Source organism: Eschrichtius robustus, chromosome 19, assembly GCF_028021215.1.
Source record: "Eschrichtius robustus isolate mEscRob2 chromosome 19, mEscRob2.pri, whole genome shotgun sequence".
Classification (NCBI taxonomy): Eukaryota; Metazoa; Chordata; class Mammalia; order Artiodactyla; family Eschrichtiidae; genus Eschrichtius; species Eschrichtius robustus.
Window position 1 is genome coordinate 54691365 of NC_090842.1, and position 51905 is coordinate 54743269.

Here is a 51905-nt window from a genome sequence, read left to right on the forward strand (position 1 = left end):
GCCCTTAAGAGAGCACAGGACACAGCCTTTGTCTGCAACTAGCACACACCCAGAGCATAGGGCACTGGGTGCATAGCAACAATAGTGCTTATCATTGTGAAGCCAGCTGCAATCTGGCTTACGTCCCACATATGGGCTGTTGGAGGGTGGGCTTCAATTCTGACAAGCTGGGTTTCAGAGGGGAGGAGAGAGAGGACGTAAGAGAGATGGTGGGAGGTAGGGAGGGTGCGCCAGTCTTCCTCCTCAGGTCACCCAGATCTCCACCACAGCGGTGACTAGACATAGTGGCCAGATGCAGTCACGCCAGGTACCTCTGTGGACGTAAATCTGGATCATGGTGAGTGGGAATAGTGTCAGATGGGAGGAAAGAAATGGATTATACAACATTTAAAAAGTCATTTTATTAGGTGTATTAAGGTTTCTTAGTTCTGTATTTTTAAGTTTTTATATATTAGATAGATACATGGAAGAATTTATCTTAAAAATGTTATCTGGGATTTGCTTTAAACTATTCCAGGAAAAATGTTGGTGGGGGAATAGATGAAACAAGATTGATAATTGCTAAATTATCCTATTTGCTGAGAAATAGGTACATGGGCAGGCTTATTATACTATTCTCAATTTTTTTTTTTTTTTTTTTTGGTCTGTGCCCTGCAGCATGTGGGATCTTAGTTCCCTGACTGGTGATTGAACCCGTGCCCCCTGCATTGGGAGCCCAGACTCTTAACCACTGGACTGCCAGAGAAGTCCCTGGGCAAGCCTTTCTTGGCCTTCTGTCCTGGCAAGGATATTCCTCCTCATGGAGGGAAAAATCCAAGCTGTGATGTGAGGCTGTGTTTTGTCCAGGAAGAAGGGTGGCCTGGCTTGAACCAGCCAGCAGAGAGATACCCTTGGTCCTCCTCCCCAGACCAGAGTTGGCAAACAGGGCCTGGTTGCAGCCACTTATTTCTGTCCGGAAGTGACCTGGGCATCATTTAGAGAGGTGGGCACACATGGTAACTGGCTGTGTCTGGGGGCCCAGTGTTAAGGGAGAGGGGCAAGGGTATCTGGAGGGAAGATATGAGTCCAACACTGTAGTAAGAACTAAGCGTGTTTGGAGGTTGACCCGGCTGTGTTTATTTCAGGGCAAGGCATCTTAGTCTTAGGTGTGTCTTAAGATGGACAGAAGAGCTTGGTGGTGATGTGCCAGGACTCTGGACTTTGAAGCCAGCTGTTTCTGAATCCTGGCTCAGACATGTACACTGGTGGGCAGTTGGGTCACTGACTGAAATTCTGTGTCAGGCCATCGTCACCTCCACAATGGTGATCATAAGAAAAGGTCGTTAATGGTTCCTGAAGGAACCACAGTGAGGAAGAAGCAGTTTCTTCCAGGCCCCAGTGATTTTCACCATCAGCTCTTTCAAAGCCTTTCTGGGCTCTGTCCCCTCCCATGTTCAAGGTTCTGGTGGTGGCAGCACACCATGCCCCGGTACATCTGCTAAAATTCATCACACACCAAAGGGAAAAGCAGTGCCTTTTGTTTGATGTGGATCATGCTGAAAGACAGTTCATTGATAAGTGCAGGGAGGTAAGAACATACATTCAACATAGGTAAGACACAGAAGGGAAATGCTCAGTCTGGACAGGGAATGGAGTCTCTTTGATGAGGTTAAAGACAAAATGGAACAAACCAAAGAAATGGAAATAGGGTATGGCCAAATCCAGATTGGGGTGGGTGGGAATGGGGTCTAATGGGGGAGGAGGGTGATGAAATCTGGTGAGGTGGGGGAAACAAAGATCCCTGAGTCCCCACTAATGTGATGGTAGTGTCAACCCCAAATCCATTGACTGTGAGAGCAGTACCTCTCCAAGACAGTCCCAGGTACACCCTCAACACCACCATGAGGAAAGGCTACCATTGCTAGGCCTCTGATCCCCTTGGTCAACCTGGCCTTGCCTTCTTCCACTCTCAAGAGTCCTAAATATCCATCCATCCTTCTATACCTCCATCCATATATCTGTCCTTCCCTCCATTCATTCACTGGACCCACTGGAGGACATAGGCCACTGGCGCCCACTGGAGAAACTTTCACAGCCTGCGCCTGCACCTGGCCTCTGCCAGAGGGCAATCCTGCTCCCACAGAGCCTGGAGGACGCTAGCTTAGTAACGCTGGTGGTCATTGCGATGCTCACAGCGCTCCTTGCTCGCGCATGCGCAGTTCAAGGGTCGGGTGCAACTCTGGGAGGCTGGGTGGAGTGGTGAGGGGGGTGGGGAGGGAGGGGGATGGTGGGTAGATAGGGAGGGTGTGCTCACCTTCCTCTACTCAGGTTACCGAGATCTCACATATCTGAATCGCTGCTGCCACCACCACCAGCACCACAGCCACCACGGTGGCGGCTGGCCTCAGTGGCTAGACAAGGACACACCAGGCACCTCTGTGGATGCACTTCCGGGTCGGGGTGGGTGGGAATGCTGTCAGATAGTGGAGTGGGGAGGGCAGGAATATGGTGAGATGGGGGCAATTAAGTTCCCTGAGTCCCCACTGAAAGTGATGGCATCCACAGAAAATCCGTTTTCCCTGATACCAGTACCTCCCCTAGTTGTGGGCCGAGGAGGCCCCTGACTTGGCGCCATACCCCAGGGGACAGTTCCCTGCCTCTCTCAATGCCTTCCAAGAGAATGTTCAAAGTTCCCCCTCCTCGCCTGTCCCCAGTCCACCCCCCCCCCCACCACTACCACCACCTGGGCATGATTGTGGGGGATCTGGCCATGGAGGGCACTACTTCCTGCCGGTCAGGCACACCAGTTTTCTAGCACCTTCCTCCTTGGACCGGGGCAATGGGAACATAGTGAAGAGGAATACATGCTGGAGGTAGAGAAATGTAAGTCTGACATGTCCAACTGGGATCCTGGAAGGAATGGACAATGGAGAGGAAAACGTGTGCTTCAGACACAGCTTTGAGGATCCTTGGACCAACCATGACCCCAAGCCATGCTTTGAACCCCCCTAAGACCCCAACAATTGTCATGAATGAAAACCATAACCAGGACCACAGAGGAAATGCTCTGAAGGCCAACCCAAGATGTGAGAGGCTTGGGGAGGGGATGTGTGTGAGGAGAAAAAGCAATAAAGGAGTGATTTCAAAGGAGCAAACCTCATCTCAAGGATCTCTGAATTTTAACTTCTCAGTGAGATCAGCTGAAGCCAGAAGATTGTTTGTGAACAAGAACACACAGGTAAAGTGGAATTGTAAATCTACCACTGAGGAATGGAAAGGAAATTGCAAATGAAATCCTCAGGGGACTTCCCTGGTAGTCCAGTGGTAAAGAATCCACCTTACAATGCAGGGGACGCAGGTTCGATCCCTGGTCAGGGCACTAAGATCCCACATGCTGCGGGTCAACTAAGCCCGTGCGCCACAACTACAGAGCCCACGCACCCTGGAGCCTGTGCACCACAACTAGAGAGAGAAAGCCTGCATGCCACAACTAGAGAGAAGCCTGTGCGCTGCAATGAAAGATCCCGCATGCCTCAATGAAGATCCCGCGTGCTGCAACTAAGACCTGATGCAGCCAAAAAAAAGAAAGAATGATGAAGTAGAAGGTGAAGGACAGTGTAGGTGTAGTATATACATCTCATGATTTATATATAGACCTTTGATTTGGTATGGAAGCCGAGTTACTTTAAATGAGGTAAGAATATCAACCGAGACACCTGGCTAGTCGTTCAGAAATATATGCTGATAAGGAAAACTGATGTAACTGATGCCATAGAATTTTGGCATTCTTTCATTAGGAAGCCTTTCTTCTTAACACCAAATCAACACAATTTGAGGTCATGAAGGACAAGGAAATACTGAGGAAATTTTAGAGGCTGGAGGCAGCTGAGGAGATATTACTTCCTACTTGTATGCCAATCCAGGAGCAGAGAACAGGACATTAGTGAAAAAATGGTGAATTTGCCATAAGGTCTGCAGTTTAGTTAAGAAGGTTGTCTCAGTTACTTTCCTGTACATGATGTTTGCACTATGGTTTGGTAAGTTTTTTTTTTCTAACAATAGATTAAAAGAAATCAATAACAGAAGGAAAATGGAAAATACACTATGTAGAAATTTTAAAACACACTTTTGAAAAACCAGAGATTCAAAGAAGAAATCAAAATGGAAATTAGAAGTGATCTCAAGACAAACACAAAACAAAAATACCAAATACCAAAAGCAGTACTAAGGGGGCGGTTTATAGCAATAAATGCCTAAAAAAGAGGAAATATCTCAAAAAAAAAACAAAAAAAAAAAACCAAAACCCAAACTAGATTTACACTTCAAGGGACTAGACAATGAAGAACAAAACCCAAAGCTAGAAGAAGGATGGATATAATAAAGATTAGAGCAGAGATTTTTTTTTACTAGAAATAGAAATAGAAAAATCAAGGAAATTAAAAGTTGGCTTTTTCAAAAGATAAAGTTGACAAACCTTTTGGCAGACTAATAATGAAACTAAATAAAATTACAAAGGAAAGAGGAAACATAACTGATGCCATAGAAATAAAAGGGATCATAAGAGATTACTATAAACAATTATATACCAACAAACTGGATAAACTACAAGAAATGAATGAATTCCTAAAAATATACAACCTACCAAGAAAGAATCAAGAAATAGAAAGTTTGAATGGAGTTATAAGTACTAAGGAGTTTGAATTAATAATCCGAATCCTCCCAAGAAGGAAAATCCCAAGTAACAGATGGCTCCACTGGTGAATTCTATCAAACATTTACAGAAGAATTAATGCCAATAATTCTCAAATTATTCCAAAATTTGAAGAGGAGGGTAAACTTCCAAACTCATTTTATGCGGCCAGCATTACCCTGATACCAAAGTCAGACAAAGACATCACAGGAAAAGATAACTAGAGTAGTAGGGTTCAAGATGGCCACTTAGGAGGATCATGAACCCACCTCCTCCCATGGATACATCAAACCTACAGCTACATACAGAACAATTTCCACTGAAAGAATCCCCATAACTAGCTGAGTGGCTCCTACACATTGGGTGAATGAGTAAAAACCCACATTGAAACAGGTAGGAGGGGCTGAGACACAGTCTTGCCATAAAGACCACCTCTGCCACAGTGACCCACAATGAGGAGGGAACTCACAAACCTGAGCTTCTCCCTGAGGTGCAAAGGGTTTGAACCCCACATCTAGCACCCCAACTTTTAAGATCTGCACATGAAAGATGAGGTCCCAAAACCTCTAGCTCTGAAAGCCAGTGGGGCTTGCACCCATGAGAACCACAGGGCTCTCTGAACCAAAGAAAACTCCAAACTCTCTGATGCTGGAGCTGTACAGTCAGAGACACTGCCCATCCCTTGATGACTGTAGTTAACACCACAGATTTCAAAGAATTATGTCCTTTGGAGGGTGCTATGGACTGAACTGTGTCATCCCAAAATTCACAAGTTGAAGCCCTGATGCTTCAATGTGACTATATTTGGACATAAGGCTTTTTTAGGAGGTAATTATGGTTAAATGAGGTCATAAGGGTGGGGTCCTAATCCAATAGGATTGGTAGCCTTATAAGAAGAGGCTAGAGGAAGATCGTGCTCTCTCCAGGCATGTACACCAAGGAAAGGCCATGTGAAAACACAGCAAGAAGTGGCCAGGTAGGAAGCAAGTCCTCGTCAGAACCCACCCAGGCTGGCACCTTGATCTTGAACTTGCCAGGCCCCAGACTGTAAGAAAATTAATTTCTGTTGTGTAAGCCACCCAGTCTATGGTATTCATCTAGGCAGCCCAAGCTAAGACAGGGGGGACTTGGATTAGATAGGACTCCATGGAGCTACTCTTCATTGGCTTCATGTGCCACTAAATGCTGATATAAAGCTCAGGTAGGAAAAGATTCCCAGGTAAAAATAAATTTTAAAATGAAGCCAAATCATATAAAGATTGAAATGTTAATCATTCTTATAATAGGCATAGTTATAATAAGATAATAATGATGTTAATAATTTACTGTTTCTATAGGGTGAGTGAGGGACAGGGGTAGAGGAATAACCAACCTTTTCAGATAGAAGTGTTACAACCACACTATAACTACTCCATTATAACTAGAGTATAATTATATACAACACTATGAGTGATCATACTAACAATGACCTTTCAGAGTCAGCATTGCATGGGGGTTAATACAATGGACCTTGTAGCCAGCTGGCCTGGGTTTGAATTCCCTCTGTGCTATTTACTAGCTTTGTGACCTTGAGCAAGTTCCTCAACTCTTAAGGAGTCGGATACCTCATCTGTGAAATAGGAATAATAATTGAGCCCATCTTAAGCACTGTTGTGTGGATTGGATTGAGTTTATAGATTTAAATTGCCTGGAACAGGGACAAGTGCACTCAAATAGTAAAATTTGCTGCCATCATCATCATCATCATCATCATCATCATCATTAGCACTGTGTACTGAGTTCCATGTCATTTAAACCTCACAGAGACCTTGTAGTGTGTTCCATCTCCCTTTGGCTTACAAGATTGTCATCATTCTTAATAGTGGTATCAATTATTATGATAGTATTAACATAAATGCAAATAATCACACTGTCAGCATGGTAACCAGCCTGCAAGATTTCCCTTAATGAATCTTGCCTCCTGGTATTCAAACTTCTGTGTAGTCCTCTTCTACAATGAATAAGGTTGACCAATGTAACCAATCCAACCACCATATTGTGAATACATTCAAGAAGACTTGTGGGGTCCATGTGGTGAGGTATTAAAGCCTTCTGCCAATAGTCATGTAAGCTAGCTTGGAATCAGAGCCCACAAACCCCAGTAAGCCTTCAGATTACTGCAACTCTGGCCAATAGCTTGACTACAACCTCAGGACAGTTTCTGAGCCAGAACCACCAAAATCTAAGCTGTTCCCAGATTCCTGGCTCTAAGAAACTGTAAGAGAATAAATGTTTACTGTTGTTTTAAGCCATTAAGTTTTGGGTAATTTGTTACATAGCAATAAATAGCTAGCTAACCTACTCAGCAATGCATTATAAATGTGCCACTTTCCAGAGTGCAATGGAACCCACCATGGGTTCTCAGAATTGGCATTAATAATAATCATAACCTTAATATAATTCAAATGATTGTATTAATGTGGTGCTTACATTGTCCTGTTTCTTAGATGGGAACAGAGAACACCAGTTTTTGTTTTAGTAGCAATGTCCAATATTATAATATTAAAATAGCACAATAATATCAAAAAAGGAGTAAACTAATTGTGCCTATTTCACAAAGAAGAAAAAACATTGCCCCAGGGGTGGGGCTATTGCTGTGTTAATATAACGCAGACAACAACCAGAAGGTAGCAGAAAGCAGAAGGGACATGGGATTTCTTAGCATCAGAGTTGACGTTATTCATGGTATCTTAATAATTAGAGGCATACAATAAATAATGACAAGGATTCTGATATTAGTTATAAATTATAACTATTAATTATACTTCAATAAGAATATAATTGTGGAATTAAGTAAAATGGTTAATAAGTGGTATGGTATGGTGTATGGTATGGTACGGCATATGGTACGGAATGTGGGGGGAGCTCAGGTGGGGTAGGATATAATATAGATAACAGTCATTGCAGCACAAGTAGCCCTATTGAATGCTGAGGATGCAGGTCTCAGCTCATCTCGACATTAGGGCAAGTGCCCATGACAACACTGGCTTTAACCAGACCTTAGCCACAGGGTCCACACCTGCCACACTAGGCCTGGAATTCTCCGCCCTGCCACCTTCCTCTTGTCCCCTGGGTTTCACATCCACTGGTGGCTCCTCTGGTGGAACAGGCAGGGCAGACTGGACTGAATGATGGGATACGAGATTGAAAGTGCTGGGGTGGATGCTGCCAGGATGGCCCCCTGCCTGTGTGTCCCCCACTATTTTCCTCCCTGCTCTACATAGCCTACTCACCACCACCAGGAGGAGGCTTAGTAAGGAGACACAGCACTAACTTGTGGATGCTGGGGGAGGATGCAGGTCAGATACTCTGGGGAGTGGAAAGATGGGATGGCCAGGGGAGAAAGGGCGTGGTTGTGCCGGGGCATGGGGAGGGGAATTAAATCTCAAATTAGAGGACCTATAACCAACCCACCCTCCTACCCCCTCCTTCCTCCCCACAAATTTAGCTCACTGTGTGCAGCACTTGGTCAACCTCACTGCTATTGCTATCATTCATTCATCCATTTAACAAATTTGTACTGAGTTTCTACTTTGTGCTGGCACCATGCTGGCTGCCTTGGACACAGCAGGAGAAAGACAAAGTCCTGACATCATGAGGGTGATGGTCCAGTGGGGAGGGAGCGATGATAAATCAAAAAAAGAAACATTTAATATTAGGTCAGACGGTGGTACTTGCAGCACAAAGATAGTACAAAATAGGAAGTGACCCCAAGAAGTGTGTTACTTCATATACAATGGTGTGTGTATGTGTGAACTCTCCAAACAGGAGAGGACAGCAAACTACATGGACACTGGGGAAGCAGAGTGCTCTCAGAGAACACAGCCAGGCAAGGGCCCAAAGAGAAACAAGCTTCAACCATGTTAAGAACAGCCAGAATGGGCGTGTTGACAGATAGTAAAAACGTTGACCAGCTACAACTGCAGGTTCTTCAGACCCTATGGCCCCTTTTATTATAGTTATAACTTTACACTATAAACATTAAATGTAAACATGTGAAAATACAAATAACTGAAATTTTATGTGAAAGATTGATATACAAAATAGAAAAAATTACATACTCCAATATATAATCATACAGTACATATTACATTCATATAAAATAAACATTTTTATTGTAATAAGGAATATACAATAATAAATGGTATTACAGTGTACTATATTACAAATATACAATATTATTATAGTATATAATATGCAGTATAAAATTATAACTAATGTACAAATCTAATTATGTATATTTATAATCTAATTTCTAATAAAAAGTCTTATCAAACATAATTTATCACACTGTAAAACATAATACTTTTGAGATTCATCCATGTTGTAGCTTGTGTCAATGAATCATTCCTTTCTCTAGTGTCATAAATCAGCCTTTTTATGGCTGAGTAGTATTCCACTGTATAGATGTACTACATTGTGTTTAGTTATTCACCCACTGATGGACATTTGGGTTGTTTCCAATCTTTTGGTGATTATGAATGCAGTTTCTGTGAACATTCGAGTACATACATAATTTCTCATTTCTCCAGGATAAATACCTAGAAGTGGGATTGCTGGGTCATAGGATAAGTATGTAGTTAACTTTATAAGAACTTGTGAAACTTTTGTCCAGAGTGGAGATACCATTGTAAATCATTCCCATCAGCAATGCATGAAAGTGTCTATTGCTTTACATCCTTGCCAACTTTTGTACTATGTTATTTATTGCCATTCTGATAAGTGTGTAGTGGTATGTCATTATGGTTTTAATTTGCATTTTCCTGATGACTAATTATGTTGAATGTCTTTTCATCAGCATATTTCCATTTGTATCTCATACAACCATATGGATGAATCTCAAATACACTAAATGAAAGAAGTCAGACTCCAAAGGAGACACATTTTTACATATATATGGATACACACACATTTATATGACAGGTGAAAAAGGCAAAACTATAGAAACAGGAAACAGATCAGCGATTTCGAGGGGTTGGGAGTGGATAGAGAGATTGATTAAAAAGGTATAGGAGGGAATTTAGGGGAGTGAAGGAACTGTTCTCTTGGTTGTGGTGTTGATTACATGATTGTACACATTTGTCAAAACTCTCAGAACTGTACACTTTTAAGGGTGACTATTACTGTGTGTAAATTATACCTCAATAAATCTGACTTTAAAAATATCTCAGTACTATAATATTATGTCACAGTAAATATAAAAGAGAAATAATTGAAAGTAATTTACAATAAAATAACATACATTTCCCTCTGTGAGGTTTTGGTACAGCCATACAGAGGTTGGTCTTGTGTCAACTTATAACTAGTAATATCATTAACAACAGGGACCCTCTCATTGGTCTCCACTAGCCCTACTCCCCTCAAGTGACCCATATTAAGTCACTTCATCCTCCATGACTCTATTTTACAGGTGAGGCAACTGAGGCTCGGGGGAGGTTACTGGGCGTCAGGGTTGGCACCTGGATTTTAATCCATGTCGACAGCTTTCACTCTTCTGCTTGTTTCACTCCTCACGTAGTAAATGGGAAGCTGTTTGTGATCTCCTGGGTCTCCCAGATCCTTCCCAGCCTACTCCAGACCAACAATTCCCTGGAGGGTGTCTATGAGGCTAGGACCCTATCCTCATCCCTTCTCCATCCACCAGGGTTCCTGTCCAGGCAAACAGTGGGGACTTGGAGAAGCAACACTGGGGGACTTGCAGTAGCCACACTAAGTGGCTTCATGAAGCAATGTGGGCAACGCGGAATCAGTAGACACTGTGTTACTGGTGGCCAATAGGGAAATAGCAGATATTACCTGGATTTAATGGAAGAGTCACAGATCTGTATTAGTGGGTAATGGGCACCAACAGACTTTGTGCCGGTTGTTAATGGGGGTCCTACAGAGATAGCTAATGTGAAGTTTATGGTGCCTTATCAGTCATTGCCCTTATCTGGGGAGAGGGAAGCAGGTTAATGGCACACACCAGTGTTCAGAGAGAGTATCGGGGGCGTCACCACATACTGTGTTGGGGATGGTTACAAACACTGCTACGTGGAGTAATGGAAGATAACTGGTCACCATCATTGTGATGGACAACAAATGGAGGGAAACACAAGCCATGCTGATAGAGGTGTAATGAAAGAATCAGGAGATAATGTTAAAAGTTGGATTAGGTGGGGTATATCATGGTTTCCTACTCTGAGGATTGTAATAAGTGGTCATCAGTTACTAGTTAGGTGAAAGTGGGAATAAACGGGGAGTATGGAGGTTAGCAGACTGTTTCACAAATGGGGTGAAGTAATACACATTATGCTGGAGGTAACTGGAAGAGGTAATGAGAATATCTCCAGATACTATTTCCTGTAATAAGAGGTGACAAACACAGTGATGGAGTAAAGTCAAAGGGGGATAATGGAGGGTGTCCAGACATTGTGCTGGGGTGGGTTAAGAAGGGGGTAATGGAGAGATCTCCAGACACTCTCCTGCGGGATCAGCAAACACTGTCCTAAGTTGGGGGGAAATGGTGGGTCATAAAACATTGCGCGAAGCCCCAGAAGCAGTGCTGAATGAGGTAAAAGGGGGTAGTGGGTGGTCACTAGATACTGTTCTAACATAGAGAAGGGTGTACAGTGGCTCATCAGATACTGTGAAGGGGTGAGATAAAGGGGAGCTAATGATGGATTAGACATGGATTTAAGGTGCAGTAATCTGATATGTCACTAATCACTGCCCAATTTGGGTGAGGGGATTACAGGAAAATCCTTAGACCTGTCCCCTTAACCAGGTTCTGTCCCCATTCTCAACCCTCATGCTGCTATTCACAAAGGTGAGAACATTTCTGTACAACCCAACTGTTTTCCACTCTCAGCGTTGCCAATGGACTGACCTGAAGGAACCATTTTGCTGGTTCATTTGGCCACCCAGCAGCTGAGCTGTCAATCAGACCCTCTGCATGCATCTGTGAGACCACTGCTGCCCCAGTCTTAGGTTGCACACCTAACTTCTAAGGAAGGTCAACCCTTCTCTGCTCTTGGCCTCTCCATATTATTAGCTTTGGGCATACCTGTCAGGGCATGATAAGCAGGTCTGTAGGTCAGCTTACGGGGTGCCCCATCAAGGTGCAATTGGGGTAAGGCAGGACTGTGCATGCTCGGGCAGAGTGAGTGGGCTCTTTTGTGATCATTTTGGAGCTGACTGTGGTATTTAAGAATCATTGAAGGGAATCCTGAAACATCAAGCATCAAGTCCCATCTATGTGGGACTGATTTCCTGTGCCTCAGTCCTTTCTTTAAATGGGCTGGCATCAGAGCAAAAGGTTTACAATGATGTTACAACTTTTAGAACAGGAAGGAGGCACAGCCCAGGTAAAGACTGGGGGTGAAAAAGCCTTGTGTGTTTTAGACAAGTTGGTCCTCCCCATCGGAGCATCTTATGCTGCAATACAGAAAGGATCAAAGGGAAGTCATGGGATGAGCAGGGTCAACACTCCACAACGTGCACTCATAGAAGGACTGTTTTATGTCAGGCATGGGTCTAGGTTCACAACAGTGAACAAAACGGGGAAAAACATTCTAGAGTGGGAACCATAGACAAATAAGTGAAATATACAGGGCATCATGGTAATAAGTGCTATGGAGAGGATAAAGGAGGAAGCGGAGGGTGATGGAATTTTAAGCCAGGCAGGCAGGGAAGGGCAGGGCAGGCCTCTGTGAAGATATGCCATTGGAAGAAAGACAAGAAGGAGTAAACCACACAGATATAATGAGGAACTGTGCTCTTTGAAGAGGGCACTGCAAATGCAAAGGCCCTGAGGCAGGACCTAACCTGATGTGTTTGAGGCACATGGGGGAGAAGGTCCTTGAGGAGTGCATGGAATGAAGGTGGGTAGAGAGAACACAGTGAAGGTATGTTGGGGTTTGTTTTAATGAGTTATTGATTCATTATTGTCATTATAAAGGTCAAGTCATTAAGGAAGGCAAATGAGCTGGAAGCACTATAAAACTATAAAAACAAAAGAGAGACTAAGGTGAAGAGTTGACTGAGGTGCCTGAACATTCTTACTTCAGAAGCTTTCCTGAAGGTAATGGGAGCTCACAGGACACTATACTGGGGGCTAATTAAGGGTAAGTCTGGGAGATAATGGTAGCACGAATAGGCAGTCATAATGCAATTTAGGGGTCAGAAGACAATGTGCTGTATGAAAGTTGAAAACACTCTACTGGTGGCTAATAAGGGGGGGTTACCATTCATGGTGCTAGAGCATAATGGGGGAGTCAACATACACTCTGAGGTTTATATCTGTATACATAATTTTTTTTATTGTGGCATCCCTTTCTTGATAAAAATATGCAATGGGGGATTAGATACGCAGACCATGTTTGATTCAACAGAAGAATGACACAAAATTCTGTTAGGCAATGTGTTCTGCAACAAACATCTCACAGAACTTAGGGTTTATCGTTATCGTGTATATTATGCTGTTCTACCATTCAACTTGTTGGCATGTTACCTATTCCACAGTAAACAGGATTATCATTAACATGACTTCACATAATGTTTCCAGTGCAGAATCTGGTAACAGTGTTCCATTACAGTTTTCATGAGAAGGCTTCTTCTAATGTATTGAATTGACAAAGTTCCTTCTCAGTATGAATGTCCCAAGGTTTACTGAGGCTGGTGACAATATGGGAAGGGGTCCTCCCATTCAGGGTCCTTTCAGAGGTCCTCTTCTGTATAGTAATGTGTGACACTCTGATGGAGCATTTCTAGTTACGATAATATGCATATTTTTCTGTTGCACGAATTCCATAATGTAAAATAAAATCTGATCTCACTGAGGTTTTCTCAGAATGTTTCTCTCAAGTGTGAATACTCTGATGCACGCTGAGAACTGATTTCTGAACGAAGCCTTTCCCACAGACTACACACTTATAGGGTTTGTCTCCAGTGTGCGTTGTCTGGTGTTTGTTCAAATTTGATCTGTCAGTGAAGGCCTTCCCACACTCAGCACACACATAAGGCTTCTCTCCTGTGTGAATTCGTTGATGCACTTGGAGCTGTGATTTCTTAGTGAACGATTTACCACAGTCACTGCATTCATAAGGTTTCTCTCCAGTATGAATCCTATGATGTATAATCAGTTCTGACTTTTGTCTGAAGGTCTTCCCACATTCAGAACAGATGTATGGCTTTTCTCCAGTATGAGTTTTCTGATGTTTACTGAGATTTGACCTGCCACTAAAGGCTTTCCCACATACAGCACACACATATGGTTTTTCTCCTGTGTGAATTGGTTGATGCACCAGGAGCTGAGATTTGGAGGTGAAGGATTTCCCACAATCATTGCATTCATAAGGTTTCTCCCCAGTATGAATTCTCTGATGAGTAATAAAGTTTGACTTCCGGATGAAGGCTCTTCCACACTCAGTGCACACATAGGGTTTCTCTCCTGTATGAATTTTCTGATGCACAATGAGTATTGATTTCTGGTTGAAGGCTTTCCCACATTCATGGCATTCATACTGTCTCTCTCCAGTGTGAATTTTCTGGTGTATATTGAGGTGTGACTTCTGGGTGAAGGCTTTTCCACAGGTACTGCATTCATAAGGTTTCTCCCCAGTATGAATTCTCTGATGTGTAATCAAGTCTGACCTTTGTGTGAAGGCCTTGCCACATTTAGGACATATATAGGATTTCTCTCCTGTATGAGTTTTCTGATGGGTAATGAGATTTGACCTGTTGGTAAATGCCTTCCCACATTTAGTGCACATATAGGGTTTCTCTCCTGTGTGAATTCGTTTATGCACATGGAGTTGTGACTTGGAAGTAAAGGATTTCCCACAATGACCACATTTATAAGGTTTCTCTCCTGTATGAATTATTTGATGGGCAATCAAGTGTGCCTTCTGGATGAAGGCTAGCCCACATTTCATGCATATATATGATTTTTCTCCTGTATGAATTCTCTGATGCACTGTGAGTGCTGACTTCTGAGTGAAGGCTTTTCCACAATCACTGCATTCATAAGGTTTCTCTCCGGTGTGAATTCTCTGATGTATAATCAACTCTGACCTGTACGTAAAGGCCTTACCACACTCAGTACATATGGAAGATTTCTCTCTCGTTTGTACTTTCTTATGTGTATTGAGGTTGGAACTATTGTTGAAAACCTTCCCATATTCGTTGCATATAGACGGTTTCATTCTTGTGTGAGTTCGTTGATGTACCTGCAGTTGTGACTTAGAAATGAAGGACTTCCCACAGTTACTGCATTCATATGGTTTTTCTCCAGTATGAATTCTTCGGTGTGCAATCAAGTGTGTCTTCTGGATGAAGGCCTGTCCACATTCAATACATATATAGGATCTCTCGCCTGTATGAATTTTCTGATGCATCTTGAGTGTGGACTTCTGTGTGAATGCTTTGCCACAATCACTGCACTCATGGTGTCTCTCTCCAGTATGAATTTTCTGATGTATACTAAGATCTGAGTTATAAGAGAAGCCTTTCCCACATTCACTGCATTCATAGAGTTTTTCTCCAGTATGAATTCTCTGATGCCTGAAAAGAGAAGATACTTGGAAAAAGGCTTTCCCACATTCACTGCACTTATAAGGCTTCTCTCTAGTATGAGTCCTCTGATGTGTAATGAATTCTGGCTTCTGTACAAAAGCCTTCCCACAGTCAATACATACATACAGTTTTTCTCCCGTATGCACTTTCAGATGTACCTTGAGTTGTGACTTCTGGGTGAAGATATTTCCAAATTCAGCACATTTATAAGATTTTGCCCCAGTATGACTTTTCTGATGTTGACAGGGTACTTGTTTAAAGCTGAGGATTTTTCCACATTGATTATGGCCCCATAATTTCTCTCCTGTTGGAGTACACTCATGTTTAGTACAGGAAGAAATTTTACCATATTCAGTAATCTTATTAATGTTCTTTGATCCACTGTTTCTATTATGACCGTGTAAATCTAAATTATGGCTTAAAGCACTTCCATATAAGTCACATTGATGAGGTCTCTCTGGGGAAGGAATGTTTTGGCTCACATGAATTATTTTTCTGTCCTTATATTCATAATCCCTCTTTATAGTCAATATTTTCTTGATGAAAGCAACATCTCTTAAAGATTTGTTTTCTCTTTGTTGATAGCTCTCTATCTGGTCATCAATCTGCCACAATTCTTCTAGAATAAAATACAATAAAACGTCACTTGTAGCATCACCTTTCCTCTCAACGTAGAAAGAAGTTTTTCAGAAATTCTCTGTGAGGTTTGAAACCCAAACTCTCCTTCTCAAAGGAGAATGAGATGATTTTAGCTCAAAGAGCAGCTAGCAGAGGCAAGAGTAGAGGGTCATATGGTTCATCCAGGTTGAACACAGTGAAAGGGTGAGGGTGAATCACTGGCTGAGAAGACTTGGTGATAGTGGTGATAGGAAACATTCTGGGATACAATTCAGTTTATTTAGAAAATAAACTTTATGAACTCAATGCACTGTGCCAGGAAGTGAAAAAAGGCAAAGAACAAGATATATAGCACAATAATATTTATATAAACTAATAATACATACCCCAAGTCACTTTAAATATGAACTTAAAAATATGTTTCTATCATATAAAACAATTGCCTATGATGGGAAGTGAGATGAGTATGGGGAAAAGAAGGAATAATGAATAAATCGAAAAAATAAAATAATAGAGAATCCTTACCCATACTGATGATGATAGTGTGTCCTGAATGAAGACATGATTAAACTCAAACCTCATCATGTGAAGTACAGAAATAAAGCAATTTCAAAAGTCAGCCAACCAGGCAGAGAGCCCCCAGTCAGTGTGAAGTCTCAAGCAACCTTGGAAGGAAGTCAGAAAGGTACTCCTAAAGGTTAAGCCACAGTGACCCCTAAGTCATCAGTTGGATGAAAGACATGGGGAATGGGAAAGTGAGAAATCTTAAGTCAGTGACTATGGAGAAAAAAGGAAGAGCGCATGATTGGAGATAAAGTTCCACAGCATCTCACAATGAGAAAGAAAGAAATGAAAGAGGACTAGCAGGAGTGGGAGTGTGTGACATATAGTAACTTTTAAAGAAAGCAAATCCATGAATAGCTGAATACATAAAGAATGAATCTCGGACAATGCGGAAGGCAGAAAGAAAAAAGAATGTTAGAGAAAAGGAGCATAACCAAGAAAAAAAGAAAATATTTATTGAGGCAGATTGGCATGTGATCCAGACGCCAAAAAGCCAAGGAAGAAGACAGTTAGAAACGACAAAGGCATTTTTATAGAAGGCATTTAGTTATTTGAGAGGCCGATATCAAGGGTCCTCAAATAACACAAAAAAACAGAACCTTCCAGAAGAGTCATCTTAATAGCATTTCAAAGATGCCAGTCTTTCTCAAGATGGCTGAGATTTACTTCCCTGTCTCCCATCAGTCTGGGTCACACTCACTCACCTGGACAGCTCTGATGTGGGCTCTCACCCTGCAATGCCCATGGCTCCTTTCCTTGCTCCAACATGAAAACCTCTGTTTCAGGAACTTGATGCCCTGTTCATGAGAAATGATAAAAGGTCTGGGTCCAGCTAATTGTGTTACAGAGCCCAATCAATAGTCTTGTTCAATGAGGCTTTGTTCTACAGGAAAGTAACAGTGTATCTCTGAGAACAGAGTACAGTTAACCCTTGAACAACAGGGCTTTGAACCATGGATTATAAATGGATTTTACTGAAAATATTGGAAAATCTTTTGGAGATCTGTGACAATTTGAAAAAACTCAGACAAACTTCATAACCTAGAAATATCAAAAAATGTTTTTAAAAAGTTAGGTATGTCATGAATTTTGTAGCCACCTCCTATTGCTATTGCAGTGAGCTCAAGTGCTGTAAATATCCACTTAAAATGTCCTAATCATTGCCTCATGAGCAGTCCCTCTCTCCAGTAAATTGTGTATAGCAGTAAAAAGTAATCTCTCTGGGTTCTCACATATTTTTCATGTTCCTTGCAATACTATAAACCTTGAATAACATCATGGGACCCATACTAACATACTAAGTGCCACTAGTGATGCTAGAAATGCTCCCAAGAACAGAGAAAAGTCATGACATTACAAGAAAAAGCTGAATTGCTTGATTGAGGTCTGCAGCTGTTGTTGCCAGCCATTTCAACATAAATGAATTCAGTGTAAAAACCACTGTAAAAAAAAAAAAAAAAAGAAAAAAGAAATTCATGAAGCATATACCAGCAGACACAAAAACCCTGCATCTTTTTTTTTTTTTTTTTTTTGGCCACACCACATGGCTTGTGGGATCCTAGTTCCCCAACTAGGGAGGACTGAATCCGGGCCCTCAGCAGTGAGAGAATGGAGTCCTAACCACTGGACTGCCAGGGAATTCCCACCATGCACTTTCTGAGAAACATTTTTTTTTATCTTGTATTAAAAATGTAGTTTTTATGTGGGTACAGGATTGTTATAAGAAAAGCATACCAGGACTTTGCTGGTGATCCAGTGGCTAAGACTCCACGCTCCCAATGCAGGGGGCCTGGGTTCGATCCCTGGTCAGGGAACTAGATCCCACATGCCGCAACTAAGAGTTCATGTGCAACTAAAGATCCCGCATGCCACAACGAAGATCCTGCGTGCCGCAACTAAGACCTGGCACAGCCAAATAAATAAATAAAAATTTAAAAAAAAAGCATACCTATAGATTCTAATATGATTTGAGAAAAAGCAAAGTCATTATATGGTAACTTAAAGCAAAAGGAAGGTGAAGGGCTTAAAGCTAGAGGATTTAATGCCAGTAAAGGATGGTTTGATAATTTTAGAAAGAGGTTTGACTTTAAAAAGAGATAACAGGAGAAGCAGTTTCTGATGACCAAAAGGCAGCAGATAAGTTCCTAGATGCCATTAAGAAAATCATTCAGGAAAAAAAGATATCTGCCTGAACTGGTTTTTAATGCAGATGAAAGTGCCATATTCTGGAAAAAATGCCACAAAGGACTAAGGAAGAGAAGTGAGCACCAGGACAGGAACCTAAATCCTAACTAACTCCCCTGTTTTGTGCAAGTGCAGTCAAGTTTATGATTAGGACAACCCTTATCTATAAAGCTGCTAACCCCTAAGCCTTGAAAGGAAAAGATAAACACCAGCTGCCAGTCTTTTGGTTGTAAAACAAGAAGGCCTGAACAACAAGAACTTTCTTTCTGAATTGGTTCCATTGATGCTTTGTCCCTGGAGTCAGTAAGTACCCAGCCAGTAAGGGACTGCCTTTTGATATTGGACAATGTCGCTGGTCACCCAGAACCCCATGAGTTCAACACCAAAGGCATCAAAATGGTCTACCTGCCCCCAAACACAACATCTCTAATTCAGCCCCTAGATCAGGGGGTCACAAAGACCATTAAGGCTTATTACACATGGTAATCTATGGAAAGGATTGTCAACACTGTGGAAGAGAAACTTGATACAGAGACCATCATAAAAGGCTGGAAGGATTACACCACTGACGATGCCATCGTTGTTATAGAAAAAGCCATGAAAGCCATCAAGCCTGAAACAATAAATTCCTGCCAGAAAAACTGTGTCCAGATGTTGTGCATGACTGCATAGGATTTACAACAGAGCAAGTAAGGGAAATCAAGAAAGACCTTGTGAATAAGGCAAAAAAGGTGGGGGTGAGTGTGTGGAGGATTATCTTGGAGAAATTCAAAAGCTAATAGACATCACAGCAGAGGCTTGATGAATTTGAGGGCTTTCGAACCAATGCCAGATGATTCGAAAGAAAACATAGAAGCAGCGCCAGAAAACAAAATTGACATTAGACAGTCTGGCAGAAGGGTTCAGATTTACTTAAGACTGCTTTTGACTTCTTTTACCACATGGACCTTTCTATGATATGGGCACTGAAATTAAAGCAAATGGTGGAAGAAGAATTGGTATGGTATAGAAATATTTTTAGAGAAATGAGAAAGCAAAAAAGTTAGAAATTATGATGTATTTCCGTAATGTTACACCGAGTGTGCCTGTATCTCCTGCCTCCCCTCTTCCACCTCCCCCACTTCTTCCACCTCTGCCATCCCCGAGACAGCAAAACCAACTCCTCCTCTTCCTTCTCCTCCTCAGCCCATTCAATGTGAAGACAACAAGGATGAAGACCTTCATGATGATCCACTTCCACTTAAAAAGCAGTAAAGAATCATCATGCTGTACAATTAATAAACTTATCTGTTGTGTATACATGTGTCTTCCTGTGAAAATCTAATAACTGTATGGCAAGAACTGTATGAGGAGTTTGTGTGTCATCGTCATCATCATTGACTAAGTATTCATCACTTAGAACATCATGTACAAGACTTATATTGAGGTGGACAGCCTATCCTTACATAGGCATAAGGTGAGTGACATTTAATATAAAATTAATAATGTGTTATTTTTCTTACTGTTTTATAACGTTGTTTTCCAAGAACTGCATTATTGTACAGTATGCCTCTCTGTAATTGGAGAAATTGGGTATCAGCCTATCATCACAGTTAAGTGGTTTTTTCTTAATTTAACAATGTTTCCAATACTGCATTATGAATCTGACTATAATACTGTATGCCATAAAAATTTTATAACACTTTATTCATTAGTGTATAGGCTAGGCTACCATGAAACCATCATATCAATTACACTAGGCTACCATAAAGCAATCATATTGCTACTTCTTCATTATCAATACATGAATCATTCATTACACCTATAAATAAATACGAATTTCTTTTTCACATTACCTTTTCATTTTTGATGTGTAGTGTTGTAATATATATAACATCTACAGTGTTTTGTATCATTTAAGACAATATTGATGTAGGCATTGACAGACGATTCACCTTATAAATAGATGACATAAACTTACAGTATTGATAAATACAGTACAGTAAATGTATTTTCTCTTCCTTATGATTTACTTAATAACATTTTCTTTTCTCTAGCTTACTTTATTGTAAGAATACAGTATATAATACATATAACACACAAAATATACGTTAATTGACTATTTATGTTATTGGTAAGCCTTTCAGTCAACACTAGACTATTAGGAGTTAAGTGTTTGGCAAGTCAAAAGTTGTATGTGAATTTTCAACTGTGCCGGGTCTGCACCCCTAACCCTTGTGTTGTTCAAGGGTCAACTGTAAAATTCAGAGTGCCCAAAAGGGATAAAGAAGCCTGGACAAATCAAGGACAAAACCATCATATAGGTCAGGTGTCTCACAGCATTCAGCAACTGAGAGTAAAAACACTCTCAGTGGGGCCCTTCTTTCAGACACTCAGGTAACTGTGCTTACCTACTGAGAGCAGGTGGCTATAGGTCTCCAGCATCACATCCCGGTACAGGTTTTTCTGATCAAGGTCTAGCTGCTGCCACTCCTCTCTGCTGAAATCTACAGCCACATCCCTGAAGGACACTGATCCCTGTAAGGGCACATTCCTGTTCAGCATGAATAGTTAGTCTTGGGGGATGGAGGGACTATATTTAGGAATATGGAACTTAGGTTTTGTTGTTATTAATTTACCTCCTCTTTTTAAAAACTCACCCCCCATTTCCCTAACATTCTATTATGAAATTTTACAAACATACAGAAAATTTTAAATAATTGTATAGTGAAAACCTATATAACCACCACTTAGAATCTATCCCTAACATTTACTCTACTTGTTTTACCACACATTTACCCATCCTTTTACCCATTCATGAATGCATCTTACTTTTTTGTGCATTTCAAAGTAAACTATAGATGCCAGTACACTTCCTCCTAAATACTTCAGAATGCAAATCATTAAGTAGAGTATAACATTTTTTTACCTTTTTTAGGCAAGCTTTACATACAATGAAATGCACAAATCCTCAGAGTACTATTTGAAGTTTTGACAAGTGCATACAGCTGTGTAATCCAGGAACTTTTAAAAAATAGTATTGCATATAGGGTGTATATTAAATATCTAGTTTTACATAATATTTTATGGAAGAAAGAAATCCAGTAAAGAATTTCTGCTATTGTTCTATACTATGGTCAGTCAATTACTCGTTTTTCAAAACTGAAGATTGAAATAGGCTCTCTTGTAGTCTTCTAGCAACTGGATGAATGACCTGTGATACAATTTCTGAGCAATTTAGGACCAGCCATTATGCTAGCCTTGGGAACACAGATATGAATTATTTATGTTTCTAACCTTCTAGCAACTTAAAAGACTTGGAAAATAAACAAGACCTATGTTTTAAAAGAAAAGAAAAAGAAAACACAAGTTCACTAAAGTGTCAAAAAGTAAATCTCTATGTGGAACACACTGAGGTCCCCAAAAAGGAAAAATACATTCTACATGGGGGTGTAAGTTTATTATTAGTTGAGGAATTTAAGTTGGAAGATGAGAAGTATAACACAGAATGGGGGGGCGTGAGGAAGGTCATTTCCCAGAAAAGACAAGCAAAGGTATGGATATAGGAAAATACATGATGAGTTTGGAGAATAGCAAATAGCTCTATGTAAATGAAGAGAAGTCTCCATGACAAGCCAGGAAGGTGGTTATGGGAAAAACAGTTTGCTCATAGAACAAGTATGAATTTTCCACTTTAAGTAAAGGTAATTAAGGTAGTCAGATTTATATTAAACATTTTTTTGTATAAGATCTGTATTGCAGAATAACCAAATAAATGATAAGGAACAGTTCCTTACAAAGTGATTTCTGGCTAATAAATGAAGAAGTTAGGATAGAATTAGAATAGCATCATCTCATAACTCCTAATGAAATAATGGGTTTAGACAATAATCATTAAGGGTTGCTCAACTGTTTCAGGTGAAAGGCTGAAGAGAAGTTTAAAATGGATGAGTCAGCTAGTAACACTGGCATCCACTCATCAATTTTAACATCACAAAAAGAGAGATAACCATGTATTATGTGCCTCCTGACATGATATAGTAATTAATTTCATACCACCCATTAAGTACTTTTACCAAATATAAAGAAAAATACAACCCGAATCTCATTAAGCCTCCAGATCCAACAAATCATTCATAGGTAATATGAAGTATAGAGGAATATGTTGAACAATATCAAGACCAAAACATGAGCTCAATCCAGAAGACAGCAAATGACCTGTTTCTTCAAAAAATAAATTATAACAGAAAAAATTTGGAGGAGAATCTTTTCTTTATTAAAAGAGACTTCAGAGTCATACTAACCAAATGCAACTTGTGGACCGTGTCTGGCTCTTAATTAAAGCAAACCAACATTAAAAAGATATTTGTGGCATGTTTCAAATTCAAATAATAACTGGGTATCAGATGATACCTAGGAATTATTGATATTATGCTTTAGGTGTGGTAATGGCTTAATGGTTATGTCAAACAAAAAGGAAGAAAAAAAGAATTCTCGTCTCTTAGAGATATACATCAAAGTAGTCACAGATAAAATGGTTTTGGGGATTTACTTTTAAAAAATCCAGCAGCTGGGGAGGAGGGTAGTTTTAGATAATATAAGAATCACAGAATGTTGTTCACTAATAAAGCTGAGTGATAAGTACAATAGATACAAGGGCCCCTTATACTATTCTCTTTACTCTTGAACACATTTACATTTTTTTCATAGTAAAATGTTTTTTAAAAAACATGATCTTCCATATTAAAAAAATCTAATCTGGGAATGCATAATTGAAGGAATGGCTATTTCCACCTGGGGTCAAACACTTAAAAAAGGGATTTATAGGGACCTGAACAGCCCATATTCAGCAAATTATAGAAATAATAGACAGGGTATTATCAATGATATAGAAAAACAAACAACAGGATCTAATCAACATTTATAGAATACTCCAACCAACAACAGCAGAATACACATTCTTTTCAAGCATCCATAGAACAATGACCAAGACAGACCATACCCTAGGCTGTGAAATAAATCTCAACTGGAAAGAAATGAAATAATATGAAGTATGTTCTCTGAAAAAATGGAATCAAACTAAAACTCAATAACAGAAAGACAACAGAAAAATCTCCAAAGGAATTATATTAGAAAACAGTAACAAAAGCTATCTGGAAAGTCTGGAAATATCCGGAAGTTAATCAACACACTTCTAAATAACCTATAAGTCAAAGAGGAATCCTCAAAAGAAATCTAGAAAATACACAGAACTGAAAGAAAGTGAAAATACACTGTATCAAAATTTGTGGGATGCTGAAAGGGAAATTTATAGAAAAGGGGAAACAAACGATCCAAGTAAAAAATGGGCAGAGAATCTGAATAAGACATTTTTCCAAAGAAAATATACAGATTGCCAAAAGATACACGAAAACTTGCTCAACATCACTAATGATCAGGGTAATACAAGTCAAATTCACAATGAGATATCACCTTACACCTGTCAGAATGTAAAAAAAAAAAAAAAAAACACACACACACACACAAACCCAAGAAATAACAAGTGCTGGCAAAGATGTGGAGAAAAGGGAATCCTTGTGCACTATTGGAAGAATGTAAATTGGTGCAACCACTATGGAAAATACCATGGAAGCTCTTCAAGAAATTAAAAATAGAACTGCCATATGATCCAGCAATTCCATTTCTAAGTATTTATCCAAAGGAAATGAAAACGTTAACTTGAATAGATATACACACCCCCACTTTCACTGCAGCATTATCCACAATGGCCAAGACATGAAAGCGACCTAAGTGTCCAATGATGGGTGAATGGATAAAGAAAATGGGTATTTATATATGCACTGGAACATTATTCAGCCATAAAAAAGACGGAAATCTTGCCATTCTCTACAGCATGGATGGACCTTGAGGGCATTATGCTGAGTGAAATAAGTCAGACAAAGAAGGACAAATACCGTATGATCTCACTTTATGTGGAATGTAAAAAATCCAGCAACTGAAATCATAGATACAGAGAATAGACTGGTGATTGCCAGAGGCAGGGGGCGGGTGGTGGGTAAAATGGGTGAAGGTGGTCAAAAGTATAAACTTCCAGGTATAAAATAAGTCATGGGGACATAATGCACAGCATGGTAACTATAACTATAGTTAATACTGGATTGTATATTTGAAAGTTGCTAAGAGAGATCTTGAAGGTTCTCAACACAAGAGAAAATATTTGTAACTATGTGTAGTGATGAATGATAACTAGATTTATCATGGTGATCATTTCACAATATATACAAATATTGAATAATGTTGCATACCTGAAAATAATATGTTATACATCAATTACACATCAATTTTTTAAAAAAGGAAAGGGGAAAGGTCTCAAATCAATAATCTAAATTCCTACCTCAAGAAACTAGAAAAAGAAAAGCAAAATAAACCCAAAGCAAGCAGAAAGAAGAAAATAATAGAAAGCAGGTATCAAGGAAATTGAAAACAAAATAAAAAAAAAAACTAGAGAAAAATCAATAAAACACAACATAGTTATTTTGAAAAAAATCAATAAAATTGATAAATCTTGCTGACTGACCTAGTAGTCAACCAGACTGACAAAGATAAAAAGATACAAATCACCAATGTCAGGAATGAATATCGTTACAGATCTGGCAGCCATTAAAAGAAAAATAAGGGAATACAAAAATTCTACGTTAATAGAGTCAGCAACTTAGAAGAAATGGACCGATTCCTCAAAAACCACAACTACCAAAACTCAACATTATAAAATACATAAGTTGATAATCCCATAAACCATTAAATTAAATTAAAATAATAAGTTAAAAGCTCCTGGAAAAAAAAGTCTCCAGGCCCAGATAGGTTTTTTTTTTTTTTTGCCGCATCATGTAGCATGCAGGATCCTAGTTCCCCAACCAGGGATCGAACCCGTGCCCCTTGAAGTGGACACAGTCTTAACCACTGGATCACCAGGGAAGTCCCGAGATAGTTTTACTAGAGAATTCTACTAAACTTTTAAAGAAGAGTTAGTCTCATTTTTACACAATCCCATCCAGAAATTAAAAGAAGAGGAAACACTTCCCAACTAATTTTTGGGGGCCAGTATTATTACCCTGATACCAAAACACTATAAAGACAGTACCAAAAAGAAAACTACAGACCAATATCTCTTGTGAACTTAGATGCAAACATCCTAAATGAAATACTGCCAAATTGGATTCAGCAATGAATAAAAAGAATCATGCATCACAATAAATTGGAATTTATGGGAGAATTCTCTGTACTATATTCTGCAAGCCCTTTGAATCTATAATTATTTCAAAATAAATAAAACATTGAAAAAATATACTGAAGAAAGTTTATTCTCATAACAGAGCATTTTGAAATGGGCAAGACCAGAAAATAAGTCACGAGAACCACTGCACAATTCAGGTGAGAGAATACAAATTTCTTACTTATCTAAAGTAAGGCTGTAGTAAGGCTATAGAAGAGATTGATACTAATTATTAAGGAGGTAAAAGTGATACCGAGTGTGAAGGTGAGAAAAAAGGACTCAGATAACTCTCAGTTATCAGTTTTGTGTTGCTGTAGATTCTGAGGTCACAGATGAATTTAAGGACTAGAGGAGGGGGCTGGGGGAAAAAGATAAGAAATAATATATTTTGTACATACTGAGATTTAAGTGATAAGACATATACAAGGATGGACACTAGGCAGGTGGATAGAGAGCTAGTATGGAGATGATGATTCAGGAGTTGAATATACAGAGCAGGTCACTGAACTCAGGGTAGGGAATGAGCATGCAGGAAGGACAGGATAAAGAAAGTATTAAAGATAAGTATTAAAGATACTTGTGGTCTTTAATGTCTAAAATTATGATGCTTGAAAGCTATCTTTTTTATTTCTTCATTTAACTATGTTCAGAGATTACAGTTTGCTTCTTTGTGATGTGTTGATTCTGTTTATGGGGCTTAGAACATTGTCATTTCTTTGAAAATGTTCCTTATATACTGGAAAAAAATACTTATGCTCTGATTTTTCTCTTTTATACACTTGCATATTCACAACCTACTCACACCAAAACCCTGGCCCCTAAACCCTATGTCATCAATAATTAAATGGGGAGTCAAGAAGATGTCATATTCGTAGCTTTGACTCCACACCAAATGAGGTTCTTATAAACAATCTGTCCAGGAAAAACCTTCTTACTCAAAGATAACAATAAAAATCTCCTAACGTACAAAGATACTATAAGCAAAAAGAATGAAAAAAAAAGAGAGAGATTAAAAGAAACATGCTAGAAATAAATTGCCACACAATAAAAGAAAACACATTCACCATGAATTCAAGGAATTCACTAAAGCAATCACCTACTTAATGAAATAAATAGGGATATAAGAGTCCAAAGGAGAAATAATGGAAAAACAGGTTAAGAAAATGGTTATTTAAATTTTTGAAAAAAAATGGCAGAACTCAGTAAAGAAGTAAAAAAGAAAGAAAAAGCACAGAAATGAAGGTCTCTCTGAAAGCAATAAAAACATTCTATGAAAACACAAAAAGGGGCAAGAGCAGATTAAGACAAGTAAGCAACATGAAATGGAAATAAGGACTTTTAAAGTAAAATAGAAAAAAAAAATAGAGTTTAATAAAAATATCCAACAAACAAAAGAATCCTTGAAGTACTAGTATAGAACTCTTATCATTATTCACAGTACAAATTTAATAGATATTGTCTAAAAGAGTAAAAGATTTAGTTCAAAAAGTTAATGCGATAAAGGTGACACTAAGAGAACTAACCAAACAAAAAAGAATCTAAACCCTCCTAATTACCAGAATGACACAGAAACAAAAGCAAAAAATACAGAGTATACAGTGAAAGATACATAAAAGAAACATCCACATCAGAAGTGTAACATAAAAAGCATCTTTCCACTGCTGTACAGAGAAATGCACAAGGACTCCAAAGGCTGACAGTAAAAGGATAAGCAAAAGGCATATTTGGATATGCCAACAAAAAGGAAATAAAAGCCTCCATCTTAATATCAGACAGAGCTGAATTCTAGAGAAAAAATATTAAACAGGACAAGGACACAATCCAAAATGAACTTGAGACGTCATTACTATCACTGTACCAAATTACATAGCATCAAAATTTATAAACAGAAACTATAGGCAATACAGATAGAAATATATTCATGGTGGGAAACCTTAAATAATATCTCTCAGCTCCAGGAGATAAAGAGGAAAAAATAAGCTACATTGTAAAAACCTCCTAACTACATAGTTTATTGATAACAATGTCTATATCTGGAAACATTCTTTTCAAGTGACTTTGTAACATTCAGAAATATTAAACATAAAATTTGCACACATACACAAAGTTAACATTCCAAAAGCAGAATAAAATCAATGCAAACAAATCTCTCCAAAGGTGCAATCCTAATTTTATTAAAAGTAGAATTTTTTAAGTAAAAATCTTAACACCTACAAGTGAAAATGTGGTAAACGGTAATTAAAGATTTGATGGGAAATTTAGTATGTTCCTAGAAGTTCACCCATTTCATCTAGATTTTAAATTGAGATGTTATTTTTCTAGATTATTTTTGAACATTGTTTTGCTGTGAGTAGTTAATACATTTGATTTCTGAACCTATGTTCATAATTTTCAGTTCTTTTACTGTCATTGATGGGTTTAGACATCAAGGTTAATATGGTAAACAAAATAAAACAAACACCAAAAACAACATTGGGAATAATTTTAGATATCATCTTTGCACAAAACTTTGTTGTAAAGATCAAACTTCTCCCAGAATGAATTCCCACCCCCTGGAATTCCTCCTCCTCACCTCACATGAGCTGTCATGTTCCTCTGGAGCCAGGCCCAGGGATTTCTGGTGAGAGGTCCAATTAGCTGGCATGGTCATGCTGGGTCTCAACTTTTATTCTCTCAGGAGCCTAAAGTTTGGCGGACATCTGTAGACTCAAGCAGAGCTGCTAAGGAGAGGTGAGGTGGAGTCTGGAGGAAGATCTGACCCAGGGGCTCCCTGGAAAGATAATGTCCACATGGTCAGTCATCACATAAACATTTCCAGTGAACTCCAAGGTGTAGTTTCCTGAGCTAGACACCACAGGACAGTGGTTCTCAAGATTGAGTGTGCATTTGAATCACCTGGAGGGTTTGTTAAAATATAGTTTAAAAGCCCCACACTCCCACAGTTTGTGATTCAGTAGGTCTAGGGTAGGGCCTGTCTCAGACTATTCGGGTTGCTCTAACAAAATACCACAGACTGGGTAGCTTATAAACAATGGAAATTTATTGCTCACAGTTCTGGAAGCTAGGAAGTCCAAGATCAAGGTGCCAGCATGATCACGTTTTGATGAAGGCTCTCTTCCTGGTTCATAGCCAGCACCTTCTAGCTGTGTCTTCACATGGTGGAAGGGGCTATGAAGCTCTGTGGAGTATCTTTTATAAGAGCACTAATCCTATTCATCAGGGTTCTACTTTCATGACCTAATCATCCCCCAAAGGCCCCAACTTCTAATACCATACTTTTGGGTGTTAGAATTTCAACATATGAATTTGGGGGGAACAAACATTAAGATCATAGCAGGGCCCAAGAGTCTGCATTTCTAACTAGTACCCAGGTGATGCTAATGCTACTGTTCCAGGAACCATACTTTGAGAACCAGTGCTGTGGAGAACATGAAGTTTAACAAAACCTGTGATAGGTTATTAGTCATGGTAAAATATGGGAAAAAACATGAGATATGGAGTAACATTACTGAAGATTTGAATTGCAGCTCTGCTACTTTTTGGCTACGAGAAAATGAATAAGTTATTTTTAGCTTTAGTTTCAAAAATGAGAATGAAAGTGCCTACCTCATAGAGTTACGAAAATGAAATGAGATGATGCTTACAAAGTACTCAACACCTCCCTGGAATACAAGAAGCATGCAATAAATATTAGCAATTACTATGCACTATTAGATATTAAAAGTTAATATAAAAAACAATATAATCAAAGCAAGTAAAACAACAGACCAGACAATACTGATTTATGTATGTGACAAAAGTGACATTCAATTGAGTGTACACAAGACATTCATTGCATAAATGGTGCTGACATAACTGGCCTTCCACCTGGAACAAAACAAACTAGATCCCCATTGCACACTATACATTAGACTGAATTCCAACATGAGTAAATACTTTAAGTATATGTATTTTAAAAATCTCAAAGAATATTAAAACAAATTTTAGGAGTATACGTTTGTATAACATTCTGGTGGAGTCAGAGGGATCTTATTGTACATGAGAGAAAACCCAGAAACTATAAAAGAAAAAACAAATATTTCTGATTAGATATTTCCTAATTATATGTTAAAATACAGCTTAAAAATAAAAATGAAGATATATATATAAAAAATTTTCAATATGTGATGACAGGTTATCCCTAATGTTAAAAAAAAAAAAAAATCTAGCAATCAAATGGAAAAAAATTAAAAGCCCAGGGGGAAAAAAAGACAAAGGACATGAAAATTCACAGAAAAGTAAATTTAGATGGCAATTAACCAAAAAGATGCCAACATTACTGACGGGAAAGTGCATTAGACCAATCAGACATAATTTTCCCTCAGAACTGTAAAATCTTTTTTTAAAATGCTGGAAAGCATTTTGGAAAATGAGCTCTTTTATAAATTGCTGGTGGGTGCTTAAATTACTATAATATCTTTTGAGTTATTTAGTTATATCTATTATTGAAAATACACATAACTGTTCCTAATAATAGTTCCAAATATATAAAGCAGAAACTGGCTGAAGGAAGGGCAAGTGGATAACTAACCTTTCCAGTGTGAGTTTACCTTTCTCGGTAATTAATTAAGCAGACAAAATAATATGTATAATGCAATCTATATGAAACAATACAATACAATGAATAAAGAACACAATTGTTTTTATGTAATAGATGTGACATTTATGAAAACTGACCCTGAACTGGGCCATAAGCAATTTTTACACTCGAGCGTCACCCAGAGGCATTATTTGAAATAGAGAATGCCCTTCTAAATAATTCATGGGTCAAAGAAAAAATAAACTGAAATTCAAAAAACAAAAACCCATACACTGAAATGGGAGCAATAAAGAAAATGCTTGTGAGTATTTAAAAAGCAAGCTCATCACAGACCCCATAGATTCCCCATGCTGACGCCCGAGGCTCTATCACTGACCACAGACTGCCATCACTGGGCCCCCAAATCCCAATCACTCATCTCAAAGATATTCACCATTGCCCAGGACCCCATCACTGACCTCTCTCTGACACCCAACAACCGACGCCACAGACCCCAACCCCCACCACTGAATCCCAAAACCACCATCACTAACTCCACGGACAAGCCTTCCATCATTGACCCCACAGAATTCCTAATCAAGACCAACCAAAATCACCTCAGAGACCTCTCGGAATTAAAGTGTGAGGATGCTCCTGACACAAGCAGCAAAAACGCCTCCGAGAGCCACTTCCGCTTCCAGTCGGGCCTCTAGCACCCTACGGACCGTTGGTTTTGCGCATGCCCTGAATTACCCTGGAAGCCGCATTCCGCCAACAGTCACACGACGAAGAGACTTTGTTAGGGACCTTGCGCAGTTTCCCTGAGAGGCGCTGTTGGGCAGAGAACATGGCTGCACCCAGTGTTCTTCTGCGTGCGGGCCGCCATCTTGGAAGCGTATCCATTCCGTACAGGGAAGGAATAGGCCTCCTGCGGGTATTTAGAGCGAGGCAGGGGTTGCCACAGAGCATGTGGGAGTGTGGCCCTGGTCTAGGTGGGCCTCCGGGAGGAGGAAGGTATTGGAGATGGGGTCCCGAGCTCCATGTTAGGTTTAGAAAACCTAAATTGCCCCTCAGGAATCAGCACCGTGCAGAGAGCAATTACCTGCTTGGAGAAACCACCAGGAAAGTGGAGGGCCAGAAAGAAAAATGTCACCAAGGGAGAAGGACAAACGTTTTATGTACCAAGGCTGGATCCTAGGAGAAACCACCAGGAGATGAGGGGGGGAAAGTCAGGGTGCTACAATCCACTTTTCGGAGAATAGAGAGGTCCGCCCCTGGACGAAGCCACTTGGCAACAGAGAAATGTCAGAATGGGCAATCCGCTGCAGGAAAGGTGGTACAGCCCTTAACGTGAGAAAGAACTGGGGGAAATAGGGTAGAACTCAGAGTAGTCCTATCCTTTCCAGAGAGATACAGCCATAGGAAGTTGTCACCTTCTGAAGGGCTGGTGGGGCAAATGGAGACTTGATAAATCCCCATTAATCTTCGTTAGCCTTCACCTTAACTACTGCAAGTAAAACAATAGTAGGCAGCAATAATAAAAAATAATAACGGTCTTTAAGATGGTCAACATGTGACTAAAAGCACTTAAGGAAAACTGCTATTTTTATTTATTTGTAAATTAAAATCTAAGTAATAACAATGTCCTTACTATATAAATGAAGCCTTGAGTCCAGTCTGACTGCTCCCTTAGCTTCTCCTATATGGAAATTCTGGAGCAGCTAACACTCCCCCTGTTACCAAAACGCAAGTCCGTGTGCCGACGCACAGTGAGGCCACACAATACCAAAATGTCAGAGTTTGGAACAGAGAAAGGGTTACTGCAGGGCCGTGCAAGGAGATAGGTGGCTCATGCCTTTAAAAACACCCCAAACTCTCTGAAAGCTTTCAACAAAGCCCTTTTATAGGATAGGTGAGGGAGGGGCGTGCTTAGTTGTTGGAAGCTTCTTGGTGTCAGATCCTCTGTTCTTGAGATCAGGTCAAAGTCAGGTAACGATGTTCCTACAAATCTCCACCAAACAAATGTTACTCTCTGTTCTGACAAGAAAGGGAAGGGTCCCAAGGCACAACTTTCACCCTTCAGGGTCCAGGCCTGGCTAAGAGAAGGGGGTCCTGTGGGGGGGGTGGGCAGTTACCCTGCCCTGGAGTGTTCGTCCAGCACCCAGTCTGGGTCCTCCCGCCAGTGCCCAGGCCTGGCTGAAGAGGCAGTTCTCAGTTGGTGGCTCCCTCAGGGCCAGGTCCTCAGACCCTGTCCAGCTGCTGTCATCGCTGAGGGAGCCAGGCCCCCAGGACCCAGCTGGCCCTCAGTCTCCTCAGGCCGCCCTAACAGTGGGGGCCAGGTCCCACAGACCGTTTCCCATGCAGACTGCCTGTGCCATTAGGTCGCAGAGGCAGGGACGCGGGAGAGGTTCGCCACCAGCTCAGGGTCTGGGCCCGGCCAGTGGGTGGTCTTGGCAAGGGCTCTGGAGCCCTGCAGGACACAGCCCCAGCCTGTTCCCTGGGCCCCCCAACTCACCCGCCAGCCCGAGGCCTTCCAGGCCCCCAGGAGAAGACCTGGATTTCCCTCTTACCTCACTCTCCACCTGACGACCCCCACTCCCCCAACGTTTGACTCAGTGCCCCTCTAATGGTCACCTGTTGACAGTTGCTTGCTTGGGGGAGGGGCCCACTGCAGCGCCGACCAATGGCTGAGCAGGACCTCTAATGCTGCTCTAACGGTCTGCATTATTGGTCTCGGGGTAACTGTTGCCTGGTAATGGGGTGCGGGGTAACAGAGGGCTGCACACTGCAGCACTGTATTACATCCCCACCCCCATCCCCTGCTTTTGGGGGACTATGAGTGGGAGTTGTAAAGACAGTAATTAACAATACGGTATTGTATACTTGTAATTTGCTAAGAGAGTAGATCTTAAATATTCTTACCACACACACAATTAAAAAAAGGTAATTATGTGAGGTGATGGTTGTGTTAACTAACCTTATCATGGAAATCATTTCTCAATATATCCATGTATCAAATCATCACGTTGTACATCTTAAATTTACACAATGTTATATGTCAATTATATCTCAATAAAGCTGGAAAAAAATACATAAATTTTCTGTTATCTGAATTATAATAACCCCTATATGGTTTACTTAATTTCAATCCCACCACCTGTGGCAGAGACAGCTACATGCTACTCAATATACTATCTTTTTTATCCTAAATAACAGAATTCAGATTTTAATTGAAGCAGCAATGTGCTCAGCTGAAGGATTATCCTGCCTCTCTTGCAGCTGGGTGTGTCCATGTGATTAAGTTTGGGTCCCTGAGATGGAAGCAAAAGTGTTGTGTACTACTTTCTGTGATATTTCCTGAGAGGGATGCTTGAGGAGAGGGGACCCAAGTGAGAGGTCAACACTTTTTATCCTCTACAACCTTTTTCTTCCTTCCTCCTTCCCAGAATGTGTATGTGTTTGCTGTAGTGACAGTAGGCATTTCAGATCATGAGGTGACCTTGAGGATGGAAGGGTCAAAGAAAAATTGCACTGAACAACTTAAACAGGCAAGGAAGACTTTATCCAGACTATTGCAATAGGGGTCGAGTCTATTCTAGTAGGAGAGAGAATGAACTCAACTCCAAATACAATAGGGACAGCTTGGGATTTATAGCTAATAGGCAGGTCGAGGGAGTCAGTGGATGGAAAATTACTAAGAGGAACTTGGTTAGGTATCAAGAGTTGGGGAGAGTCTTGTTAAACTGGTTTGGCAGTCTTCTCGCTGAACTGGATTCAGCAGGCCAAGGACAGAAGGCCAAGGATAAGGTCTATTCCAGAAGAGGGCTCAGAGAAGCCTCGTTAAAGTGCAAAAAGGAAGAGCCAAACTGAACTACACGTTGTTTCTGTTTCTTTTGCTTTAACCTTTGCTTTCCGCTGCTTTTGTTCACTAAAAGGATACTGTCTGTACATATGGCCTGCCTTGGGGAACACTGCCTTTGTTCAGGGAAACATCGGAACCTGTTCCACCTGTGGATGGCTACAAGAAAGAAGAAATTAACACATCCCCTCCCCGAGGCTGGCCATTCTGGGTGATATTTGCAAAACGTATGGCCTTTTTACTTTACTTCCTCATCTCCTCCTCCTCTCTGTGCTATAAAAGAAACTGGCACCCAAACCCCAATAAGATGGTTATTTTGAGACTTTAGTCTGCCATCTTCTCAGTCTGCCGGCTTTCCGACTAAAGTCATATTCCTTGCCTAAACACCTCGTCTCCGATTTATCGGCCTGTCGTGCAGCGAGCAAAGTGAGCTTGGACTCAGTAACAAAAGTTTTTGGTCAAGGAGGGAGTCCTTGTCAGAGCTACATGTTAAGATAGTGGAGCAGTAAGAAAGGAGCCTGGGTACTTAAGACAAGAAAAGGAAATAAGACGTATCAAAAACTGCAAACCCCAGGAAAACAAATGACAAAGCAATATAACTAATAAACTGATTTGACAAGAATGGAAGTACTTAAAAAAATCAACTGTAAAAAATTAATTGTATGTCAGCAATAATCAGAAAATATAACAAAAAAAATTTCATTTATAATAACTAAAAAAGTTCTAAGTTCTGAGAAATAACTCTTAAAGGAGATTTCAAATACTTTCATGTATAAAACTGTAAAATCCTAATGAAGGACAAAAACAATCTCAATATAGGGATGGATATCCCACATTTATGGAAGGGAAGCTTAATATAGGAAAAATGTCAACTCTTGCCAAATTAAATATAAATTCAAGGTAATTCCAATGAAAATCTCAAAAGGAATTTTTATAATATTTGACAAGGTGATTAAAATTGGATGTACAAGGATATTTATGTAAGAAGCATAGCTAAGAATATTCTGATGAAAGGAAAAGAGGGGGACTTTGTTAGATATTGAATTGTAAAACTAAACATTAAAAACAGGGTATTTTATATAAAAATTCAAATAGAAACAGAATATAAAAACATGAAACAGAATCATGTGTACCTGAGAATTCGGTAATGTTTATCTTCTTTTCTCTTATAGTCAATTATTTTTTCATCTTACTTAAGAAATCCCTTCCCACCTCAAGGTCTTTAAGATATTTACCTATATTTTCTACTAAAGGTGGAAAATGTGATGCAATATAAAATGCCAAACATAACCTTTGAAGTATTCTTACCAAAAATGTTTAACCTGAATCTAAACTAGGTATTAGATCTAACTTCCAGGTAATATAGATCACAGAGGAACAAGTTAAAGAATACTTTAAGTAAAGAATCAGAAAAATTCAGAATGTGGAATATTCTGTTAAAACTACTGACACAGACTCTTAAAAATTAGTATTATGGAAAAAAAAATGGTTCTAGATCAAGAGGGATAAAGTAAAAGAACAACTAAATGCAATGCATGCATCTTGACTGACTTCTGGTTCCCTGTCTTGCCTTAAAAAAAAAAAAAGGCTTTTTAAAGAAAAACACTGAAAGTAATTTTGGGCATAAATGGAAAAATATTAACATGGACTGAATATTAGGTGATATTACAAAACTATTCTGATTTTTCTTAGATGTGATAATATTATTGTGGTTAGATAGGAGAATGTCCTTATTCTTAGCAAATACATGATGAAATATTTAGGGGTGAACAGTGATGATGTTTGCAACTATTCAAATCAGTCAGCACACCTCACAGAAAATCTGCCATTTAAAGTTTTCTAGGATTCTAATTCCTTTTGATTTTCATTTTTTAATACCTAAACTTCATAGAACATATTTATTTCCCAATACAACATTTTCCAGCCAATGATTAGGAAAGTAACAAAATGATGTATGGGGAAAGCCTTTATGTACACTGTAAATACAAATGGTACTCTATCAAAGATGTGTAGATGATATAAAATGTGTGCCAAGGGTCAACAAAGCAGACGCATAGCCATATCAATTGCTTGGTGATGAGGAAGTAAGGCGTTAAACACTTTAAATCCTAACATGACAGCTTATTACTTATAGGCATTGTATTCTGTTTCACTTGCATTTTAGGAAATTGCTTGGGGATTTGGAGTTGTTGTTAATATTTACATTTTATCCAGTTAAAATAATGGGAGGACTTCCCTGGTGGCCCAGTGGTTAAGACTCCATGCTTCCACTGTGGAGGGAGGGCATGGGTTAGACCCCTAGTTGGGGAAGTTCTGCATGCCACGTCATGTGGCCAAAAAATAAAATAAAATAAAATAAAATAATGGGAAATGACTTCTTGTTTGGTGTTTTTTGCACAGATGTTTACACACACAAGCATAAACACACAGAGGAAATAATTATACCAAATGTTAATAATTGTTGCATATAGGTAGTGGATATATGTCAGAAGACTTTTCTTTCAAGTTTTCTATGTTTGAATTTTTTTAAATAAAAAGTAGCACAAAGATTAAAAAGTACTATAAAATTATATGACTTTATGACTATGTAGAAGAAAAGGCCATTTTAAACAAGGTAAGTCAGAATACATCAAAATATTACATACAAGAGACATCTAAGCAACTAAGCAATTAAGGTAGAAAAAATTATTTTCAACATATATAAGAGAAAAACATATTTAGAATGTAAAAGAAATATAAATTCAATAAGAAAAAGCAAAAAGCCCAGCACCCCAAATATACACACACACACACACACACACACACACACACACACATATATATGTAAAGGCATGAACACAAAATGTATAGAAAAAAGAAATACAAATAGCTGGTAAAGTTCAGCTCTAGCATTAAAAGAGCTTGGAAGTCAACACTCCCAACTTTACAAGATAAAGTTGAATAAACCAAAAATCAATAATTTTCCTGGACCCATGAGAGAACTGAGACTACAGGGCAAACCATCACCCTGAGATCTAGAGAGATATAGGCAAATCCAGAGTGTTGTAGCCAGATCTGCTTACCTGGAGCAGAAGCCACTGGAGCCATAAACTGGTAGGAACACGTATATAGTAATTTTGACAAATTGTTGGATGCTGATGTAGACTAGTATGAGAGGAAGAAACTCCTGAAAACTACAGTCTTAGGGTGTCCCATATTTTCTTTGGTCTTACCTCCAAAACCCCACTAGGTTCTCACTGTAAGGATCTGAGGAAGATCTTGTCATGACTCTAGCAGAGGGAATGCACACAGAGAGCTCTGCATAACAAACGATAACAAACATAACTTTATCAGAGCCTTATCCCAGCTGGAGTTCTTACTTTAGCCGCCTCTAGCCTTCCTGTCTCCCCAAAGGGGAACGAAGGTTTAAACCATGAAGAAACACTTGTGAAGTCACAGGCTGGAGACTTAGGCCCACTAAAAAGATTGAGATTTAACTGGAAAAGTATAGAACATTCCCCATCCCCCATACCTTACCATCACACCAGTAGGGCTCTGTATAATAACGATAGATTATTGTGGTAGACCCTCAAGATACACACTCTTTCTGAGGAGGAGTATAGATCTAGATATGACATAGATGTTGAGATCATCTGTTATTTTAATATAACTAATATGTTAAGATTCTAATGGGAAATGTAGACAATGTACAATAATGGGTGGGTGATGTAAGTAGAGAAATGGGCACTCTAGGAAAATAGTCAAAGGAAATGCTAGAAATAAAAAGCACTGTGACAGAAATGACTCTTCGTGCCTTTGATAGACTTGTCTGTTGACTGGACACAGCCAAGGATAGAATCAGTGAGCTTGAAGATAGGTCAATAGAAATGTCCCAAAATAAATGCAAAGAGAAAAATGAATTTAAAAACAAAACAAGAGGACTTCCCTGGTGGCACAGTGGTTAAGAATCCGCCTGCCAATGCAGGGGACACGGGTTCGAGTCCTGGTCTGGGAAGATTCCACATGCCATGGAGCAACTAAGCCCGTGTGCCACAACTACTGAGCCTGCACTCTAGAGCTCGCGAGCTACAGCTACTGAGCCCGCATGCCACAGCTACTGAAGCCTGCGTGCCTAGAGCCCATGGTCTGCAACAAGAGAAGCTACCACAATGAGAAGCCCGCACACTGCAACAAAGAGTAGCCCCCGCTTGATGCAACTAGAGAAAAACCCGTGTGTAGCAATGAAGACCCAATGTAACCAAAAATAAAAAACAAAACAAGAAAACAAACAAAAAACAGAACAGAACTTCCAAGAACTATGGGGCCATTTCAAAGGTAGAACATGCATGTAAGTGGAATACCAGAAGGAGAAGAGAGAGCTGAGTAGAATTATTTGAAGTAATTATGGCCAAAACCTTTCCAAAATTAAAGTTTGACATACACAAAACTACCACAGATCCAGGATGCTCAGAGAATACCAAACAGAATAAATACAAAAAATTTAAAAACGCACAAAACCCACACACCAAAACCCCAAAGAACTACACTTAGGCATATCAAATAGCCGGTAGACATATGAAAAGATGGCCAACTTCATGAAAAGATACAAAAGAAAATGAGATCAATTAGCCAAAATTAAGAAAAGTGTATATCATGTATCAGGGACGTTGTGTATTACAGGATACTTTTATATCCTGCTGGCACAAATGAAAATTAATTTGGCAACTCCATGGAGAATTTGGCAATCAGTTAAAACTTTAAAAATACGTAATCCAACTACCCCACTAGCCAGCTTCTCCTTATCTACTGAGAGAAGCAGCCACAGAAGCACAAGTAGGCAAGCATTCAGAAACTGATGACAGCAAAACACTGAAACAATACTCATGTACATCAGAGAGATGAGGGCTAAATAAAGCACAGTATTCTATGTAGAAGTTAGAAATAATGACGTATATATATTTGCACACATTTAAGACTGACATTTTCCAAGAAACTGTTGAAAGAAAAAGGCGAACCTCACAGACACACACAGAGAAATCACAAGTCAAGGATTTTCCTTAGACATATGTCTATGTACCAAAGCATGTAGGAAAATGTTTGTGGAAGGACACACACCCAAATGTCAAGTGTGACGACTTTTTTAAAAAATAAATTTATTTATTTTTGGCTGCGTTGGGTCTTCGCTGCTGCTCACGGGCTTTCTCTAGTTGCCTTGAGCAGGGGCTACTCCTCGTTGCAGTGTGCAGGCTTCTCCTGTTGTGGAGCATGGGCTCTAGGCACGTGGACTTCAGTAGTTGTGGCATGCGGGCTCAGTAGTTGTGGCTCGTGGGCTCTAGAGCACAGGCTCAGTAGTTGTGGCACACAGGCTTTGTTGCTCCGTGGCATGTGGGATCTTCCCGGACCAGGGCTTGAACCCGTGTCCCCTGCATTGGCAGGCGGATTCTCAACCACTGAGCCACCAGGGAAGTCCAAACAACTTCTAAAGAAGTGATTGGGATTGTTATGGTGAATCAAAGGACTTTTGTTTTAAAAGTAATATCTCCGTTTTTACAAATAAGAATGTATGTATTCCTTTTGTAATTAAGAATACATTTTTTTAATTTTAAAAAATCATAAAAGGATGCAAATATTTATCCAAGAGAGTAATGGAGATCATGTGTTTTTTTAAAACAGCTTTACTGAGATATAATTCACATAACATACGAGTCACTCACTTAACATGAATAATTCAAAAGTTTTTAGTATATTTACACAGTTATTTATTTATTATTTATTTATTTATTTTGGCCACACTGCACAGCATGTGGAACTTCCCTGACCAGGGATCAAACCCACACCCCCTGTAGTGGAAGGGCGGAATCTTAACCACTGGACCCCCAAGGAAGTCCTATTTACACAGTTATACAACCATCACCACAATCAATTTTAGCACATTTTCATCATCCCCAAAATAAACTTGTACCCTTCAGCAGTAACTTCCTGTTGTCCCCAAACCCACTAACCCTAGGCATCCACTAATCTACTCTGTGTCTCTGGACACAAAAATCTACTCTGGGTGCTTGCTCTGGACATTTTATATGAATGGACTTGCACAGTATGGTCTTCTCTGTCTGGCTTCTTTTACTTAACATGTTTTCAAGGGTCATCCACATTGTGGCATGTATCAGTACTTCATTTTAGTGACAAATAATATTACATTGTATGGTTACACTACATTTTATTTATCCACTCATTAGTTGATGGACATTTGGGTTGGTTCTACTTTTTGGCTATTGTGAATAATACTGCAATGAACGGTTGTGTACAAGTTTTTCTGTGCACATTCAATTTTCTTGTGTAAATACCTAGGAGTATAATTGCTGGGTAAAATAGTAACTCTATGTTTAACATTTTGAGTTCTGTCAAACAGATTTCTAAAAAAGCTGCCCCACTTGACATACCCACCAGCAGTGTATAAGGTTTCCAACTTCTCCACGTCCTTGCCAACACTTGCTATTATCTTCTTTATTATAGCCATCCTAGTGGGTGTGAAGTGGTGAGGTTTTATTCTTAATAGCAAAAATTTTTTGAGACAATCTCCATGTTTATCATTGGGATTTTGGTTAAATAAATGATAGCAAATCCATACAACAGAATACTATGAAGCTAAAAATTTGTGATCCATACTTATATTTACAAACAAGAAAAGTTGTCCATGATACAGTAAAGTATGCACATTGCAAACCTGCAATTTTCTCTAGTTGGTACAAGTTTGCATTTTCTTATATTCTACTAAGTATTTATTAATTTTAAAAGTAAAAAAGTATAATGCTATAGTATTTCCGTAAAGAACAGGGATTTACTTCTACCAAGTTAACTGATGGTAAAAAAGAACAGAATGTTTTTCTGCGGGCAGAGAGGAAAGAGGTAAAAGCTAATAGACCAGAGGGACAGAAAACTTGACTCTGAAAAGTTAATCTGCTTAAGAATAAATGTTTAAAGCACTAGTCCATAATAATGGTAAAGGAAGAATTAGTCTACAAATGTTGCTTGATAAGAAGGCAATTTGTTTTGGTTTTTTTTTTTTTTTTGGCTGCGCTGGGTCTTCGTTGCAGCACCCCGAGGCAGTGGGATCTTAGTTCCCCGACCAGGGATCGAACCCCTGTCCCCTGCATTGGAAGGCAGATTCTTAACCACTGGACAACCAGGGAAGTCCCAAGAAGGCAATTTGGACTAAACTCATACCATATGCTATTTCAAGAAAATAATTTATTAAAATTAACTTTAAAAAAAAGTGACAATGTTCTAATAAAAATAGAGAATGGCTGGTGAGAGTATCTGCGCACATATGCTAAAAAGTTCATTTTTTTCCAACATGTTTTTTCAAGTTGATAATAAAAGGAAATCCATGGATAAATGCTTAAAGATTATGAAAAACCCATGACCCTCCTCTGCTGCAGCTGTAGAGAACATCAATAGCCTTTAAAGCCATAAAACAGTCCTAGCCATTGTTAGTTTTCACAAGTGAGTCCTAAAGGACATTGGGTCTTACCTTCTGAGATCATTGCTATATCCTGTGGATGTTACCTATAACCGCTAAAACGTTTACGTTTCTGATTCACTGCTTTAATAATGTTATGCCCTGATAATTATAGTTCCATTCATTCTCTTTAAGCTCTTCTCCCAGAGGCAGGGAGATAAAATAACATTTTAGTTCATAGAAGACTACACTGTTGCAAACAGAAAAGCCTAAATTAAATGGAACATGCTTACCACTCATTTGCCTTATCACCAGAAAAGTTATTACATGCACTAATAATGAGGATTACATAAGTATAGATATGCATAAGTGTGGGTATACAACTAGACTGAGTTGTGGTTGAAATAACTCATCTTTATAAATTGAGTCTTGTAAACCTCAGACAATAGTGCAAATTATATGAATATATAGAGTTATAGTTACACTATCTATATATCTAAGTTTTAAAGTGCTATCTTCTTTGATACATTCTTATATCAACAATGGCTGTGTTCTTTACTGTGATATCCTAAATATATTTTCAAAAATTCCTAATTATCTTTGGGATGTTAGACTAATACAATATTGAGTTCTAGAGAAATTAAAATTCAGAGAGAGGAAATAGTTACCACAAAAACCTCAGCTGTGTCAGTACTTATTTATTCTTATCTATGTATAACTCTACAACCGTGATGGTAAACTAAATATTTACAAATACAAAAATAAGATTAATTTATTATTAAAAACTAGAGTTTTAAAGCTTTAATTACATTGTCATTGAAACATATTGTTTGTACTTAAAAACTTATTTGTAGTGTCTGGAACATGCTTTAAAAATACTACAGAAAAAAAAAATTCAGAGAGGACTAGTTGAAACAAGGTTGGCAAAAGTTTGATAACTGTTAAAGCTGAATGGTACATGGGTTGGGTGGGTGAGAGGGGGGTGTTCATACTATTCAGTCTACTTTTGTGTATGTCTGAAAATGTTTAAGATAAAAAGTTAAAGTAATAAATGTTTTGTTTGGCTAGATTATATATGGACATGTGTGGAAGACACGGCTGTCTCACCAGACTGTGAATTCCTATTTCTCAAAAGCCTGCTATTATTTACATGGTCTCTTTTTAGGTCTTGGCGCTCTTCATGTCTATAAACAACTGAAAAACCAAGATTAGGCTCCAACAAGTACAGAAATTCTGTACTCTTGTCAGTTTCCTCACTTCTGTAGGAGCTAAAAAAATCGAATGGTCCCTGGGTTGCCTTCAACACAGCTAAGGCTGCAGCCATTTGTCATTCTCAGTTATTTTTCCTTCCATTCTTGTCAATTGATCAGTATTCTCTGGGGTTTTATTTATTGACTTTTAAAAAAAATGTTTCCTTTCTCCAAGGCTAGGTTCCAAATCCATAAACTTTGGGGTCTGACAGGGCATCTTTCCACCAGACCATCTTTATTGCTTCCTAGGTGACCACTTGATAACCCCAAAGTCTTGCTCCCTCACCTTCTTGGTATAACTCAGGAGGTAAGAAAAAAAAAAAGGAACGCTGAGAATTTATCAGGCATGATTGATGAGTTCCAAAAAGTTCAAGGTGGTTAAGGGCTGTCCTAATTGTCAGGTCCACAATGTGGGGAAGAGTTGTTGAAAATGAGAACAGTTTATCCTTTCTATGTGGGAGCCCTTTTTAAAAATTACATTGTTAATTCATTTGACTCTTCAGATATTGTGTAAACCTTTTCAGGATGGTGGAAGTGTTAAAATGACGACTGGCAACAAAAAGACTTCCAAATACTAGGTTTGATGCTGATGAGTCTCTAGAGTTTTACAAACTTTTTATTTTTAGTCATCTGAGTGTGGGTGAGATACTATCTCATTTTGGTTTTGATTTGCATATTCCTAATACAAATAACACCTAACGGTGTTGAGCATCTTTTAATGTGGTGATTGGTCATTTGCATGTTTGACTATTCAAATACTTTGACCATTTAAAAATTGGGTTATTTGTTTTTTTATTGAGTTGTAACTATTCTTCATATATCATGAATAAAAATTACTTATCAGATATATGATTTGAAAATATTTTCTGTGGGTTGTCTTTTCACTTTCTTACTGGTGTCCTTTGAAGTACAATATTGTTTGAGTTTGATGAAATCAACTTACCTGTTTTTGTTTGTCATGTGTGCTTTTGGTTGCATATAAAAGAAGACATGTGAAACCCAAAGGTTACGAAGATTTAGTCCTATGTTTTCTTCTGGGAGTTTTATAGATTTAGCTCTGACATTTCGATCTATGATCCATGATCCGTTTGAGTCCATTTTTATACATGGTGTGAGGTAAAAGTCTTCATTCTTTTGTGTGTGCCTATCCAGTTGTCCCAGCATCATTTGTTGAAAAGACTGTTCTTTCCCCCATTAAATTGTTTTGGCACTCTTGTTGAAAATCAATTGACTGTAAATGTAAGGGCTTGTTTCTGCATTCTCAATGCTAGATGTCTATACTTTGTGCCAAGAATACGCTGTCTTGATTACTGTAGCTTTGTAGTAAGTTTTGAAATCAGAAAATGTGAGTCCTTCAACTTTGTTTTACTTTTCTGTGTCCCTTTCAATCCATATGAATGTTAGGGTCAGCTTGTCAATTCTTACCAAAATCAGGCTGGGATTTTGATAATGTGCTGAATTTGTATATCAGTTTGGGGAGTATTGCTTTCTTAACAATATTCAATCTTTCAATATATGAATATGGGAAAGCTTTCTCATTTTAAGGTCTTCTTTAATTTCCTTCAACTAAGTTTTATAGTTTCTAGTAAACACCATCTTGCACTTCTTTTGCTAAGTTTATCCCTAACTACTTTTTGAATAAAATGAAATTGTATTCTTAATTTCATTTTTGGATTGTTCATTGTTTGCATATAGAAACACAATTGATTTTTGAATATTGATCATGTAACCTGAAACCTTGATGCACTCACTTGTGTGGATCCCTTAAGATTCTCTATGAATAAGACCATGGATTCTGTGAATAGAGTTTTACGTCTTCCTTCCCAATCTGGATTCCTTTTATTTCTTTTTCTTGCCTAATTGCCCTGTCTAAAATCGCCAGTACAATGTTGAATAGAAATGGGGAGAATGGACATTCTTGAACAGGCTTGTTCCTGATTGTCTTAGTCCTTTTGGACTGCTATAACAAAAATACCATAGACTGGGTGACCCAAACAGCAAACATTTATTTCTCACAGTTCTGGAAGCTGGGAAGTCCAAGATTAAGGTGCTGTCAAATTCCACATCTGGTGAGAGCCCACTTCCTGGTTCACAGACAGCTATCTTCTTGCTGTGTCCTCACATGGTAGGGGGGCAAGGGAGATCCCTGAAGTCTCTTTCTTAAGGGCACCAATCCCATTCATGATGGTTCTATTCTCATAATCTAATTAACCCTAAAGGACCCACCTCCACATACCACGACATGAGGATTAGGTTTCAACATATGAATTCTGGGGGGACACATTCAATCTATAGCACTTAGCACAAGAGAAAATTTTCTGCCCTTTAGCATCAACTATGATGTTAGCTGTGCATTTTTCATAGGTGTCATTATTAGGTTGAAGAAGTTCTCTTCTATTCCCAGTTTGTTGAGGCTTTTTTTTTTTTTTATCATGAAATGTTATTGTGTTTATCAAATGCTTTTCTGGATCTACTGAGATGATCATATGGCTTTTGTTTTTATTCTGTTAATACGATGTATTATTTTGATTGGTCTTCATATATTGGACCATCGTATTCCTGGAATAAATCCTAGTTGCTTATTTATGGCATATAATCTTTTAAAAGTTAATTTATTTTATTTTTTTAATTTTATTTTTGGCTGTGTTGGGTCTTTGTTGCTGCACGCGGGCTTTTCTTTAGTTGCGGCGAGCGGGGGCTACTCTTCATTGTGGTGTGCAGGTTTCTCATTGTGGTGGCTTCTCTTGTTGTAGAGCACAGGCTCTAGGTGCGTGGGCTTCAGTAGTTGTGGCACGTGGGCTCTAGAGCGCAGGCTCAGTAGTTGTGGCGCACGGGCTTAGTTGCTCCGTGGCATGTGGGATCTTCCTGGACCAGGGCTCAAACCCATGTCCCCTGCATTGGCGGGCAGATTCTTAGCCACTGTGCCACCAGGGAAGCCCTATGGCATATAATCTTTTTTATATGTTGCTGGATTCCATTTACTAGTAATTTTTGAGAATGTTTGTGTCTGTCTTCATAAAGGATATTTGCCTCTAGTTTTCTTTTCTCCTAATGTCTTTGTCTGATTTTGGCATCAGGGTGATACTGGCTTCAAAGAATTAGTTGAGAAGTGTTCAATAGCTTTTGAGCATTTATTTTGAATAAACTAATCCACACGTTTTCCCTGATCCATATGATGTTCGTGAGAAAAAGATACTTTTATCAAGATTTTTGATGATGTTGTGCATAGAACACAAGTCATTTGCTCAAGGTCACAAATAGTTAATTTTCAGAACTGGGACTTGAATCTCAGGCCTGTCATAATCTGAAGCATACAATCTTCCTAACAAGCCATTTTATTTCACATTTTACTCTATTCCCCACAGTTCTTTTCTTCCCTCACCTCTATAATTGCTGCATCCATACTCTTCTTTCTTGTCTAAGAATTTCTCCAGCAAACTTTGCTCCATCAAGTCCTACTCATTCTATCTACTTCCTCCATCTTCCACTCATAACATCTAAGTGTCTTTTTTATTCGTTTGTTTTGTTTTTAGCTATTTTTACATATTAATCATCATCCTGTTTACTCTACTAGAATAAACCACCCTATCCTTTATATTACTGTCCCTGGCTCTCAAGTCACCCTAATTCACATCCTCATTTTAGGGTGACCCTAAATTATATCTATACCTGAATTGCAGCTTGATTGTGAACAAAAATAATTGGCATTCACTCTCTTGATTATCCTTTTGGCTTTGTTCCACTGATTTCTGGTACTAAATATTATTGAGTAGAAACTTGACACTAATCTAGGTTTCTCTCCTTTAAGCAATGTAGGTTTTCTCTGATGCTGGAGTCTTCTTCTAGCTTACAGACCAATAACTTTGGTCAAAACTGAGACATATTTTAGTTTTCTGGATCAATTTCCCTTAAACATGACTCCTGATCTTGGCACATGGGTTCCATCTGTTACTCTGCTTGCCCTCTACTCTCTTCATGGCAGTTCCCTCTCCAAAGTTTATCTTTCAAGATAAGCACCTAGTCTTCCTGAAATGATTTTCCCCCCTATGTCTGGAGTCTTCTCTAATAGGATTTACTAGCTCCTAAGCATCACTCTCACTTCTGTTCACCAGTCCTCATTCTTTGGCATGCTTTTACTTAATATCAACTGTATTGGGAAGTGCTCATGTGTATTTTGGAGTTCATGGGCTTTTCCTTTCTCCGAACTTCACAGAAACTGGAGTTTTCTGTTTTGGTCCCTTTTTGTGGCTTTTAATTGTTTCCAAGAGGTGAAAGGGATAAGATTCACATCTAAGCTGTTGTACTACTGTAATGAATCCTTCCTCCCCCTCCGTCCCCCCCCGAGTTTGGGGAGTCAGGGATCAAGCCATGGAAGACTGGAGAGGAATAAAATATAACTCTAAACTCTGCAAAGGGAGTTAGAAATTTGTGAAAGGAAAATCAAAATGGAGTCGGTATTACGAAGAGAGCTCTCTAAAATGTAGCTGGGAGGCCATGGAGGAAGTATGACATGCATGCCTCAGCCCAGATGGAATCTCAACTTCCAGAAACTCAAGATGCTTGGAAGGCACTTCCCCTAAAATAACTCAGTGACAGCCTATCCCTTAAGGACAAATATTTCCTTTCCTGCAGTCAGAGTTAATCATAATTCCTTCCAGACAACTTTAATAACTTTGTGGGGTTTGCCTTCATAAGCCCCTGACTCTTTCTCTTCTGGAACACTCTTTCGGTTTTACCCAAATCTGTCTCCCGAAATGCAATTCCTAACACCCCAACAAATAAACTCTTTTCTTATTTGCAGCCTTCTGCGTTTTCTTGGAAGACAAACTGTACCCATGAAAACAAGATCCCTAAGGCATGGAAGGGTGTGGGATCCACAGCCATACAAGGAACAGAGATATGATTTATAAAACACAAGTTTGAAACTGTGTCAGACGAATTGGTTTGCTTCTCCAAAAGGCAAATAAAACTGATGGTGCCAGAACATGCACCCTGAAGTATCACTGTTTTCCAGGTGAAGAAAATGAGGTAACTCATCCAATTTCACCTATGGCCTTACACAGTGGGGCCATCATCAGAGTCAACTCTACCATCCCCAGCAAACACACTGCTGGACGCTCCTGATAACCCGTCCCCATCAGCCCCATTCCAGGCTGTCTGATTACTCTCCTTCAGTTTCCCTGGTGCGGTTCGGGTCTGAGACCCCTAGGTTACCGCTCCCCGATCAGCATAGGTCCCACACCACGGTAATCCACGGAGGAAGGCAAAAATGACGTCTTAGTCAGTCCGGAATATTCTCAGAGTGAGCTACAACTCTTAGAAGAGTCCTGGCCGCCACTCTGTCCTTCACTGCGGAAAGCTCTGCGCAAGCAGCCAACCAAGACAATCTTCTACGTGGGCGGGCGCCTCACCCATTCCAGCTCTAGACTACATTTCCCAGAAGCTCTTGCGGCTCCAATCAACTTCCGGCGCGAATCCAGCGACATTATTCTATTTCTCAGGGAATTTATGGCTCCCTGAGATTGGCCCGGCCCTAGGAGGAAGCTTGTCTCCGGGGTGTGGGGACTGTATCTGGATCTCCAGCCTCCTGGCAGCAATTCCGAGAGGGGAGAAGTGTGGCTTGGCCCAGGCTGTGCAGAAAATCCGAGGGTCGGGAGACATCTTGTCCGAGCGGATCTGGCTCCGGACTACATTTCCCAGACACCCTGGCGGGTATAGGGCTGACCCTTCACTGGCCTGCGGGACCCTAGGCCTCCGGGGAAGGGGAAGTGAAGGTGAGCAGCATAGGTCCTGGGGGCTCGACTAGGTTCCGGAGGTGCACCCCTGGGGGTCCGAAGGGACGGTCCAGGCGGGTCCGGAGTCTCGGTCCTGTATGATTTGATAAGACTGGGGGAGGGTGAAGTGTGGGATTCCATGCATGCGATTGTGACCTTATGTAACTGTGCGCGCTGTGTGCGCGTGTGATTGTATATCCCTGTGGTGGGTGTGTCACTGTGACTGACCATGCGCGCGGAGCTCTGTGTGCAGGTGTGACTGTGGATATCCTCGTTTGGTGTGTGACTGTGAAAGCGTGCGGCTCTGTGTGTGTCGGTGTGACTGTGCCTCCGTAGTGGGACTGAGATTGTGTGTGTCCATACAACTTTGTGTCATTGTGTGTGTTGGGGCGGTGGGGAGTGCTGAGAATCTGTGATTATGTTACTATGGCTGTGTTATCTGAGGGCTGCGTGTGATTGTGGTTTTATGAATGTTAGCAGTACTAAGTGTACTGATATCTGACTGTGTGAGGATGTGTGAGTGTGATCGTGTAACTTTTTGTGGCACTGAGTGTGCGGTTGGAGGGTGCCTGTAATTGTGCCAGGCTAACAATGTGTATGTCCCGGTGGTTGCTATGTTAGGTCAGGACAGATTTTGGTCGTGGGCAGCAGACTTTTCCCCTTCTGAAACCAGGAATGCTCAGGACAGCCTAGACTCCTCTGACCTCTCTCCATCCTTCCTCTCCATGGGTGGCAGGTGTGGGTCCAGAGTAACCTCTGATCTGATCAGTCTGAGCCACAAGAAAGCCCTGGCATTTCATGATTCCTTTCTCCTTCCTCAGCTCTGCTTTATCTCAGAGAGGTCCCCAGAGGAGAAGGAGGAATGGCTGTTGACCAAGCCAAATACAAGGTGCGCTGGGGTTTCCTTTTTGCTTTATAAGTACCCTGGTGCACATATGCACGCTTTCCTAGGGTATAAACATACCAATGGAATTGCTGGACCATAAGATACGTGTGTATTTTCAAATTTCCTAGATAATGCCGGACTGATTTTCAATATGGTTGTACCAGTTAAATTCTTACCGGCAGATTATAAGCATAGTCATCCTGTATTCTAATACTTGGTCACTTGGTATTTTAATTTTTGATGAATCTTCTGATATATCACATGGTTTTAAAAGTATAACGTACATTCTAAAAAGTACAGAAATGAAAGTATATGACTTGATGAATTTTAGAAAATGAGCATATTCGTTTAACCAGACCTCAAATCAGATCAGGAAGTAGAACATTACCAGCATTCCAGAAACCCGATTCTTGTTCCATCCACTCACTAACCACCTCTCCCGAAGATAACAATTATTCTGTTTTCTATAGCCATAGATTAATTTTACCTGTTCTTGAATTTTATATAAGTAGAATCACACAATATCCACTCTTTTGTGCTTGACTTCTTTTTATTCATCATTACATTTTACATGTAATATGAATGTACTATTTAATAATATTATGTAGTATGAATATGTGAGACTCATCCACGTTGCTTCATGTAGTATAGGTCATTTATTATTGTTGTTGCTTAAAATTCCATTGTATGAGCATACCACAATTTATTTATCCTTTCCATTATCTATTGGTATTTAAGCTGTTTTCAGATTGGGCCTATTATGAGCAAGGCTGCTATGAACATTCTTGTACATGTCTTTTGGTGCACATATGAATGCATTTCTGTTGGGTATATCCCTAGGAGTGAAATTCCTGTGGCATAGGTTATGCAAATATTCAGCTTTAATATATACTGACAGTTTTCCTAAATAGTTGTATCAATTTACACTCCTGACTCACTCTCATTGTATGGGAATTAGACTGTGGGACAAGAAGCTTTACTAGAGATAAAGAACAATAGTTCATAATAAAAAGGTTAGACTACTAGTAGGATATTACAGTTCTAAATACATAGACTTTCATAAAATGACTTCAAGTATATTTGAGAGAAGTAAAAGAAGTAGTAGACAAATCACAATCATAGTGGGGGACTTTTAGCACTTGTTTCAATAGCTGATAGAACAATCAATAGAAACTGAGTAAAGCTATATAATATTCGGGCAGTGTGATTGACAAACTTGACTTAAATGATATATGTAGAACAGTGTACCTTACAACTACATTATATATCCTTTTCAGATGCATATGAGACATTTATCCAGATTTATCATGTGTTGGACCATAAAAGGAATCTCAATAACTTTCAAAGGATTGAAATAATACTGTATGTTTTCTGACCACAGTGGAATTCAGCAGAAGTCAATAACAGAATGATATTTAGAAATATCCCAATGTTTGGGATTTAAGCAATTGTATTTATAAATAACTGGTGAATCAAAGAAGAAATTGCAATGGAAATTAAAAATATTTTGAACTGAAAGATAATGAAAATATAACATCAAAATGTGGGGTGTTGCTAAAGCTAAACCTGAAGAAAATATATAGCTGTAAATGCATACGCTAGGAAAGAAGAATGTTGAAAAATTAGTGATGTATGTTTTCATCTCAAGACGTTAAGGAAATAAAACTTAATACTAAATTAAACCCAAACAAAGCAAAAAAAAAGGAAATAATAAGAGCTCAATATAAATTTATGTATATTGAAATATAAAGTAAATTATAATTGAGAAATTAACTCCAAAAGTTTATTTTGGGGAATCAATAAAAATTGATAAACTTCTATAAAAACTTAAAGAAAAAAGGGGAGATAAGACACAAATTACCAAATTAGATATAAGGAAAAAAAAAAACACTATAGGATAGATTTAAAGCTGAGCTCCCAGTTTTTGGTCAGTACCTGGGACTAGGTTGTACAGTATAAGAGCATTAGAACCTGAGCTGGTGATCATTAAGCTGAGTACCTTTTCAACTTCATCAGACATGTTGATTTCTGTTTTTAGTATAGATTTTTAATTTTGTAACTCAGTTTCTTTTTTTAAAATTATTATTTATTTATTTATTTTGGCTGCATTGGCTCTTCGTTGCTGCACACGGGCTTTTCTCTAGTTGTGGCGAGCGGGGGCTACTCTTTGCTGCAGTGTGCGGGCCTCTCATTGCAGTGGCTTTTCTTGTTGCGGACCACGGGCTCTAGGTGCACGGGCTTCAGTAGTTGTGGCCCGTGG

At 39.3% G+C, this 51905-nt stretch overlaps 1 protein-coding gene across 9 annotated transcripts; it reads right to left on the reverse strand.

The window, feature by feature from the left end:
• Positions 1 to 8934: 8934 nt before the first annotated feature.
• ZNF585A (zinc finger protein 585A) lies at positions 8935 to 31144 on the reverse strand. 9 transcript variants are annotated; one of them, XM_068528477.1, is made up of 6 exons: positions 31056 to 31144; positions 29487 to 29542; positions 28453 to 28650; positions 21019 to 21145; positions 17149 to 17241; positions 8935 to 15566 (listed from the first exon to the last, which is right to left on the reverse strand). In XM_068528477.1, the coding sequence occupies exons 3-6, from the start codon at positions 28528 to 28530 to the stop codon at positions 13549 to 13551; spliced, it is 2316 nt and encodes a 771-aa protein (XP_068384578.1). In that variant the 5' UTR covers positions 28531 to 28650; positions 29487 to 29542; positions 31056 to 31144; the 3' UTR covers positions 8935 to 13548. The 9 variants fall into 9 exon arrangements, with proteins under 9 accessions (XP_068384578.1, XP_068384570.1, XP_068384572.1 ...); XM_068528469.1 differs by having other exon boundaries at positions 8935 to 15881; XM_068528471.1 differs by having other exon boundaries at positions 8935 to 15881; positions 21019 to 21161.
• Between the last annotated feature and the right edge of the window lie 20761 nt (positions 31145 to 51905).

Excerpts from the sequence above, each read along its gene's own strand:
- ZNF585A (XM_068528469.1), bottom strand. The coding sequence starts at position 28,530 with ATGACCATGCCAGCTAATTGGACCTCTCACCAGAAATCCCTGGGCCTG. Across the intron at positions 21,146-28,452 it reads AACATGACAGCTCATGTGAG|GGATCAGTGTCCTTCAGGGA; the intron begins GTGAGGAGGAGG and ends GTGCCCTTACAG. Across the intron at positions 17,242-21,018 it reads TAGCCACCTGCTCTCAGTAG|GGCATCAAGTTCCTGAAACA; the intron begins GTAAGCACAGTT and ends TCTCATGAACAG.